At 39.6% G+C, this 72,089-nt stretch overlaps 4 protein-coding genes across 5 annotated transcripts; 1 reads left to right on the forward strand and 3 right to left on the reverse strand.

Moving 5' to 3' along the window:
- Positions 1-1,872: 1,872 nt before the first annotated feature.
- LOC147610758 (pentatricopeptide repeat-containing protein At4g39530-like) lies at positions 1,873-6,653 on the reverse strand. 2 transcript variants are annotated; one of them, XM_086785234.1, is made up of 2 exons: positions 6,531-6,653; positions 1,873-6,313 (listed from the first exon to the last, which is right to left on the reverse strand). In XM_086785234.1, the coding sequence occupies exon 2, from the start codon at positions 6,007-6,009 to the stop codon at positions 2,413-2,415; it is 3,597 nt and encodes a 1,198-aa protein (XP_086641360.1). In that variant the 5' UTR covers positions 6,010-6,313; positions 6,531-6,653; the 3' UTR covers positions 1,873-2,412. The 2 variants fall into 2 exon arrangements, with proteins under 2 accessions (XP_086641360.1, XP_086641361.1); XM_086785235.1 differs by having other exon boundaries at positions 1,873-6,088; positions 6,531-6,629.
- A 20,105-nt stretch (positions 6,654-26,758) lies between these two features.
- Positions 26,759-27,412, reverse strand: LOC147610759 (uncharacterized). The gene is made up of 2 exons (XM_086785845.1): positions 27,115-27,412; positions 26,759-27,030 (listed from the first exon to the last, which is right to left on the reverse strand). The coding sequence occupies exons 1-2, from the start codon at positions 27,300-27,302 to the stop codon at positions 26,853-26,855; spliced, it is 366 nt and encodes a 121-aa protein (XP_086641971.1). The 5' UTR covers positions 27,303-27,412; the 3' UTR covers positions 26,759-26,852.
- Positions 27,413-27,521: 109 nt separating this feature from the next.
- On the reverse strand, positions 27,522-29,508 carry LOC147610760 (uncharacterized). The gene is made up of 6 exons (XM_086785094.1): positions 29,207-29,508; positions 28,905-29,110; positions 27,983-28,324; positions 27,835-27,898; positions 27,576-27,754; positions 27,522-27,526 (listed from the first exon to the last, which is right to left on the reverse strand). Exons 1-6 carry the CDS (start codon positions 29,506-29,508, stop codon positions 27,522-27,524), a joined length of 1,098 nt encoding a protein of 365 aa, XP_086641220.1.
- A 15,691-nt stretch (positions 29,509-45,199) lies between these two features.
- LOC147610761 (uncharacterized) lies at positions 45,200-46,785 on the forward strand. Its single transcript, XM_086785375.1, has 2 exons — positions 45,200-45,773; positions 46,449-46,785. Exon 1 carries the CDS (start codon positions 45,348-45,350, stop codon positions 45,747-45,749), a length of 402 nt encoding a protein of 133 aa, XP_086641501.1. The 5' UTR covers positions 45,200-45,347; the 3' UTR covers positions 45,750-45,773; positions 46,449-46,785.
- The last annotated feature ends 25,304 nt before the right edge of the window (positions 46,786-72,089 follow it).

The raw sequence follows: 72,089 nt of genomic DNA on the forward strand, positions 1-72,089 counted from the left end.
CATGGTCGTGGATCAGCAGAGGGTGAATCTCAGCTCACAAGGCTGTAAAAAACGAAATCAGTTGCAGCAATTCATCAGCTCCTGCCACCTCAGCAGTGGGAATACGAAATGCAGCAGATGCTGCCAACTCAGCGCCCAGAAGATGGAATGCAGAAGATGTTGCCAACTCAGCGCCCAGAATCTGGAATGCAAAAAATGTTGCCATGTGTAACTCCAGTCTGACTACTGAATTTCTGAGCATCTGACCTCCTCCTCCACACGACCATGACGACCGGGGATGGCCTTCATGACTAAGTGACACATCATGAATCAAGAAGGATCTATGGTTGAAAAGAGGCGTCGCGATCGGGATTTGATTAACACCGTTGGATTTCCAAGTGAACTACGAGTGAACTGCGGGTAAACTCGATGGTAAACTAGGGTGAACTAGGGAGACCTTTTCCGACAAGAAAGTGAACTAGGGAAACATTTTCCGGTAAGAAAATAAACTAGGGACCAAAATATCAAGATTTAAATTTAAAAAAACTCTCCACAACCTGCTAGAAAGTATAGCATAGTGGTTAGATGTTCAAAGTTTAAGCGGATGGTTCCAAGTTCGAATCCTCTTTTGTATTGAGCTCAGCCCTTTCAAAATTTTCTAAGTCCCAAAAATCCCCATGGTATACCCTGAGTTCACTTGCCCGACGGGAATCCAACGGTCTAGATTAGGCAAGATCGCGACGCCTCTTTTCAGCCTTAGATCCCTCCTGATTCATAATGTGTCATTTAGTCCCGTGGATGGCCTCCCGATGGCCATTCCCTACACCGTCAAGACCAAAAGATTTTTCCACTTCTTCTTAGAATGTATTCTTGTGCACTCTCTACCTTTTTCTGCTCCTCATCCTACAGGAATTAGTATCAGCAAGGAACACCATAATCATTGGGTCATTTGGAGAATCAGCAAGAGTTACCAACATAGCTCTTCTAGCATTTTCAGCTGCAGAGGTCCACTATTTTTCTGGGCCTCAATTTTTCCGAATTTCTTGCTGAAATTAGCAGAGCAGATTATGCATCCATCTCTGAGCCTCAATTTTTCCGAATTTCTTACTAGATTATGCATCTATCCCAGATCTCCTGAAGGCTGCCAGTTCAACCACCCATAACAAAAATGGCTGTCCTGCCTCCCCTGCTATATATGCGGCATTAATGTAAGCAGAGTTTCCACCCTTCCCTAGGGTTTCCGGAGAATTCTCCCCTGATTTCAATTCCTGCAACATAAGAAGTACATTTCCCATAGTCTTACGCATTCCTTCCTTTTACTTGGGGAACCCATGCCCCTCCCATAGCATCGCATGGGCTCATGTGCATCCGCAGATAGACATCATGCATCCGGTAGATTGAAACCGGGACCTTGATCTCCCAGTATAGCAAACTTATTAGGTATTTCAACACCTTTTGATTGGGCCTCTTTCTTAAGAGATCCCTTATTAGCATTAAGGAAACCTGCATTGACATCTTTGGTCTGTGAAGGGGGGGGGAGAAGGAGGGGTAGTCTCTACCATCTTCACGAGAGGGGGAGACCTGTCCCTCTTTCTAGAAGACTCACCAATCAGGTTGCATGTGGTGTCTTGTACAGGCTTGCTTCCAGGATCCACTTCCCGTCTTTCCTTTCTGCTCCTGAGCTCAAAGGAAGCAAGCTAGTTTGGAAATAAAAATTCTTCAACTGCCCATCCATTTATCATCTCTCAAAAACTCCATAGTTTACAGCTACATGGAAGAGTCTTCATGAAAGAGAGATGAAAGTCCTTGACTCTATGTAAACTGTACAAGGGCCCCCTATATTAGTGCAATGCCTTGTGGCTTCAATATCCTACTTATCCTGTGAGGTGTGACTTTTAAGAAAATCCTCACATCACTGGTGTGTGGAGGGTTTTTAAAAACTTTGCAATCTCGCCTTAAGTATACATACTTGATCCTTTGTACAACAATAAGACGTACGAAACTGAGCGAAACTCTAGCGAGAGGAGGAGCTTCTGTACACTGGTCATTTCCAACTCTGTAGGCCGCCCACAAGGAAATCGAAGTATGGTAGCTGTCAAGAGCCACTTACACTGATTCCAGCATGCAAGCAAGAGTCCTCCTGGAGCTCAATGTGCAATGTGTGGGAGCTATTGTTCCATATGGACAAGGCCCTGAGTCCTGACAAAGATTCTCCAACTGCTGGTTCTGTCACTTACGATGACAGGCTTCTGCTTGGTTCTATTGACAAAAAGACAATGGTTCAACTGCAACAGGCTATCGGGTTTTGGAGCAAAAAACTAGAAGTAGCCAACTGGTCTGTTAAAAATGCATGCTGACTGGAACATTTTCTCCTTGCCATCAAATAGTACCATTCTATCATGTACATGTGCATGAGCATGCATAAATCTCATGTTAATTCATGTTAAGTTGAACTCTCATTGCCTCAATCTTCTTCATCTCCTCCCACATCTCCACATCCGCATAGAGGTTAGACATCATGATAAATGATGCAGCATGCTTTTCGTCCAATCTCACTGCCTGTTCGAATGCCTTTCTTCCAAGCTCTACATTACCCCACTTCTGGCATGAAGCCAAAACCGTACTCCACACCACGAAATCAGGTGTGAAAGGCATCTTTTCTATCATCTTCAGAGTCTCATCTAGACGACCTGCACGGCCAAGGAGGTCAATCATGCATGTGTAGTGTTTGATGCTTGGGGCAATACCACACTCTTTGCTCATAGCCGTGAAGTAACGCTGGCCCCTTTCCAATAAACCGGCATGACAGCAAACAGTGAGAACACTCAGAAAGGTGACATCATTTGGCTGCACACCTTCATCCCTCATGCTCTCAAACATGGCAAAAGCAAGTTCATTTTCCCCTACACGAGCATACCCAGAAATCAATGCATTCCATGCAGAAAGGACCCTTGTGGGCATTGCGTAAAATACCTGCTGAGCATCAACCATGTTTCCACATTTACTGTAGATATCAACAAGAGCAGTTGCCAAATTTACTTCAAAAGCTTCAAATCCACCAACACTGTAGGCTTGAGCATGGATTTTTCTGGCATTCTCTAAGGCTTCCGTGTTGCTACAGGCTTTCAGGAGGCTAGCCAGAATGATGATATTTGGTGGCAAACCTTGCTGCTGCAATTGTGCATAAAGTTCAAAAGCTTTACCACTTTCTTCTTGCTCAGCAAAGCCAAGGATCACTCCATTCCATGAGACCTCATCCGGAGAGACACCCTGCAGTTGCATTTGTTGAAAGCACTGCAGTGCTTCCATACCATGCCCATGCTCAGCATATCCTGCAATCAGTGCATTCCATGACACTCTGTCTTGGATCAACAACTTGTCAAACACTTGCTGTGCTTCTGCAACAGATCCGCATTTGCCATACATGTCCACTAATGTGTTGCCCACATAAGGATCTATGTTTAATCCCTTCTTAACTACCTCGGCATGCAATTCTCTGCCAGTATTTATGGCTGACAATCTAGCACAGGCTTCCAAGCAGCTGATAAGTGTGACAGCATCTGGTAATATACCCTCTGATTGCATCCCTTCCAAGCATTTCAGTGCTTGCTCAGCAAACCCTTGTTCAGCATATCCTGCAATGAGTGCTGTCCACGAGATCACATCTCGATCTGGCAGCTTGTCAAAGACATCCTGTGCCTCTTCAAGTGAGCCACATTTGGCATACATGTCCACTAGAATGTTTCCAACAAAATGATCTTGTTCAAGTCCATGTTTGAGAATCTCAATGTGTAGTTCTTGGCCCTTGTCAAGGGCTGCAATGCTGCCACAAGCTTTCAGGCTGCAAACAAAAAATACCCCATCAGGAGAAACACCTTTTGATACCATGTGTTGGTAACAGTCCAGCACTTCCTCACAGAACCCTTGTTCGACATATCCTGCAACCAGCGCAGTCCAAGCGACTCCATCTTGGACTGGCCTTTCAACAAGCAGTTGTTGGGCATCTGCAAGAAAGCCACATTTTGCATACATATCCACCAATGTATTGTCCACGTAAGTGTCTCTTTCAAATCCCTTCCTCACAATCTCACTGTGCATCTCTCGGCCCCTATCTACAGAGCTTATGCTACTACAAGCTTTTAAAATACAAACAAATGTGACAGAATCTGGGGGCGTACCCTCCATTTGCATCTGCAAAAAACAGCTCAGTGCTTCTTCCCCAAGTCCCTGTTCAGCATATCCTGCAATAAGTGCATTCCATGAAACAACATCTCGAACTGGCAGTGTGCCCAGCATTTCTGAAGCTTCTACGAACATGCCATGCTTGGAATACATATCCACTAGTGTGTTTCCAATGAAAAAATTCTCCTCAAATCCCTCCTCCATAATCTCAGCATGTAATTTTTGCCCCCTGTCTATGGCTCCTATGCTTATACAAGCTTTCAAGCCACACACAAGTGTGATAGCATCTGGAGAAGCACCTTCTAGTTGCATACGTTCCAGACAGGCTAAAGCTTTCTCACCAAGCCCCTGTTCGGCATATCCTGCGATCAAAGCTGTCCATGACACTACATCTCGCCCAAGCAGCTTATCAAACACTGCTCGTGCTTCAGCAAGTAAGCCACATCGAGCATACATATCCACTAAAGTGTTTCCCACAAGGCGTTCTCTTTCGAGTTCCCTCTTAGCAATCTCAGAATGTAACTCTAAACCCTTGCCTACAGCTCCTATGGTACTACAAGCCTTCAAGCCACAAACAAGTGTGACAGCATTAGGAGACATCCCGTCCAACTGCATTTCCTGGAAACAGTTCAGTGCTTCCTCACTGAGCCCATGTTCAACATACCCAGTGATTAGGGTGTTCCATGAGACAACATCTCGAATTGGCAGCTTGCCCAAGACTTCACGCGCTTCCCAAAGGGAATTGCATTTGGCGTACATATCCACCAAGGCATTGCCTACAAAAGAATCCTGTTTAAGTTCTTGTTCAGGAATGTCAGTATGTAATTCCCTGCCTTTTTCAAGGGCTCCAATGGCACCACAAGCCCTCAAGAAGTAGATGTATGTGACGGCATTTGGAGAAACCTGTTCCGATCGCATCTGTTCCAAACACAACAGTGCTTGCTCACCAAAGCCACCTTCGGCATAGCCTGCAATCAGAGCATTCCACAACGCTACATCTCGACCTGGCAGGTTGTCAAACACCTCACATGATTCTGCAAGTGACCCACATCTGGCATACATATCTACGAGAGAGCTGCCAACAGAAGGATCTGTTTCAAGACCATTCTTGGCAATCTCCACGTGTACTTTCCAGCCCCAGTCTATGTATCCCATGCTGCCAATGCTTTTTAATATGCAACTAAATGTGACAGCATCTGGTAAGACATCCTCAGCTTGCATCTGCTCAAAACAGTCTAGTGCCTCCATGATTAGGCCATGCTCAACATATCCCGCTATCAGTGCAGTCCATGAGATCACATCTCGAACTGGGAGCTGAGCAAATACTTCTAGTGCTTCTTTGAAGCAGCCACATTTGGCATACATATCCACCAGAGTGTTACCAAAGAAGAGGTCTAACTGCAGCCCTTTATCAGCAATGTCAGCATGCAATTGTCGGCCTTGCTCCACACATTTTGACCTCGCACAGGCTTTTAGCAGAGCCATGTAAGTAAACCTGCTAGGAGGCACCGAATCTTCTTGCATGATGTGGTAGAGGTCAAGGGCAATCTCAAGGTGTCCGCATTCAATGTACCCTTGCATGAGAGAGGTCCAAGAGAACTCATTCCGGAGGGCGAGCCGGTAGAAAGCCTGCTGGGCATCTAGCAAGCTCCCACATTCCACAAACATGGGAACAAGGTGGTTCCCCAAGGCAGCATGGGCTTCCAGGCCACTATCACACATGCGCAGATGCACACGCTTGGCGTAGGGTAGATTCTTCTTTCTCCTGCAATGCTGCAGGATGTCTATGAAACTCTGCACAGAGGGCACTTGCTCAAACGAGGCAAGTGCCTCTTCTGAGCTCAGCATTCCAGAAAGTACCTCTTAAACCAGCTTGGATTTGCAGTTCAACCCTCGGAAAAGCCCTGAGCAGGGTTCCTGTCCCATCCTGTTAAGCCCTTATTAGGGTTTCCAAACACGCAATACGGTAATTCGCCTAAGATTTGAATTTAAAGCCTCATAAAAGCTGGTCAGAATTCCTTGATCAGCCTCTTTAGAATTTCTTTCAAACAATCAATCCCTGATTGGGACATTTAAACTTGAATTTGCACTTAACCCTCTGAAAACATGATAAGAAGTCCTGTCTCATGCTGCTAAACCCTCAATAGGGCTCCTGTTTGATTATTAAACGATCATTTAGGTATTTCAGCTACTCTTCAATTCTAATCTTACTCTCTGACACTACCCAAATTCTCTTGAGCCCTGATAATTAGAGTTTTTGTCTATTTAAGCTCTCGCTAGGGTTTTGAACTGTTCAGAGTTTTAAAAATGGAATGAAATGTGCTGCTTTATGGTGTAATATCGGATAGATTGAAAGGGAAGTGGATTACCAGGGCTGGCGAGCAGAATCCACTGACTCTCGACTCCAATTGTGAGTGGTACATATCATGGGCGTTACCCAATCATTCAAACACCCACACCAGTCATCCCTAAACAAAACAAAAAATTTAAACGTATCCATCCTCATAACATTTTCTAAACGTATCCTAAAACTTGCAGCTTCAAAAAAAAAAAAGGGTTTTTCCCTAGAATTTGCAGATTTTTTGAGCTAAATTTAAACTTTAGTATCTTAAAGTTTGCAGGATTTCCAAAATTGAAAAAATAAAGTTTGTAGGTTAAAGTGGAAATATTGTCCTTTGTATATAGTTTGCAAGCTTGAAATCATTTACAAAATCATGCCTTTTGATGGTTGCTTGCCCATTTTGTTAAGTGTATTTTTTTTACATTCATCCAAAAATTTTGCCTGTTAAAAGCATTTAAATTTTAAAAAAAACTATTAAACATGAAATTTTTATATGGTTAAAGAAATATATATCACATGACAAGTCATCAAAGGACCATAAAAGAAAGCTAGTCTCTCCTATTAGGGTGGCTTTCCTTTATAGACACCGAACCACTTCACTTGTTAACATGGTTTCACCCACCCATCCTATTGTAAGGTGAAGGCTATTTGCCATCTTACTCGCTTGAACGAGCGCCTGCCTTTTGTAAGACGGTGTTGTAATATATAAAGTTTCACGCGCCCATCCTACCATAAGGCGAAGGCTATTTGCCATCTTACTCGCTCGAACGAGCACCTGCCTTTTGTAAGACGGTGTTGTAATATATAAAATGGCCTTACCATGATATCAAATAGGAAAAGTCTAAGGGATTAGTAATAGTGGCCGAACCATTTCTAAGTTTTAGTCGGCCTAGTGTGCTAGTCACTTATGTATAAGTCAATTTAAACAATAAGCAATATACATTCATTCCCTTGCAATAGAATACTTGTGAGCCTTCTCTTCTTTTCTCTCTCTTGCTTGTGCTCTATTTGATTATTGCATGCTAGATGGTTTACATGGTTTCTTGCTCGAATAAGTTTGCTTGCAGGTTGCTCCCTCTCATGAGCTTCCCCTTCATCTGCCTTTTGTGAGAGACACCCACCACAAAGGTCATTCTCTTCTTGCCCTCCATCTAGGCAAAGAGAGCTCTTCCTTCACTCCCATAGCCGTGGAGCATTCTGATGTGACAACAAAGTGAGGATGAGCTAGTGCACCCACATCAGGGAGTTGCATTGCGGCTCGAAGGCAAGACCAAATGACACTTGCTTTAGCTATGTTGGAGTTTTAGATGTGTGTAGGTTGTTGTTTTAAAGCTTGTTTCTTGTATTATCTATTTACATACATAGGAAGGGGAAAACCCTGATTTCATTGGCCTTTTGCATAATTTTGAAGGCTTTGATTTCGTTGCATTAAGCCAAGGAATAGCTTAGCATTTGTAATTCAAAGTAGAATCCACTCCGGAAAAAATCAACAAGGCTCCATTAGGTGTGAATTAGAGTGAGGAAGTTGTGATTTTTAGTTCATGCATATTTTTTGTTCATTCATTGTGAAATTAATAGCTTAGAGCATGTAAGATCAATCAAAACTAATAATACAACATATAATCATTTGTATAAACACCTTTTTAACAAAATGGTGTAGAATCTTTGTAAAAAAAGACTATGCTCAAGAAGGGGCTACCACTATAGTGGATGCCAGAATCTCAAAGTAGTTTTGAGAAGATAGCGATACTGATATTAGCGCTGTCTTGGTGGGGCAACAAGGCCACCCATTTGCATATGAATCTTGAAAGTTTTGACTGCAAGAGGAGAGTTACTCTACCCATGATTTGAAGATTTTGGTAATGGTTCATGTACTGAAGCTCTGGGGGCATTACTTCCAATTAACTATACTAATCATCACAAAAGCTTAAAGAGGACCTTCTCTCAGTCTGTTCTTAACATGAGGTAGAGGAGACGAATTGAACTACTTCAAGAGTTTGATTTTGAAATAAAATTTTATCCTGATAAGGAAAATGTACTAGCTGGTGCTCTTAGTCGTTAAGATTTTAGTATGGCCACCCTCTAATTTGCTTCCAAAGTACGTTAGGGGACTTCTTGATCAAGATCCTTATTTTCAAGCAATTGTGCAAGCTTCAATCTCTAATAATAGGGATTCAAAGCTTGAAGGCTTTAACTTGGAAGAGGGATGCTTGGTTTATCATAGAAGGTTATGCATTCCCTTCAACGAGGAGATTAGAAAGCACATGATAACCCTTTAGAAAGAGCACCCGATTTTTGTAAAGACCTCTGCTTCAGTTAAAAGCAATTTTTTTTTGCCTAGTTTAAAGAGGGATGTATTGAATTATGTAAACCAATGCCTTTCTTCTCAGATGATCAAAGCTTCCAAGGAAGCTTCATTCCTTAGAGACTCCATAGACAAAGTGGAAATGTATTACTATGGACTTCATCATTGAACTCTCAATTATATTAAATTACGTAAAGCAATGCCTTTCTTATTAGAACATCAAAGCTAAAAGAGTTAAGCTTCCAAGGAAGCTTCATCTCTTATTAGAGATTCCACAATCAAAGTGGGAATGTATCAGTATATAGAGATTCCACAATCAAAGTGGGAATGTATCAGTATATAGAGATTCCACAATCAAAGTGGGAATGTATCAGTATAGAGTTTATCACTGGACTCCCAACAGTATAAGGTAGATATAATTCCCTCGTGGTTGTAATGGGGTTAGATTACTTAAGGTAGCCCATTTGCTACTAGTTAAGATGATATCGCCCATATCTTTGTAAGAGAAATAGTAAGGCTTCATGGATTACCTCACTGCATCGTCAACGATAAGAACAATGCTTGGTTTTGGACCACTTTATTTAAGGCCATGGGCACTCACTTAGATATGAGTAGTACAACCTATCATCCTGAGATAGCTGGACAGCCTGAGAGGGTAAATCACATTATTGAAGATATGCTTAGATCTTACTGCACAATTAAGTGCCCAGTTCATGCTTTAAATGGGCAAGATAGCTGTACAGACTAAGAGGGTAAATCATATTATTGAAGATATGCTTAGATCTTACTGCAGAGTCAAGTGCCCAGTTCATGCTTTAAATGGGCAAGTAGGAAGAGGGTGCATTGACTATATCTATTGGTCCACTTGAGGTTTGTGAACATGGTGAGAACTCTACCAGGGTTATCTAAGTAAGGATGAGAGATGTCTTCCCACTTCACGCCATCCTTGATAGGTCCTGTGATAATATCTTTGACCATGCCATATGCAGCACTAAGCTTCTGGTAGGGTTTGGTTGCTCTGGGCAAGTGCAAGGCTTCTCGAACATCATCTAGAGTTAGGACTAGAGTCAAGTCTGCACCTATGGTATCCCTAAAGTACCTACAAAGAGATGGGTGTCATGCAAAGAAATGAATTAGAAACATGTACTAAGGTTTGGCCTCCATGTGGGAAGAGCTGTCAACCTGTCGAGAGCCAGTCTCTCCATGTGTTCCATGACTTGTGGCCTTTTTTCTACCTAGTAGCATTCTCGTAGCATTCTTGTGTATGGTAAGGTAAGTTTCTGCTCCACCTTCTTCTCTGACTAGATCATCCTACTATCTAAAAAGATGCAGGGGAGAAGAGAGATTGAGCTCTCTTCTCTGCTCTGACTAGATCATCCTACTATCTAAAAAGATGCAGGGGAGAAGAGAGATTGAGCTCTTGCAAGCACACACACACTCACACAAACCCTAGAAGAGAGCACACAAGGTGAGAGGCTGAAACTTCTTCTTCTTCTTCACACAACAAAAGAGGTCTACAAAGAAGATAAAGTGACTAACACACATAATAGAGTATATAAAAGCGGTCCATAATGTGAACACGCTAAGAGGAGTGGGTAGGGGTGGACTAATCGGTGTAATCTAGCTATAGAATCTCTGGCGAAGATATGTCGGTGCCAGCTACCAAACCCGCCAGTGATATAAATGCCGAACGGTCATGCAGGCGCCTCGTGAGTGTCAGCTCATGTTGAGCTTGACATCTCAACACTCCCCCTTAAGCTTAACTCCAGCTCATGAACTCAAAGCATATCTCGAAATCTTCGGAGCTTCTCAGCTCCCAAGGCCTTCGTGATGTCAACGACCTAATCCTATGTGCTGATGTAGGCCAAGTCGATGTCGCCTGCCCCAAGACTCTCTCCCTGATGAAGTGGTAATGTACCTCAATGTGTTTTGTCTGTGCATGGAAAATTGGGTTCTTGGCCAACTCTATACTACTAAGATTGTCACAATATATGACAACCTTTCTCTCCACATGCAACCCCAAATTAGCACACAAGTAGCTTGTGTAACCAAGCTACTTGTGTAACCAAGCTACCTCACACGCTGCCACCGCAGCTCCTCTGTACTCTGCCTCTGTACTCGACAAGGCAACTGTGGGCTGCTCCATGTCACAACAGCACTCCCCAATGAAAACATAAATCCACTAGTAGATCTCCTGTCTCAGATGCTACCTGCCCAATCTACATCTGTGTACCCATATAGCTCCAATGGTACACCTGCTGCATAAAACAATGCATAATCAATAGTGGCCCTCAAATACCAAAGTGTGCATCACACACTATCAAGATGTGGTTTGCGCAGAACCTGCATAAACTAGCTCTCTAAGCCAACAATGTAAATCAAATCTGGCTTGCTGATCATGACAGATCAAACTCCCCACAATCTTCCTATACATAGTGGGATCCTCCAAGCACATAACCTGCATCTGCACTTAGCTTGTCATTTTGATCTAATGGCACCAAGATTGACTTACAATCAACCACCCATCGCATACTTAGACAACATGTCCAATACATACTGTCCTCTCTGTGAGATAGCCAAATACCATCAGGTGTGCATGACCTCAATTCCCAAATAGTAGCGCAGATCTCCCAAATCCTTCATCTCAAACTTCATTTTGAGAAGACTTTTCACATGCTCAATCTCATCCAAAGTGCCACCCCCAACAATAAGATCATCTACATATATGGTGATGATCACAATACCCTTATCACTCTTGTGCAACAAAGAGTGATCTGCATCTACCATATGAAAACCAATAGTGACAAGGTACTCAACAATCTTGTCATGCCATGCTCGTGGAGCTTGCTTCAGCCCATACAAGGCCTTACGAAGCTTACATACATACTCTTAGTGACCTGTATCCTCAAAACCCAGTGGTTGATCCATATACACTTCTTCTTGTAAGTCACCATGCAAGAATGCATTTTTTACATCCATCTGTGGAAAAACCAACCTTTAGTTGGCAGCCACCGCAATCACAACTCTCACAACTTACATCTTTGCAACTGGGGTAAATGTCTCCTCATAATCAATCCCATGTGTCTGCGCATATCCTTTGGCTACCAATCTAGCCTTATACCTGCGTATGCTGCCATCACTGTTATGTTTCACCTTATACGCCCACTTACAGCCAACAGCTTTCTTACCTTCAAGCAATGGCACCAAATCCCAAGTCTTATTTCCATACGATGCATCCATCTCCTCATCCATAGCTTTCTCCCAACACACATTTCCAATAGCCTCATCAAAACATATGGGTTCTACGACCTGCACAACTTTTGCCATATAAGCATAGTGATCTGCCACAAATAACCATCATAAGTCAACCTCTGGATAGGGTTTTTGACTCTTCCAAATCTTTGTAACTTTGCATTCATGGCTTCCATAGCCTTCTTCACACCACGTGTCCTCATTGCTGGAATCCCAAGCTCCTCATCAAGGCTCATCTCCGAGCCACTAAAATCTCCATCAACAAGAGAATGCCCTGCAGAAATATCAGGCATACCAAGGGGCTCAACCACTTTCTCTTTGCCTTTATGTGATGTACCAACTACATTTTCAAGACTGGTATTATGATGCAGCCTACCACTCCATGGTCTATCAACAGAACCGCTAGATGAGGACTCTCCTGGTCCACTCAATGACTGTGATTGCTGACTTGCATTCTGTGCAACCACATTTCCACTTACATCAGCCCCAACAACATCTTTTTCAATAGCATACCAGCTACTCATCTCATCAAATACAACATCCCTGTTTACCCTCAATTCATATGTAGTAGGATTATACCTCTATATCCCTTTTGCTCAAGGGAATACCCAATAAATATACATTTTTTTGCTTTTGGATCTTAGGACGCAACTCATCTGGCACATGCACATATGCAATACATCCAAAAACTTTCAAGTGAGATAAATCAGGTTTCTTGCCAGTAAACTTCTCCTTTGGCGTTACATCATGTATGGTTGCAGTAGGAGGCTTGTTCATGATATAAACTGCTGTAGACACAGCCTCAGTCCAATAGCTATGCAACATATTCTTCTCTGCCGTCAATGCTTGTGCTATCTCTGCAATGTGTCTGTTTTTCCACTTAGCAACTCGGAGAAAGAAAATGTGTAGGCATACATCGACAAATTCTAGAATATCTTATTGTAGGTTCAAGTGATCAAGAAGGTTGAAGAAAGAGCAAAGAAAAAATATGTTGCCAGTCTTAAGCCTACCATTATGGGAGATGCTAATATGTTTCATCCTCATAATCTCAGCTCTATTGTGGATCTTTCTCTCAATTCTCAACATAAAACTTTTTCTTCTAAAGATTCTAGAATGCAGGGTAGTCTTTATGGAAACTTTTCTAAACCCTCTTCTTCTTTTAAAGATTCTAGAATGCAAGATAGTTATGCATGATAGTTCTTATGGAAATTTTTTTAAACACTCTATATTTGAGTAATTTTGATAGATCTAGGATGAACAAATCTAAAGATGTGGCCAAAGGAGATGTTTGGAAAGATATAAACAACAAACCCTCAAGTGTCAAGATAAAGAATCGTATTATCAAGTGTTTTAGATGTCACAAAGAAGGGACACATTCACACCAAGAAGGGACACATTCACACCAAATTGTCCTGTGAGAACAAAAAAAATCCCACACATGTGTCTTGTGTTGTCAACATGATTGAAGAAAATGATGATGAGATTTACTCAAGCAAGAGGGTAACTATGATCCTAACTATTTGGAAGAAGGTAAGGTTCCTATTCATGCTTTGTTGATAATTCAAGGAAAGATAAAAGAAAATGCATTCTCGATTTGGTAGTTCACATGATTTCATTTCTAAAAAGGCATTAAGGACATTGAATCTATTTATCACACTCTAGTTATAAAGTGAAAGCCTGCATTCAAGGAACTAGGTAAAATTGCAATAGAGAGGTTAAGGATCTAGAATTAAAATTGAATCCAATAAGGTAAAAGAGAACACTTATAGTTGCTCCTTTACAAGGTGTTGATATTATTTTAAGAATACCATGGAGACATGAGCATAATCCTCAAATTGATTACGACACTTATACAATGTGGTTAATGAAAGATGAAAAAGAAATGTATCTTAAGCATCAGACAAAGAGTAAATTAGGTCATCTCTTGATTTGAACCCAAGCTAAGAGGGCTATAATAAATAAGGAGAATACTTTATTAGTTCTTGTTAATCATCTTAGTGTTGAAACTCACTCCGAACCAAATGCGTATTATGATCTTTTGTTATTAAGTTCTATGTCTACTTTATGGACGACCTACCTCATGCTTTATTTAACTGATTCCTGTCCACACAATCATAAGTGTAGAGTATCCCATCATTGTGATGAGATTTAGTCTTGTATTATGAAGGAAGAAAATGTTTCTTCAAAAGCTTATGGAATTATTTCCATATGTACTAGATTGATGATTGCCCCATTTAATCACATTCCACCATAAAGCATCACTTTCAATCAAATGATTGCAAGTACATTTAATCTTCTCTTTTTTCTATATTTTTGCACATGAAAAGTAATCATCTAGCTCATTGAGGCAAAAAAGGTAATAAGTACACAAGTGTCTTTCCTTCTACTATAATTTTGGAAAGTGAATGCCTTTTTGCTAATTCATGAGTTCTTTTCGTGAACTCTATGGGCATGCAATGTGGCCTCAACAGGGCATCACGAATTTTGATTACTTTCCTCTTCATTAAAATCGAAAAAATCATGATCACACTTAGAACATTTGATACAATGGTTCTATTTCATGCTTATGATCACACTCAGTTGCTATTTGCCTATAAAGTCCAACAATTTAATCTTGCATTATGGGTAACATAAGTAAATAAGCCATTTTGTGTAAATAAGTAGATAAATAAATAAAGAAAGTGGAGTAAATAATTGGTAAATGAATAAAGGACACAAATTTGACTTAGCTCAATACTCTCGAAATGGCTTGAATTTGTGTTTAATTTGAGCAAACACTTTGTATGAAGGTCAAACTTGAGTCTTGCTTCACAATTTTTTCAATCAAGACCATATGGGTTCAACATCTAGGTTTAAGAGTCTTGAGTGTAGGTTAAAATATGGTCAAAACTGATCTCTTCACTTTGCTTGCCACTTAAAAACTGAAATTCAACTTGAAAACGAAGAAGAATTTTTTTGCTCATTTTTTGGGGGCTTTTATTAGATTTTGGGGGCAATTATAAATTTTTTGGGGCTTAAATTAGGACAAAATTTTTTTTTTGGCTCAAAACATTAATGAAAATTCTATGAAAATTAATAAAATATCAAAACAGAATTTTGAACCCTTGCATGACTCCCCAAAATTTCTACCATGTCATTTGACCATCGAAAAGCTTATGGTTTTTCAATAAGTGTAAAACATTAAGAAGGGAGGGAGATTTTGAGTTGCCTAGAGCCCTTGGTGATGATGAAATTAATCAATTAGAAGCTTGAAACAAGGTTTTAAAAATTCCCTTGCTTGCTTTTAACATCCATGAGGCCTTTGAAAGAGGGTAAGCAAAGAGAAAAGTGGTTTTGTTAAAGAAATTGGGTTTGAGTGCTCTGATGGTTTTCCACCCTTCTTTGCCTTTTTAATACCCAAGGGTTAAAAACACCCTTTGTATTTAACCTTTAATTTTCCCTTCCTTCCTTTAATTTCTTCCACAAATTGACCTAGCCCATGCTCTGATGTTATTAACATAGGAATCTTCTTCTAGGTTTGTGGAATCAATTTCTCGCGTATATGAATTAATCAACCGTTCAAACGTAAAGCAATTGCAGCAAATCCAACGTAAACCAAGCTTGAAAATAGCACATAAAATAACACATTAAAATACTTAGCTCTGCGTGACACTATCAATGGGTGCAATCTTCCCCCCTCATGTGTGTGGCCTATCCTTAAACATGAGTATTTTTGTGCTTTTCCATTTCAATAAAAATACAAAAAGTGTGCTTTACTTTGCAAGTCACTCTCTTTTGTCTAAAATAGAGAGTCTTATCAATATCAGTTACTTGAGGATAGGACCCCCTTGTCATCTTCTCTTCAAGTTGCACTTTTGATTGTATTAGATTGAGCTATCCTCTTAGGTGGAGAAGGTATACCATATAGTGTGTTGTTAACTACATTATCATCATTTTTGCATGTTTCAGAGGAAGCTCAGGAGCGAGAGGATCAAGCATAATTGAAAAACTAACTAGATCTCCATAATACAAGGAAAAAACGAAGTCATGGTGTTAGTGGCAAACCAAGGATAAAGTAAATATGGCTAGCCTCTATGTGCAGAAGGGTTAAACTACCTAGAAGGCATAGAGGATGATGAGGAAGAGCAAATCTTGAGGGAAAACCCAAACTTTCTCTCTCTATATTTGAGGTAGATGTGGAATGAATCATATTGAAATATGATCTCAAAGTCCTGATAGTTCTGCTGGAAGAGCTATGTGCTAAGGGAAAATAAGAGGAAGTAAATGAAGAAGTATCACAAGATAGTGAAAAATGGCAAGAGGAGTTAGTAAAGGACAACACCATTCTTACACTCAAATAGCTGAATGAAGAGGAAAAAAAGCATAATATCTAAGTGCAGGACAATGAGCTCACATTAATTAATATGGGTGGTGATGAGAGAGAACCTTGCATGGTGAGAGTAAGTGCCAAATTGGGCAAAGATATGAAAAAGGAACTACAGGAATTGCTAACCTCATATAAGGACGTGTATTCATGGAGCTAAATATGAAAAGAATTGACCCAAGCCTTTACTAGCACAAGATTAATATGAAGGATGACGTAATACCCATCAGAGAAGGCATATACAAGATGAACTCAAACTATGCACGACAAGTCGAGGAAATAGACAAGTTGATGAAGGTTGGATTCCTATATCCTATGGATAAAGCAGAATGGCTATCACCAATAGTCATCATTCCAAAGAAGTTTTGGAAGCTAAGAGCCTACATAGATTACAAGAAACCCAATGCAATAACAATTATTGATCCTCCTATCCCTTTCACACAGACTTCTTGTTGGGGATGTATTGGTAGGTAGGTCATGAGATATCCTCATTTTTGGATGGGTTCTATGTGGTATAATCAAGTCTGGATGGCCACAGAGGATAAAGAAAAAACAGCCTTCATAACTGAATGAGGAGCATTTTCTTCCAATGTGATCACATTTGGGCTAAAAAATGCACCACCAACTTTCTAACAATCAGCCCTGAGAAAACCATTGGAAGGTAGGGATGGTGTTAAAATACATCAAAGGTACCATTGGGTATGGCATCACTTACAACTTGGGCAATTCCTTGACTGGATTTGTGACTCAAATTGGGTAGGAAATTGTCATAGTAGGAAATCAGTTTCAAGTTATTGTTTTCTTATTGGGTATGGAATTACATCCTGGATCAGCCAACGAGAAGCAGCCTATAGTGGCACTTTCTTCTATAGAGGCTAAGAGTACAAGGCATCATGCTTTGGTTCATGTGAAGCAGACTGGTTGAGGAGGATCTTAGGAAACATGGGTGTTGCTCAAAAGGGAGCTACAATCTTGCTGAGCGACAATCAGAGTTGCATGGCGATAGAAAATCAAGGATACACTTTTCTCAGCTTGCGGGGAGTTTATACTTTATACTTCATAGTTTATAGTTTATAGTACATATATCATGTCGGTGGATACATGTAGTCATGGGAGGGCAGGGTCCGATGAGACCGTTCTACCTTATGAGGTACTATATGTGGGAGGAGTTCATACTTCATAGATACGAGGAGTTCATATTTCATAGTTTATAGTTCATAGAACATATATCGTGTCCGCAAATACATGTGGTTGTAGGTAGGGTTAGACGACCACCATATGAGGTACTATATATGGGAGGAGTTCATACTTCATAGTTTATAGTTCATAGTACATATATCGTGTTAGATGACCAACCTACCATATGAGGTCCTATATATGGGAGGAGTTGTGGAAATCCATAATCATTGAGATTCTATCTAGATCGCCATCAACTCTCCTTACTTGGAGCACACGGGTGGGTGAATGCCATCAGTTTGTAATCAAGTTTTTACAAGAAGTAATATTGTTTACTCTCCACTTCTTTCTACAATTCAGTGCTTTGTATTGTGTTGATCCAACTTCCTGCTACTACTGTGTATTCTTATAAGTGGGGCCCCGGTGATTTAGTCAAGGATATGCATTGAAACATTGGGTGCCCAAGGAACTTTACCATGAGTTTCATGATTGAACAAAAAGAATTAAAGTGGTAGGATATCATGAGTCAAGTGGGTACAGTGTTATCTCTCATGTTTATGCCTCATTTTTTACAATATTGTATGTGTCTAATAAATTTTCTTTGTTAGCCAATATATTATAACATCTGTGATTTTATTGTCATTTGACAATCATAAAATTGGATGCATTTGCAAACGTTGAGGGTGATTTTCTTGAAAGGTGGCCTCTATCACTCCCAAAAGAAACACACTCACAAAGACAAAAAGAAGAGAGCTCTTGATCCTAAACCAACTCAATGGAAGAACAAACTCGAGAGAACAAAAAAGGAAGCATCCATGTCATAAATACACAACCCATAAATGGAAATTGAGGCTTGAAACATATGGAATAGACTAAAGATTACTTATTAGTTCTCAAAGTACATGGAGAGAGAGAGAGAGAGTGGCTTAATCACACACGGATTTCACATGCCTAGGGTGATGTTGGCAAGAGCCACATGACGCGGTGAGCATAGAGAGGAAAACCAAAGACTTTGGTGAAGGTATGGGTGATGGGAAAAGAAGAGGCTAGCATGAGCTTGAGGACTAAGAGAAAAACTTATGCTTTGATGGTGATAGATGTCCCCTTTTATAGGTGGACAAGGACTACCTTAGCAAGGATTTAAGTGGTGTGAAAATGGTTCGATGAAGAGGTTGTAATTGGACTAGGTCTCAATTGCTGCTAGGTCCAAGATGGTGGAGAAAAATTCAAAAGATATGATTACAAATTTCTTTTGAGCCAAGATTTTCAAAGGCTATTTTAAATAGGTTTGGGGTGAAATCATTACAAAGTGGTGAATGTAATTGTGGGTAAGAGAACGAGTGAGGAAGAGGTTTGGGTAAACTGTCTAGAATTTTTGCAGTCCACTGTTTTGGCTGTAACTTTTTTTGTGTAGCTCGGATTGAGGAGCCCCCAAATTTTGAGTGGAAGATGGTCAAAATTTGAATTTAAAAATGTATACCCTGAAAAAAGTCCTTTTGGTGGATCTCCCATGTCTCTAACACTTTTTTTGCCAAGCCATCGTGGTGGGAAGAAAAAGTGTACATATATGTATATAATATCAAATGGAATCTTGAATTATTTAGGCATAATGCTCACCTTCTCTTCGGTGATGTAAGACGTGCACATGTGGAAAATTCCAATAAATGCCAAGTCTTTGGGCCCTCTGTGGATTATAATACTATCCCAATTCAAAATAATTTAAGCCATTATTCCCACCCTCCTTAACTTGGATTGCCAAACTTATTCTACTAGGCTTATTACTCACCTTATATGGTGAAATCTAAAAAAAATCCCACATGCCTTACATATGACCAAGATATATATATAAGAAAATAATAATAGAAAATTTCACATTTGGAATAGGCTATAGTTTTTAAATGTGAACAATGCTCATATAATTAAATAAATGCAAGATGGGGTCCAAGAAATGGTGAAGAAGAGTTACCTTGGATAAATCCTCAAAATGACAAGGTGCTCCCATGAAGATGATGAAAATGCGGTAGTGGTTAGAAATCTATTGTGATAGGTTGTGCATCTACTCTCAAGCCCTTTTTTAAAAATAAGAAAGTGAATGGATAAAGTAAATGAACTAGTGTATGTAATGTGTGAGGTTTTTAAACATTTTTTAAGAAGTATGTGGGTACAAATAGTGGTTTCAAATAAATATGGCTCATATTTAGCCCTTCCCCTTCATTAGAGGTATTCACCTCTAATGAATACCTCTAATAAATATGTGGGTACAAATAGTGGTTTCAAATAAATATGGCTCATATTTAGCCCTTCCCCTTCATTAGAGGTATTCATACCTCTAATGGTGAACTGAAAAGGTAGGCAAATGAGGAGGTATACTCTCCTGGATCAAAGGTGTTGAATTGATCCTCTTTCTGGTCATCTAGATCTTCCTCTTGCTGTTGTTTGCTGAATTAGAGAGGCTTCCAATGATGGCTCTACCCTCTGGAAATATGGCTTCAACCTCCAACCATTCACTCTAGTTTTGTGTACTTTTCCAGATAGATCTTGCAATCTATAACTACCATTGGCAAATTTTTGCTGGATAATGAAAGGACCCTCCCATCTTTGGAGAAATTTGGTGTCATACCTGTTATCCAATCTACTATCATACCTGAGGATGAGCATTCCCTTCTCCAAGCCTTTCTCTTTGAGTGCTTCATTAAACTTATCCCGCTTCTTGGTGGCCTACTGTGAATGTAGAAACTCATTGCTTCATCCCTGTCAAACTCAAGCCTTTGTAGATCCCAATAACCATTCCTCAAACCTCTCATGTGGCCCAACTTGGCTTTTCACCAAGACCCTAAGGCTTGGTATCTCCACTTCCAGAGGAAACAAGGCCTCTTGACCACCATAAACCAGGTGGAAGGGTGAGAAATTGGTGGCTGCTTTGAATGAGGTTCTGTAAGCCCATAGGGCTACAGTCAAGTGCTTGTCCCAATCCTTAGGTCAGCTCTCCACATGTTTAGTGATTATTTTGCATAGAAATCCATTGAATTTTTCTACTAATCCATTGCATTGAGGGTAATAAGGGCTAGAATACTTGTGTTTGATCTTCAAGCTATCCAAAAGCTCATGGAGAACATCTGCCTGAACCCTGGTCCCATGATATGACACCAACTCCAAGGGTGTTCCAAACTTGCAACAAATATTATCAAACGCAAACTTGCCCACTTCTTTGGCTATAATCCTCCAGTGCTGGTCGCTTTTGCCCACCTGGTCATGTAATCCACAGCCACAATAATGTAAACTTTGAGGTTTTTTCTTTAGGGGCCACCTTCTTCTCATGATAGCGGCAAGTCAGCACATCTACTAAACTGGCACGGGTGCTATCCTCCACCATAAAAGTATATTCAAATTCTTGCAGCTCCAAAATCCATTTTGCAATCTTTGGTGAGAGGTTCATATGCTGAACAACATAAGGAAATGTGTTTTCAACTGTTAGGATGATAAAAGGTTCTGGCAAAAGGTATGATCTGAACTTCCTTACTGCAAACATAAGAGCTAGCATCATTTGCTCCACTTCTGGGAAACCCCTCTCAGCTTCTGTCATCACTTTGCTGGCAAAGTAAACAGGGCACATATAGGTTGTATTTGGATCTTTCTGCATTAGAACTGCACCAACTGCATGAGAACCAACACTTGGGCGGCATAAATAGAACACCAAGTCCCACTGTGGTGGCATAATAACGGGTAGAGAACTGAGTATAACCTTGACTTCATTAAACACTTCTTCATATTCATTGTCCCAAGAAAATACATTCTTTTGAGTAAGTTGTTGTAAAGGTGACACTACTTGAGCAAGCAGATGAACGAATCCAGCCAAGTACCTCACCCTTTGGGAGAAAAGTAACTAGTTGTTTGGTGATTGATGTGGAGACGATAGAGCTAGGGGGTCCCTCACCTTTGATGGATCTGCCTCAATTCCTTGTGCAAAAATCATGTGGCCCAAAAGCAATACCTTGCTTTGAGCAATGTGACACTTCTCTGGATTCAATTGTCCGCCTTGAAATAATCTCTTCAAGCCCTCCTCCACCTTTGGCAATGTGAAACCCTGCTCTGCTGTATATGCAAAAATCATCAATAAACACCCTTATAGATGATCCAAAGAATGGCTGCAAAACATAGTTCATGAATCTTTGGAAAGTGGCAAGGGCATTAGTGAGGCCAAAAGGCATCACTCTGGAAGCAAAACCTGTAAGCAAAACATCCCCAAGGGGTGATGATAGTGGTCTTCATGTGGTCCTCTTCAGCTATCCTGATTTGAAAATAACCTGAATAACCATCACAAACTGTATACCTTTCATGACCACCTACCTCGTTTAGGATCTCATCTTGGAATGGTAGGGGAAAGTGATCCCTCTTTGTGGCTTTTATAATCAACACATATCCTCCACTTACCATTCTTTTTGGGAGTGACTACCACAAGGGACACCACTCAGAATTGTCCACGGGATAAATGAACCCTGCTTTTAAAAGTCTATTCACCTCTGTTAACAAAGCCTCTCTTTGTACTACCCCTAATCTTCTCAATTTTTGGACAACAGGCTTTGATTCTGTCTTCAATTCAATATGATGCTCAATTACCTCTACCCCGGTGATTTGAGAGTAATAAAAAATGAAAAGATTAGGATACCTCTTGAGCATGTCAAGGTAACTTTCTTCTTCTTCTGGTGTCAAATCTGCTACCAGCATTTGCCCTCAGCCTCTCCTCTATCCCTGTATTTGTTTGGTGTGATGTCCTTAGCTCCTCGTTGGCTTCCCTGTTCTGAAATACTAGGCCCATAACATCAAACAAACTTGTATCCTCAATGCTTGATGTTTCTTCCTTAGTCTTTGTGGTGGAGTACCCATTACTCTCTTCATCTACTGTGGTTTCATATCTCAAATCAATTTCCTTACCTTTGTTCTAGTCGTATGTGACCTTCTTGCTAGAGGACCCCTTCAACCCTTACCTTTGTTCTAGTCGTATGTGACCTTCTTGCTAGAGGACCCCTTCAACCCTTACCTTTATTCTAGTCGTATGTGACCTTCTTACTAGAGGACCCCTTCAACCCTTACCTTTATTCTAGTCGTATGTGACCTTCTTGCTAGAGGACCCCTTCAACCCTTCTGGATTTAAGACAAGCATTCATGTTCCCCATTTTTGATCTACATTCATGGCAATAAGCCATGGCCTCCCTAAAATGATTGGATATCCCTCCCCCTTGCTAGAGATAATATGCATGTCAACTTCCACTTCAATGGCGCAAACTGTGATTCTTACACCCTTAATGACTCCCAAACATTTTATTCTAGAGTTGTTGGCCAAGGTTACTTTAAAGGGAGATGGGGAATTAATCTCCAGATCTAACTTGTGCATAGTCCTCTCTAACATTACACACATCTGGGCTCCTCCATCAACATACACCCTTGACACCTTATGACCCTTAACCCAAGCATCTAAAACTGGGACAACATCTTTATGGGGGTTGCTTCTAATTAGATTCATGGGTCTCACATGCTTTTTCTTGGGGATTCTAGTGCTTGATAGCTTTTAGCCCACTGCTTTCTTAATAGAGGTGACATCTCTAATAGTTGTGGATAAGTAGTATTGGGTCTTTGTGAACTCAAATCAATGGAAAGGTTATAAGACTTGATTCCCTTACCAAGAGGAAAGTCCTCCATAGTGATCTTTCACTTGGACCTCTTGGCTTTCTTGGCTCACTTACTGCTCTCGCCTTCCTGCTTCTTTTGCTCCTTCATGGCCTCCTTTGAGTCTTCCATCTTGTCATCCATGTGCTGAGCTCTGGTTCTTTTTATTGCTGGCAGGGCCTCCAATTCCTCCATGGGTTCTTCAATTGAGCCTAATTCGAGCATATTGATCACTCGATTCTGGATGCCCCTTTCTTTGTATATACAACACGAATCGGTCGCAGGATCTAGATGTGGGAGATAGATGGCACACTGGCAATCTCAAGGCCTATCACAACGCTTCCTTTCAAATTTCTGAAAGAGGATTTAGGATAGCTTTCAGCCGAGGAAGATCACTCTCTTCATTTGGCTAACAGCACACAGGAGTCTAGTGGTTGGTGCTGGCAGTCGGAGGTCGGTCAATAGCTTGCCCGAGGTGCATTGCCCGAGGTGCAGCTATCCCTAGAAGTCTCAGCGACATTGCCTTTGGGATTCCGGAAGGCTCAGTAGACCGGCTTCCATAGGTTGCTACCAGCATGCGTAGGTAGGTAGCTACCGGCATACGTGTTGCTACGGCATGCATTGGTTGCTACCGACATGTGTAGAAAGCTACCGGCATGCATAGGAAGATACCAACATGCGTAGGTTGCTACCGGCATATGCATAAGAAGGTATCAGCATGCATAGGTAGCTACCGGCATGCATAGAGGATGGAGCATGGGAAAATAAACAAACCCTGAACTTACAAACCTTATAACATGTTTGGTGGTGGTGGTTGTGGTTGTGGCACTAGTGTGGAATAGGTGGAATGGTTGCAGGTAGTTGGGGTGGGGGCATATCACTTGGGAGTGGTTGAGCGGGCCTTTGGACTGGGAACATCCCCCCTCGAGGTCTCCTTGGGTACGGGCAGTTATACATCCCATGACATAACTCATTTCAGTTGTAGCAAATTAACTCTTGTGCTTGTCTCCTAGGTCCCCTTCCATCCTCTCGTGGTGCTTGTCTCCTAGGTCCCCTTCCATCCTCTCGTGGTGCTTGTGCTCTAGGATTTTGCATTAAATTTAGATTTAGACTCTCTAGTTGTTGACTTATCCTTTGGAGAAGCTCTTGTTGTGTAGCCTCAACTTCTCCTGATGGTGCCATCCCTAAGACTGTAGATGCCCCTAGTGCCAAATGAGCAAAAGGATCCACGTGAGTGCCCTCCTCTCTTCTTCCCATGTCCAATTCTACCTTAGGTCTAAGTGATTGGAATCTCAACTTTCTATCTTTCTCTCTAGCCACTCTTAGTGCCTCTTCAAAGTTGATTGGAAATTTACACTCTACCTTTTCTCTCAAGGGTGGGAAAAGACCAGCTACAAACCTATCTCTCTTAAGAAAATTTGGGGCTGCCTCACCTCGAGATAAAGAGTTGATCCACCTGGTCCAAAGATCTTGGAACTTAGCCTCGTACTTTTGAAAGTCTTGCAAAGATCCTTGTTGATGTAGTAGTAGTTGTTGTCATAATCCTTCAGGGGTTTCACCTCTTCCATATTTGTTGATGAAGGCCTCTTGAAGTTCCTCCCATCCATCTTTGGTAGCTTGCGGCCGGCAGGGTACCATACCATGTCTTGGCTTCCTCCTTTAGGACAAGAGGGAAGGCCTTGATTTTTTTGGCCTCAGTGTCTCGCCCAGAAACGAGATGGGCCATCTCTAGATTATCCAAAAACTCCATGGCATCTTCGTTTGCTCTCCCATGGAAGATGGGAAAAGAAGTAGCCATTTGGAAAAAAATTCAAGAAGATGAGGGCTCAAGAAAATAAAGGAAGAAAATTGCTATAGAGCTTAGGAATATTAGGACATCAAAACAAATATAAATACATCAAATGTGAGCTCATAATTAAGAAGGGGTAAAATGAATGGTTCTTGGGAGGCATTGATCTATACTAGCCGCTCAGCCCCGAAGAGCAATGCAAGGCGTTGTTGGAAATGAGCTTTGTGGCTTAGAACCATATGAATTGACAAGGCTGGAATAGGTTGATAAGGATGATTTGGCCTAATTGGCAAATTAGGGCGGTTCATCCTCTTAAGACAAACCTACGTGACAGGAAAATTGTAAACTGAAGGGGTTTGGAGAATAATCCTCATTGGGGGCACAAATTTATGAGGGTGATTTTCTTGAAAGGTGGCCTCTATTACCTCCAAAAACAAACACACTCACAAAGACAAAAAAGAAGAGAGCTCTTGATCCTAAACCAGCTCAATGGAAGAACAAAAAAGGAAGCATCCATGTCATAAATACACAACCCATTAATGGAAACTGAGGCTTGAAACATATGGAATAGACCAAAGATTACTTATTAGTTCTCAAAGTACATGGAGAGAGAGATAGTGGCTTAATCACACATGGATTTCACACACCTAGGGTGATGTTGGCAAGAGCCACATGATGCGGTGAGCATAGAGAGGAAAACCAAAGACTTTGGTGAAGGTATGGGTGATGGGGAAAGAAGAGGCTAGCATGAGCTTGAGGACTAAGAGAAAAACTTATGCTTTGATGGTGATATAGGTGGAGAGGGACTCCCTTAGCAAGGATTTAAGTGGTGTGAAAATGGTTCGATGAAGAGGTTGTAATTGGACCAGGTCTCAACTGCTGCTAGGTCCAAGATGGTGGAGAAAAATTCAAAAGATATGATTACAAATTTCTTTTGAGCCAAGATTTTCAAAGGCTATTTTAAATAGGTTTGGGGTGAAATCATTACAAAGTGGTGAATGTAATTGTGGGTAAGAGAATGAGTGAGGAAGAGGTTTGGGTAAACTGTCGAAAATTTTTGCAGTCCACTGTTTTGGGGGGGATTTTTTTTTGCGAGCTTTTTTTGCCGAGCTTTTTGGAGCAATGAACAAGGAGTCCGAGCTTTGCAAAGGACCATGAACTTACTATGAGCTTTGTAAAGGACCAAGAACTTACTTACATATAAATAACAAGCTTTGAAAGATCAACAATATAAATTTCAATCTTTTGATCCACATCATACTTATTGATATAATTACATATATTCATATATGTAACTAAATTCATGCACCTCATACATATACACATACAAAATATACATATACATACATACATGCAAGAGCTACCTACATACATACTAACATATATACATACATACATACATACATACTTTCTTACTTACTTAAATATAAAAACAATCCTTTAAAGATAAAAAATATATATATCGATCTGTAAAGTTCCAAACCATGAAAATCTCGATTACAAAGTCTTTGATCCACATCATACTTATTGATATAATTATATATATACATATATCTACCTAAATTCATACACCTCATACATATACATATACATACATACATATATACAAGAGCCACCTACGCAGCACTAACATATATACATACATTGCATACATACATACTTTCTTACTTACTTAAATATAAAACACAATCTTTTAAAGATCAAAAATGTATATATCGATCTTTAAACTTCCAAACCATGACAATCTCGAATACAAAGTCTTTTGATCCACAAATTATAGCATTCTAATTATAGCATTCTTCTACATGTCATCCCGACCTAATGAGAAATCTCCCAGACATGCTTTGGCTACCTCCATGTCATTCTCTATCCCCATATAGTGCCTTTTTAACTCTTGGCATGCACGTCCCAAGCCTCCACATCCCGCAAAAACGTCCAAGACACTATCTCCTTCACTTGAGAAGGTCTCCACTAGCCACCTACAATGAAATACAATCATAAACGTGCATCTAAGTATTTTGAAAAAGTAGCTATGAAAATGACCAGAATGAAAATTATCTCACCTAAAGAACATAGGAGATCTTTCTGCACCACCTCGAATGTAGCGCTCCAAGACCATTGTGCGTTGGAATGGATGCTTCTTATTCTTCTCAAAAATGAAATTTCGTTGAGCATTGAATAACTTCTTTGAAACATTTTGCCCAGCCTCACGATCAATAATAGGGACATGGCAATTTACTCGATAGAACATACTAAGCGCCAATGTATCCACCTACCATAACGAGAAAACATTATGTTTGGATATCCATACCACATAACATGTATACACAAAGGGAAATATTTCAGAGATTATGACTTACCCGTTCTCCATTGTCATACAAATAACTTGATTCCACATGAACAGACATTGTTCGATGCATGACCAATCCAACTTTCTTTCCCATGGAATATATTTTAGGAAGTTGATCCATTAGACTCAAACACACAAACCAACCCTCATCAGCCACAAACAAACCAACAAAACTGAGTGTGGCACGTATCAATGATGAAGAAACTTGATTCCATGAGGGACACCCATCTGTATCTACATCAACAACCTGTAAACCTGTAGGAAAGTCAGCCCATACGAGGCGAGCCACTGTATCTGAGGGAGCACCTCTATGAGATAGAGCCTTGGGAATCTTCATCAAGAATTCTTCCACACTACATAAAAGATTTATGATGTTTGGTTTTGGTAAGTACAACTTGGAAAACTAATTATATGGTGAAATTATTCTTTTTACCTATCTGAGCCCTCCGAAAGAGTGTGGATGTCTACCAGCAATATGTGTGAAAAACATCTCTCACCTGCAAGTAAACAAGACAAAAAATGAGATGCATTTCGAAAGCACACACTTCTCAAAATAAATTTGCAATGGAAAGTACTCTTACTAGTCATGTCCATGATGTCACGTTGTCCTGACACCTCCCCCTCTTGAAGATGCTCTGGAGGGTCTCTCTCTTGATCTTCATTTGTGGGGTCTCCCTCTTGAACATCATGCATAATGTCAAGACGTCTCTTTGTTCGCCTCTCACGTTGCACTTGAGATGATGTAGATGTATGCTCTTGGTGTGATTGTGGCACTCGTGACAGTGGTGTGGATGGTTTTGGGGCCACGCGCGAGGATCCAACTACTGGAGACTGGGTCAAGATTGTTGGCTGTGGGGAAGGTATTCTAGAGTCTTCTTGAGTTGGGGGCTCTCTTTCAAGCTCAGATTGGCAATTCTTAAATTCTTCAAGAAATAGATCAAGATAATTAGTAAAAAGGTAAAAATCCCCATACCTTTTTGTATATGTATATGTACGTAGATGTATATGTATCTATGTATATGTATATGTACATGTATGTGTATGTGTATATGCATATGTATATGTATATGTATATGTATGTAGGTATGTATCTATGTATATGTATAGGTATGTATATGTATGTAGGCATGTGTCTATGTATATGTATGTGTATGTATATGTATGTAGGTATATGTATCTATTTATATGTATATGTATGTAGGTATGTATATATCAAAACTTAACAATGTTTCTTTAAAATCTAACATGCCAAATCTTAAATGTAACATGAACTTTGTATGTATGTAGGAATTTAGTGTATGTATGTAGGTATGTATTTATGTATGCATATGTATATATACATATGTATATACATATGTATTTGTATATGTATATATCTGTATGTATATGTATCTGATATGTATATGCATATGGATAGTTTACATATGTATAGGTAGGAAGGTTTACATAAACATATACATTTACATTTACATGCATATAATTCAGTAGAAAGCAAAAAAGTACCTTTTTCTAGGAGCTCCTCACTTGGAGGCACATGATTTAGAGGATAGTCCAACCACCAAGGACATCTCTTAAATTCCCAATCAGAAACCCCTCTCTCAACCCATTCCTTCGGGTACATTATTTCCGAGGAATTTGGATCTACCCATTCTTTGATTGCTTCCGTCTCTTCGTCCATTAGACCTTGGCCAATGAGTAGCTGCACCCACCTACATGTCCAAAATAAAACAAACAGTACTAAAATATTTTTTTAAAAGCGTATATGTATTTTCTACAAAAATGTAATGGCATTAGAAGATATATACCTATAGACAACCCTCTTTGCGGCATTCTCCACCTCAGGTTGCTTTTGGCCTTCCTTTACTTTTCCAATCTTTGCCCACACCTCATGGAAGGCCCATGGTATGTGTTTCGATCGCTCCTCTTGCACCCATTGCATAAATGGTGGGATGTAGACAACATCATCATATACCAATAAACCCTCCAAAATAGAGTCTGCCTCCCCTATTAGCTCTTCCCAATACAACTCTTTCTTCATATGCAGCAACGTCTTTTTGTTATCCCCAAACATCTCTGAAATTACCTTGTCCTTTGCCCTCCTGGTCATAAGCATTTGAAGCAATTCCGTCTTCCTATTTCAGCATCATACCAAAACCATAAGAGATTAGATATTAAGGTTAGTTTATGTTAAGGGAGGTTTATTGACATGTGACATACCTTTGAGTTGAAATCCGAGATATGGCGACTGTGTAGAGCTTTTCTTTGGTCAGAGCAACCAATCCCTTCTTGGACCAATCATAGTTATATACGAGTTGAAAGAATGCATCACCATTGGATGGGTTTGCAATTATGAGCATCTTGTACGCTCTATCTCGAAATGTTTTCTCTACACCACGTCTGGCTTTCTCACATTTTGTCTCATATTCTTGCAACCCCATGGCATGTCTATCAATGCATGATATAGCTTGCTTCACCGCATTTTCAAACGGTGTCTACGTATAACGAAAAGGACTCATTATCACTCACACGATTAAAAAACATTGATAATCCGTTTATTAATAAAAGATGGGAAATGCAAACACTACCTTCCACACAAGCTGTGCCAAGATTGTAGCTGGAGCATTGTACCATTGCTCTCCACTTCGTCGCTCCAAACTAAGCTCCATTAAAGCCCACCTCCTTACGTCTTCACCAAGGTAGTCCAATATGGATGATTTGTCCGCCATTCCAAATCGTTGAAACATGAAGATCTCATGTGACAATGTGGGTGTAACACTAGTGCGCACCAATCTGTGTTGTAAAGAGTCACAATGAGCTAAGAACTTAACTATGACTTCACAATGTCCATAATTAAGTAGAGAGAGATCACTTACTCATTTTGAGATCACAAAGCCAATAGCAATTCTCCTTCTTGCTTCTTGTCCACAACCAAAAATTGACATTTGACCCGGACATGGCGTGATGGGCTATGAGACCAAGCTAGAGAAAGCAAAATAAAGATATTACAATATATTACTTTTAATGTTGCATAAAATCACTCTATGACATTCAAAAGAACATACCTTTGCGCACTCAAGACATCCATGCCTTCACACGATGATTGCCATCCCATACAAGAAACTTCTTACCACTGAGATCCTCCCACTCAGTTCCTCTGATTTCATCCTCAAATCTGTCATGTTGTACCACCCAGTTTAGTCCCCATTCTTGCAAGTCTATTTGTGTGACCGCGAAATACATAGAGCTTCCTGGACATGTAAGTGAAACTAAAAAAGGAGGAGATGCTTCGACATAACCATGGTAGTCAAAGAATCACGAAACACCTCAAGTTGGGTAGAAACTGTACGGATGGATTCATTTGGAATCAGCCTGCATAAAGGGACCAATGGGGTAGAGGAATTGCGTTGCACAAAAAACTTAGTGAATACATCACCAAGCAATCCCAATTCAATAGATTTTCCAAGAAGCCTTCTATGGGTCTCCCCTTGACCAGTACTAGATTCAGGAATCTCCGTGTGAGTTGGAGGAGGTGAGCTCATTTCGTTCTCCAACACAAGCACTTCTTCCTCATGACCAAGAGAATTATGCGCTTCTGTTTCCTCTCTAACAGGAGATACATGTGAGGACAAAGGTGTCCGTGATTGGGCTTCCTCGCTAAGAGTCAAACAAACACGCCCAGATCTTAGTGAGTATCCCCTGTTGTCTGTAAGACACACACACCAAGCCCAAGTAAGCATATCTAAAACAATAAAACACAATCTCAATAGAATCTTGGCTATTCACATCATATACCTTTCTTAGTCTTTGCCTGTTGTTTTCCTGCTTTTCTTGGAGCCATCTTCCTTTCTTTTGCCCTGAATATGAGTAGCAAAAAGTTTGAGCTGAATCACACATAAACCCTACTTCATGTATATAGGAAAACATCAACCTCACACACAAACATCTCCTACTAGTGTGTGTGTGTGTGGGGAGAGAGAGAATAGCATAGACATGAAGTGAAGCCACGGCTCTTCTGGTTAGAGTGCACATTTTTGAGGAGAAACCAATAAACCTGAGCTTCCTAGCTTAATACAAGAGCCATTGAAGGAGCTAATATATATTGGCTGTTCATGGTGGCAGTGATGCAAACCCATTGCAGTGTTTCATCCGAGAGGACCATGATATAAGCGTAGAAGGACGTGCAGGTACAAGAACCATTATGCAAGCCTTACTACTGAGAAATGCACCCGAACTCGTCTGCCCATTTCTTCGTCATCATCATTACGATGATCCATAGCCAAATGTGAGCTCAAATTCATTGTGCCATATGTTCAAGCAATGTGTACAAGAAATGCACCATTCAAATGGGACTTACACGACTCTCTGTTGTGTGAGCTTGTGCTTTAAAGTTTCCTATTCCTATTGGGAGAAGTAAAGGTAAGCCTAATGTATCTAATATTTGAATGGGAGTAAAGGTGCTAAGCCTAAGGACGTAAAGGTAAGCCTAAGGTATCTAACATTTCAATGAACGTAAAGGTAAGCCTAAGGTATCTAACATTTGAATGGGAGTTAAAAAATTCTATGTTGTGTATAAATTCACATGACCTCTATGCTATGTATATATTATATGGCTAAAGGTTGTGGTAGAACTAAAGTACTTAATGTTTATAGGAAAAGGTAAACATAAGGTACCTAACATTTAGGTTCCTTTAGGTGCCCACCCACCCACCTCCCCTCTCCTATGTACATCTTGATGCTTCCACCTCCCCTCTCCTATGTACATCTTGATGCTTCCACCCCAAGCAATGTGTGCCCTCTTTTTCTAGAGCGCCAACGCACAATATTGTGCCCCAATAGTCCCTACACCTGCATTCGAGAGAGCAACATTCCAAATGCAAGAGATAAGGAGAGTTCTCAACCATTGTTACCCGCGTACGCTAGAGATAAGGAGAGATACCCGCCTACGCTAGAGATAAGGAATACGCTAGAGATACGTTAGAGATAAAGGAAAAATATCAATGTTTTCGGAATACGCTAGAGATAAAGAAAATATCACTGGAAAAAATTGTTGCTCGAATTCTGCAGAGAACCTTCCAAACGCATGGGTAAGCGAAACCTTCCAAATGCAATGGTCGCTCGTGCATTTTCACCCCCCCTGCAGAGCCGGGGGGGTGGAAATGCACGAGCATGGCTTATTAAGGTCGTCTTCTCCAGCTATTAACGTCGTCTTCTCCAGCTGTTTCTCAAACTCTGCCTCCTCAACAAAACGTCCAGCGACGCCTGTGTCTTCGCCTCCACCTCCTGCACCACCTCCACCTACTCAAACGCCACCGGCTCAACCTCTACATTTGCTCATACACGCCTCCATCGCCTCTCCTCCAGCATGTCCACTCCCCCGGCAGAGCCTGGGGAGGCGTTGCGGCCAGCGCTGCCCCCGTCTCCTCACAAAAGACCTTCTCAACATCGTCTCCGCCTATGCCACAAACTGGACGTCCTCAACACCGTCACCGCCTACGAAAGCTACAACGTACACCTCCAACGAAGCCGCTGCCGGCGCACAGAAAAGAAGAACATAGAAAAATCGAGAAATGAAAAAAAAACTCACCTCTTCTCTTGCATTCGTCTGCCTGCTTGCTGAGTTGAAAGTATCCTTCATGTACCCTAAATATCTCTTTTCTTCGTGTACCCTTTAAACTAAGCACCACATATGTGTGTGTGGCCTAAAACATACTTAGCCTAAAAATAGATACATATACACACACATATATATATGTCTAAAAATGTATTAAGCTATATGTGTTTTATTGTACACACGTACATTTTATAGTTTAGGCTATTTAAATATGTATATATATATTGATGTTAATAAATGTGTGTGGTGTGTGTGTAGCCTACTAGATATATAATCTAATATATTTGTATATCCTAAAATAAGTAAAAGACTAGTCTCTTTGTAAATACACACACACACTAAAATACATATATCCTCGTCGGGGGATTCTTAGCCTAGAATATATACAATATAATAATATAAATATAAACATGTGTGTATGTGTATTTACATATATCCCCATCCGGGGTTCTTAGCCTAGAATTTATACAATATAATAATATAAATATAAACATGTGTGTGTGTGTATTTACAAAGAGATAAGCTTTTTATTAAAATAACACTTAGAATCAATAAATGTATATATTTGTGTATTTTTTTATATATTTGTAGATACATATATATTTATATATTTTTTATAAAAAAATTTGATCGTGGTCATTCTCAATCGTGATTGCTCCACCTTGTTTTATCATTTCAACCACCTACATTCTCAATCGTGATTGCTCCACCTTGTTTTATCATTTCAACCTCCTTCATTCTCAATCGTGATTGCTCCACCTGTTCCTTCGTTTTTATATTTTCATTTCACATTTTCGTCTCTCCTATCCTTTCTGTTTCACATTTTCGTCTCTCCTGTCCTTTCTGCATCTTCATATTGCCTTCCCTATGGAGCACACTGTTACCTTTGAGTGGGAGCTTGATGGCAGTAGCAAAAAATCTCAAACTTTAATACTTCTCCACCAGACCACGCTTGTCAGTCATCTACAAGGGTTTTTGCCTTCTTCACACGCCCTTTCTGGAGTGAAAGCTACTAGGACCGATGGAAGCCTACAGGAAATCATCGCTCATTATGATATGGAGGGCAATAAAAACTACCTCATAGATATTTCTCGAAGTAAAACATATATGCTACAATGTAGTCCTCTTTGTGCTGCTGATAGTCTTGATTCTAGTGCTGACGACATTGCCCAAGATGTCCGACATTTGGAGAGTTTAGTGGATAAAGAATTAGGGACACAAAACACCCATGTTCATATCTCGAGCTCCTCCTCTGAGAGTGACTTGAATGGCTCAGCAACTATTTTGCAACCAGGTGAAGGCACAAGCAATCCAAAAGGTTCAAAGCACAAGATCTCTGAAGATGAATGTATTGCTTCAGAGAGTATACTTTCGGTTCTTCGTAAGAAGGAGCAACCTTCTCTTCTGCGTTCATTGTTGGAAAAAGTTACTCGAGTCATCCAAGTCCAGGAGGTGCCAAGACATTATGATGGTGATTCCATCCTAGAGTTTCCACCAACATATGGCAAAATAGGAAATATGGATGGAATGGAGCAAAAATATGATGGTCACCTATGGACACGTCCAGTAACATCAAACATGTCTGTAAGTTGTACCGTGCGTATTAGCTATTGTGTTGGTACTTTGGAGTGCCATAGGCTCAGCTGTCCTTTTTACTTGAACAATAAAAGGTATAACAACACCTTCTTTCATGGACATCTGACAAAAAAGATTGCAATTGGACTTTTGACAGAGGATGAGAAATCTAAAATAGTTTGTCACTTTTGTCGCAAAACTGCACATTGTGTGCAAGTGTGTAGATGTATTGTGTATTACGTAATGCCTCGTGACACAACTATTACAAGAATGATGCTCCACACTGGGCTGCATGAACATCCAGTTCAGCCAGGAACTTCAAGGTCAATGTTGGAGCGCGTGAAAATGTTTGTTTCTCAAGTGCTGAAAACCCAGAGAAGTGCTGGTCCTCGAAAAATACAGATGGATATTGTGAAGGATATGCTATTTTCCTCCATGATGAATCAAAATGATGAGCTACCTACAAGTATTGGGGATCATGAGCTCTGCAATTTTTTGGAGGAGTTGAGTCCTCTTGTGGAAAACCAGAGGTGAGTATTCACTCTATAACTTAATTATATTTGGAAGTATTTTTCTACATTCGGTCCTCTCTTTATTGTGAAATTGTGTTTTTTAGGTTTAGACGCATTGTATCCCAGGAGAAAAGAAAATTGATGCCAGCAGGAGAGGGCTTTGATAGCATCCTTCTTATACAGAGAAGATCTCGCTATTCATTTATACAAGGTAGCCGTTTCCCAGGACAAGGTGGCCCTGATGACAAATGTTATGTCTTTAAGATGTCTTTGCGAGGACCAGCATCAGGCGTGGACTTGGTGAATCGCATGCGGTGTGACAGTGGAGGTGACTTGTCAAAGTCCTGGGTTTTGTTTGATCACACTCATCGAGTTTTTGGTTGGTCAACAATGGCTTGTCATGTTTACGACCCAAGGTGAGACTACGAACTCCAATTTTTTCATTTCTTTCATTTACCTTGAATGATAGCTGACTGAAAAAATTATCTCCAAAATCTTATAGTGTTCAAGAGCTGTTGACAATTGCCACATGCGAAATGAAGGAGGAGGATACAAAAAGCCAAGTACTATTTTGGGAAATGCTGAATAGCACAATGGAGCAATGCGGTTATGCACCCGCACACTTCTATGGGTTTATGGCTGATGAAGCAGGGTCTAATTGGTGTGCAGTTAGGACCGTTTTCAATGGGGGTCCGCACAACATTATGGAGGACAGGGAGCGAACATGCTTATTCCATTGGAAACAAAGTTTGATGAAGCATGCTAAACAATGCGTGAAGGCAGAAAGTCGACAACACCATATTGACTTGTGTGAAGAATGGAGATTGGCAACCAATAAGGAGTCAGCTTTCTTAAAAAGTAAAGAGATTCGTGAGTGGTGGAGAAATGGACATGTTCATGAGGGAAAACTATCAGTGATGGATACGTGGATGAGTTGGTGGGAAGTACGAATAGCACATTGGGGCAACCTCATGTCAAGGGTGAGAAATTTTATAGAGAACTGATATGTTGTATGGATGCATTTGCATTGGAGTCAATTTTATGAATTCTTGTATGAAACCTCTTGTGTGCAGGTGGTCTTAAGCTCGGTGGATTTAGCACAAACCCCTCGAACAAACTTATCTGAAAGTGTACATGGGAGTTGGCTTGCTGGTGAAGGATACAAGGAAAAGGTTAGCTTGTATGATGCGTGCATTTCAGATATGGCAAACGCTTTACTACAAAGTGCAAAGCAATATGCATATCAGATGGGGAAGCACAAAGGTGAGGGACCAAGCTTGAGCAAGTTGCTGGACAGGGTAGCAGCAAGGTCAAGACTAACACCACCACAAGTGGCTCGCATGGTCCATGAAACAGTAGCTAATACTCCTATGTATGAGGAATCAAGGCCTCTACATGGAGATAAGGAGACTCTTCAACGGAAGAGGGTGAGGACAACGGAAGTAGACCAATGCTCACATCGTCCAGGTTATGTCATGCAGAGCAAACATCGTCAAAACCGGGGAACAGCAAGAAGAGTAAGTTTTGGAGATAGATCTAGAACAAACAGTGCAGCAAGTCCCGCTTCAAGGGGAGGACCAAAAAGTCCAATGACTGGAGGAAACAAAGAAGTCGGACATGAAGAGCCTAAACAACATTATGGCACAATGAGCGGAGGACAAATGCATGTAAAGGAAGAGGCCATTGGACGCATAATGTGGGCCATTAGACGAACCCCATTGAACTCAAAAGTCAAATGTTTGGGAGGTATTGATGGAAGACTTAAGTGCAACTCATACATACAGGGAAGCTCTATTGGAGTTGTTGCCCCTAGCTTCTACTCAGAGCGACGACATCCTGGTCTGGGAGGGCCAAAGGCTCAAATGATGTGGTTTTGTCCTTCAGATGTTTCACACACATGGCATGTAGATCCAAACATAATATACAAGCCATCATACCCAGATATGTGGAAAGTGGATGTTGGGACCAACATAACCAGCCAAGAGGTAGATAAATTAGTAAAGGCAGGGTTCAAGTTAGATGTTACTCATGAAGAACCTTTTGTGTCGGGGGTGGGAGAAACATCCACACAAGCAGCGGGCAACAAAGAAAATGACAAGAGGCCACATGATGCTACACAAAATACAAAGAGATCAACCAAGTGGAGGCATTGGATTTCCAAAGAAGCAGAAAAGAGGATTGGTAGTGCCGAGGCCATGACAGCGACAGTCCTTAATGAGAGTGCAATGCAGCCATCCCCCTACTCTATTTTTCATTTGGCATGTGAGAGTGGAGAGGACTATTTTATACACATCAAGGTACAACCTTGGTGTACATGTCCTGATTTCGTGCAAAGAGAATCTAGAGGAAAGTCTTACGTTGCATGTAAGCATATCTATTTTGTCTTCTTGCGAGTTTTGGGATTACATAAGAATGAGGATATGGTAATGCATCAACCGACACTATCACCAGAGAAAGTGGACAATATACTATCACGTCCTCGAAGCAAGGATGTTTGTGCTTATACTTAAGCTTTAATCAAGCCTGTTTATGCCTATACTTAAGCTTTAATCAAGCCTCTCATGTTTGTGCCTACTTAAGCTTTAATCAAGCCTTCCATGTTTGTGCTTACTTAAGCTTGTAAGGAAATGTGAAGTCAATCTTTTTGTAAGAAAATTTGAACCAATATTATTTTTGTCTTGCTTTGGGATGGAGTATACTGTCACGTACTCTAAAGTCTTATTGTAGGTAGCTTGCGACACTATGGTAAAGGAGTTATACCAACCAGATATCTTCTTGTAAGGAAATGTGAACTCAATCTTTTTGTAAGAAAACATGAGCCAGGTATACTTGTTTTTACTTGTGTTGAAATAAACATTGGAAGAAAGGTACATAGATAGGTATTTTTGTGCCTATATTTAAGTTTCTTGGACATAAAATGTGTGTTTATATGTAGGAAGGTAGGTATGTAGGTATGTATGTATGTATGCATGCATGTATGTATGTATATATGTAGGAAGGTAGGTAGGTAGGTAGGTAGGCACGCAGGTAGGTAGGTAGGTAGGTAGGTGTGTATGAGAATATACATGTATATATGTATGTATGTATGTGAATGAATATAGGTAGGTAGGTAGGTAGGTAGGCAGGTAGGTAGGCAGGTAGGCAGGCAGGTAGGCAGGTAGGTGTGTTTGAGAATATACATGTATATATGTATGTATGTATGTGAATGTATTTATTTCTCTTTCATAAATACTTACTATATAAAAGCTCACCAAAATGTATCATTTTTCTTACAAGCTCACATAAAACTATCTTATCTCCAAAAAGCTCGCCAAATAAAGCTCGCAAAAAAATCAAACCCCTGTTTTGGCTGTAACTTTTTCTGTGTAGCTCGGATTGAGGAGCTTCCAAAACCAAAATTGAAGTTCACTGCTTGCTCTGTAAATTTCACTTTTGGTCTCATACATACTATGAATCGAAAAGTATCATCCCAAATTTTGAGTGGAAGATGGTCAAAATTTGAATTTAAAAATGTATACCCTGAAAAAAGTCCTTTTGGTGGATCTCCCATGTCTCCAACACTTTTTTTGCCAAGCCATCTTGGGAAGAAAAAGTGTACATATATGTATATAATATCAAATGGAATCTTGAATTATTTAGGCATAATGCTCACCTCCTCTTCTTTGGTGATATAAGACTTGTGCACATGTGAAAAATTCCAATAAATGCCAAGTCTTTGGGTCCTCTGTGGATTATAATACTATCCCAATTCAAAATAATTTAAGACATTATTCCCACCCTCCTTGACTTGGATTGCCAAACTTATTCTATAAGGCTTATTACTCACCTTATATGGTGAAATCTAAAAAAAAATCCCACATGCCTTACATATGACCAAGATATATATATATAAGAAAATAATAATAGGAAATTTTACATTTGGAATAGGCTATAGTTTTTAAATGTGAACAATGCTCATATAATTAAATAAATGCAAGATGGGGTCCAAGAAAAGGTGAAGAAGAATTGCCTTGGATAAAGCCTCAAAATAACAAGGTGCTTCCATGAAGATGATGAAAATGCGGTAGTGGTTTGAAATATATTGTGATAGGTTGTGCATCTATTCTCAAGTCCTAATAAAAAAGTGAATGGATAACGTAAATGAACTAGTGTATGTAGTGTAAGGTTTTTTATTAACATTTTTTAAGAAGTGATTTCTAGGGAAGGTGTTAAGCAGTGATCTAGAGGGTGTGCAAGAATGTGATTGTTTTGGAAAAAGTGCAAACTAGTGTGTGAAAGGGTGAATTTACAAATATGTGGGTACAAATAGTGGTTTCAAATAAATATGGCAAATTGAGGAGGTTAAATCCCTGATTTCATAATTGCTAATCATACCCTCTGCTCAATTTCTATAATGGAGGGCTCAATTTTTTTTTCTCTTCTTCCCTTCTCCATAAATCGTTGTGCATTGGAGGATCTCTCTTTTGAAGAAACAAAGATTTTTTTTTCTTTTAATTCTCTTAATTACAATTTTTCTCTCTCTGTTCTCTTTCCCCCCCTCTCCTTGGCGACGACGACAAGCACTTTAGCGATGGTGTATTTTTTGTTGTTGTCTTCGTTTCTTTTCCCTTTGCCCAATTGTTGTTCATTGACTTATGGTGAAGCTTAATTTAAAGCTTTAAAATAAAGATTTTAAAAGCTTTAGTTAAAGATTTATACTTTATTTTATATAAAGAAAAATCCTTTCTTCTCTCCATAGTTTTTACATAAAGCTTTTGAGATTTATTAAATTATAAAGCTTATTATTATATAAACTTAACAATTTTTCTTTAAAAATAGAAGCACCTGCTACATGCTGCTTGTAAGCTTAATTACAAGCTGCTTTAAGTTATAAAGCTTTTATATTGAAAAGCTTTAGACCATTAAAAGCTTCTAGTAAAAGCTTTCTATTAAGCCTTTACCTCTAAAATTAATATATATAAAAACCTAGAGATTTTATTACCAAAGTTTTAAAGATGAAGCATATAACTAGAACTTTAAAGCCTTAAAGCTTTATATTGCAACCTTGTAAACCTCCAACAAAAGCCCTCTTCAAATAAATTCAAAGGATTCCAAAGATCCAAGACAAGCAACATGAGACTTTTAAAAGCTTTGTCGAGGTTTGCTTTTTGCAGATTTCATCAAGAATTGCTATTTATCTCACGAGTCAACCATGAGGACGACATCTTCTCTTTCGATCAAGAGGGTAATTCTCAACATCAAGGTATTTATGATAATCCAGCTATGCCTAAACCTCTTTAAAATCAAAGTATATTACACTTGGAGTAAAGATGCTTGATGATGATGAAGATCAAAGACTACTACAAACGACTACTCCGAGCCTTGAGCTCGGCATCAAGAAATTATTACCTAAGTTATCTTCTTCTCAACAAATTTTCAACCCTTTTAATGACCTCTTCAATGAGTTATTACTTGGATTTATTTCGGCGTTAAGGAGTTATCTTCTACATTGGATGCATTTCTTCTTAAGCAATATTCTTGACCTTTTGAAGTTTTTTGGATCCATTATTATTAGCTGATTTTTCGATATCAGCAAATATTATTCTTCCTACTCTTCAACACACGAACTTCGACTTCTTATTACGAATTGCGGGTGAAGGCTAAGCAATAACTACACTTTCTAAATTTTATAAATTAACAATTCAAGTTTGATATTATATTGAAACTAACCTGTAGATTAGTATATGCAAAATCTCTGATGATTTACCAATTAAGTATTCACCTTGTGTAATTTGATTACTTGTGTAATTTGATTACTTGCATAAAATAAATTTGTTAGTTGTCGATTCGTTTTCTTCTAACTGGTATTTTGCAGTCCAACCCAAGTAAGTTTCTTTATTTTCCATAATTTTAATCATCACAACGAATTAAAACGTCACATATGCTTGTGATATTTGTGTCCTTCCAACAATGTATTTTGTAGCAAAGTTATCCAACACTTGTTGCAAGTAAGTTGCTACCCTCTATAACTTAGTAAATAATTCCCCCAATATTTTTATGCTTAACTCAACCTTATGATTACTAAGTTTCATATTTATTATTCAAGTTATTTCACCTTCAAATGTAAATTAATCTTTTCATCAATCTCGTTTGACATTAAGGTAAATACATAGATTTAGACTTGTTTATTTACAATCAATTCTATCTATTGTTTAATTACAATCTCACACCCTCTTAAATAGCTTTTCAACTTAAGGTTAGTATTTCTTATCCTTATATCCATAATTAATTTACCTTTTATTCTTGTGATGTTAATTTTCTCATTAATTATGTTTAATAACTTTATATTCCCTATCCATAGAAACAATAACAATTCACATCTCTTTGGAGTGTTAAAATTGTTTTTGATAGATAATTTCAATAACACCACAACGATGGAGGTATGTATATATTCACTTCTCTTTAAAAAAATTTTCCATAAGTATCTCTATTATATTTTTACAACCTAACCATAGATTTAAGATTAAGATTAGTTCAAATTTAGTAACTTAAATAAATTTTTAAGATAAAGAAAATTATGTCCCTACCTATTCCCAAAGGTCCATGGGGAAGAGATTTCAATGGACTTAATTACTGGTTTGCCGACTACGTCCTCTTATAATGACATGATATGGACCATAGTTGATAGATTTAGCAACTAAGCATACTTTGTACCTTGCAAGAAGACCATGTCTGCCCCTCCTCAAGCTGCTAAGCTATTCATTAAGACTGTCTTTCCTCACCATGGCTTTCCCAAAGTCATTTATCTCTGACCGAGATGGCCACTTTTGCAATCATTTTTAGGTTGCTCTATTCAAGAACTTAAGTTCTAAAATGGACTTTACATCCACTTTCCATCTAGAAAGAAATGGCCAGACTGAAGCTACCAACGGATCTTCTTAGATCCTACACTATTGACTGACCCTCTAATTGGGATATCAACATGTTGTCTCTACTTCAATTTGCTTACAACAATACCCCCCATTCGGCTACTAGTCAAGCTCCCTTTGAAATTGTCTATGACAAGAAACTTCCCATTCCTGTCTCTACCATAGCTAGTGATGTTCCAGTTATTGACACTTTAAGTCATGACCATGCTACTATTTTAGCAGCTGAAGTCATTGAACCTATTAAGCGAGCATAATTGAAATACACCGCTCAAGCTAACCAATTAAATTTAAAGAAAATGATCTAGTTTGGCTTCGCATAGAGAAAAGACGCTTAAAGAATATTTCCAAAGGTCAAGTTGGCTCCTAGATTTTATGGACCATTCATAATTATCCAATAAATCAATCAAAATGTATTTCGCTTAGGCATTCCCACTCATTGGAAGATATATAACTCATTCCACATTAGTTTATTGAGACCCTTTGAAGGCCCCACTTCTGTTAACCTTGTTATTAATGACCCTCCTCTCCTCGAGGATGACTCTAAATTTCTAGTACCTAAAAGTATTATTGACCACCAAGACCAAATAACCACCCGTTTTACTGGCACTATGTATCATCGTTACTTGGTGAAGTATAAGAATCATTCTATTGAGGAATCACAGTGGATTCCTGAAACATCACTTACCCCGCACTATCGACACTTGATTCTAGCATACCACTCACATTCACATTAATTCTTTTATGTACACCAATTCACCGACTGAGGGAGTGTCATAGTTCTTCCACATGTTTTAGTATCGATTCGTCGACTGAGGCAACACATTCATTTAGTGCCGATTCGCCGATTGAGGCATCACGTTACGATTCACCAATTGAGGCCGCACGTTGATTTAGTGCCGATTCACCGAGGTAGCACTATAGCATGAGGTTGGCACCCTTGCTTTTGTTTATTTCACACAATTGATGATAGTTACTTTTTAACCCTGCAGTATGTTATGAAAATATGAATATGGAATTATTTGATATTTTATGTTGTATTTATGGTACGCTCATTTGCCACATGGTCGTACTGGCTACGCGCGAGAGCGTGGAACAGTGCTCGCATCATGATGGGCAGATAAGCGAGATTTAATGTGTTGTGTTTTTGGTGAGCAGATCATTGAACGAAGTAGTGTGGGTGTGTGATAGATTTTCGTTGGTGCGTGACCGTCGGGTTTTGGTGTGTGCTGATGGTTGCCCATCCATAGTTTCATTTAATTAAATTGCTACAATTTGAATGTAAATAGCCAAGCTTGGAGACCAAGTTACTTTTTGATATTAGTAGCCCAAAGTGGAATGTATTAGTAGCCCAAAGTGGAATGTATTAAGCTATCTTGAGCACTTGCTTTTTGCTAATATATAAATACATGCATGAGGAAGTGTGCTTACTCATGCATGGGGGAGATTTACCCCATTCTTTTGTTGTACATATCTTGCTTTTTATGCTCTTCTTGTTTATTTGCCAAGTTTATGCTATGGTGATGGAGGTTAATTCACATCACTTCATGTCTAGATTCCTTAGAGAGAGTGTTAGCAGGGCAATTCAAAGTATGTACAAGCATCACCATTTACACGATGCCTCAATAAAGTGTTGCCAATTGGGTTTGAACTCATGACCCCTAGTGAGAAATTCAAACACCCCCCTCTCCTCCTCCTTATTTCTCAAAATATGGAACCTTAGCTCATCTAAGAGCCTATGCCCACACAGGTGGTAAAGTAGCGCTATTGGAAAAGGTGCATAGGTTTTAGAGAGTATGCTAGATTTTAACACCTCACGTCTTGCTTTGGTGGTATTGGAGTCAGAGTGGGGGACGACTCATTTTTACCACAAAACTTTTCTCGCTTATATAAAAATATTTACCTTAGGTAGCCTAACACCCTTGCACAAAAGCAAGCAAGGGTGTGAGGACAGGTGGTAAGCTACCCAACGTGCTAAAAATAGCTCCAAAAAAGCATCGAGAGAAGCTACCCAATGGGTAAAAACAATTGCAAAAAGCGTGCGAGAGAAGCTACCCAACACCTACAAAAAATGTATGCAAAAAGCGTGCGAGAGAAGCTACCCAACACCTACAAAAAATGTATGCAAAAAGCATGCATCGTCTGCAAAAGTGTGCGCAAAAAGGTAAAGAGGATAATCGGCTATGGTGGACGAGCACCTAGATATCCCTCCCTAGCTCAACGTGAATGCCAAGTGGGCTGCGTGCTACGACATCACGCCTCTTCTTCAGTATGTGCAATAGCACGTTTTCTTCTGATTGGGGTGCAGGGTTTCTCTGATGTATTAGTAAGTGCAGCGAAGGCTTCTTTTCTTATGATTAGTTTTTAGGGTTTCTCAGATGTATTAGTAAGTGTAACAACTTTTCCTATGGCTGTATGTTTCTTAATTTTGAACTTTTTCTTCGAGATATGCCAATCAAAACCACCAAAAAAATTACTATAGGTAACATGGCAAACCGAAACTGCTATGAAAATTAGCACTTCGAGAAAAAGTGAAAACTTGCTTATGCCAAACGGGTATAACGTGGAGATGCTATATGAGCAATGGCGTTCTGAGTGTGATATTATTGTCGGCAACATTGCACTATGTCCTGGATACAACGTGTGTCCATTTCTGATTGACAAGGTGGCATCGTACTAAAGTGAAAGCTGCATGACTAATGTGAAGCTAGCAAGTGCATTGTTATTGGATGTTGTAGACAAATACGGTGTTAAAGCACACTGGTGTGCTTGCTACAATTGTAAAAAGAATATGACTAGGCAAGTAAGTATAGTGTCCCTACTTCCAGATTACATTTGTTGGCTGCCAAACAAGAAATTAGCTACATACCCAGCTTCTTAGTATCATAGATGTGTCAATGAGTGTCACTTCCATAGTGAATGCCATCACAAGACACATTATGGAGAGAAGATCTATACTAGACAACCCCCTAATTTGTTGCTCGACTGATTTTGACAGGGCTTGCATATCAAAAGACCTAGCCTCCGGACTAGTTACAAGCATACTTGCATACCATATAGTGAACAATCCAAGAAGGACACTCGCACAATGTCCTCACACAGTATGAATTCAACTTCATGTTTGTTCGAGCACACTTGTGAGGCACACTTGTGAGGCGGATAAGGTTACCCAAGCATTTCATAGGAAATTTTCTTGAATTTTTTTGGGCACGAAAAGTGCTGCCGATTTTTGGAGCCATGGGCCAAGATATTTTAGACCTCCAGAAGGTTCACAGAGCTAAGGCCCCTGATCCTCAACTAGTGGGGGCTGTATCGTGCCTTGTGGGCTGTGGTGTGTAGAGCCATGGACTTCTTCACGATGCAGGAGAAAGCGCGCATGAGGCAGCAGCAGGAGGAAGAGGAGGAGAGGAGGAGGAGGTCAGGTGAGGTGGTGGTGGACCTGCCGCCGGAGAAGATGCTGAAGAAGGGGGACTCTGGAACCTACCAGGCGAAGATAAGGGGGGTGATGCCCGTGGGGTACTGGGTGACCATGCCCAGCGGCAGCGAGGCGTACCTGCCCGCGCAGGACCTCGGCTTCAGCGGCGGCCTGGAGAAGCTGCGCCAGATCTTCCAGGTGGGCCAGGAGATTACCGTGCGGGTGGTCACGCGCGGGGGTTCGGGCCGCGAGATCCTGTCGCTTAAGAAGCCCGACCCCAACAAGCCCGACCCTCCTCCCCGCCCCCTCCGAGATGGATACATCAACTAGCCCTCGCACACCATGAAGCAGCAGGTACACTTCTCTCTTCTCTCTCATGCTTTCTGGAGGCTTTTGTACCGCGTGTTTTCATTCTTTAATGCATCAATATCTACCATCCATGCCTTCCATTTCCTACCATGTATTATGGGTTTTGATGCAAATACCATTCCGGGAGTTTCCTGTTCTTGTTAGGTCTACATGCATGAGGCTTTACTCTCTCTAAACGAGACAGGACTTTCTCAACAAATCCTTGTGACTTGACTTGGTGCAAGCATGAAACATGTCTTTCGGCAAGGACCTGATCATATTTGTGGGTGCCCTAGCTGTCAAATTTCTCGAAGCACTGTTTAATCTATGTTACTGACGGTGCCACAGAAAACTGGTTATGCTTTGGTAACGTTCTTGATGGAAATTTTATCGATCTTGTGCCTTCTGTGTTTAACAAGTATGAAGTAGGAGTATAAAGCATCATAGGACTTGAGATGAAGGATGAAGTAGGAGCCCAAAGCATCATAGGACTTGAGATGAAGGATAATATAAGCATATTGCCCTAACTGTCGTATAGCTAAAGCATTGGTTGGACATCATATGCTGGTCCATTAGCATACTGTCCGAACTTGCCTCTTGTAAACCAGTTCACTTCAGTAATCCTGCAATGCCAGTTGCTCCTTTGTTTCAATGAACTGAAATGTAAATGGATATGTACAGGTGCCTCTGGTACACGGCTGCGTAAGAAGAAGCATGAATAGTGATCGACCGTATGGCGTGGGTACATTCTGTTGCCAAGTGTAGGCAAGCACTATAGCTAGCCTAGAAGAGGGTATTCATGTATCACACCAATGTCGCTATTAAGCATTTCTGAGTGTCCATTTCCCATCTGCACAAAGTGCTTTATTGTAGATGTACTGGCCAAGAGACGGATGTTTCTTGTGCTTGAGAGGACCATTGAAAGTGTATCTTGGATATAAAATGATGCATGAAAAGGAAAGAGGTCTAATGTGCAGTGTGTGCTGATTGAATTATGAAAAGTGAGCTTTTATTGTCAGTGAATGTTCACTCCTAAGTGAGAATGTCCATCTCTTGGCCATTAGGAAATTAATTTCTTAATTAGTCGAGATAGCACACAACCTTGTCTAACTCTTATCCTTTTTTTCGTAATGCATCTGCCTTGAGCCTGTTTATAAAGAGTTCTTGCTGCTATGAACTGGGTAGTGAAATAAAGAATCTTGGGTGGACTAGTGTTAAAACATTTTATGTAAGGTGATATGCACTCTTTAGCACAATTGCTTGCTGTGAAAATGTGGTCTCAAGTGGAGTAATCAAAGCACTGGGTACGAGTAAAGAAATTGCACCTCTTTTTCATGTCTCTTCAACTATTTGCAATACTCTTTTTAAACTCGAGAGAGCTAACATTGTTGATATTTTAGCACTTTAGAACTTAAATGCTACTCTAAATCATAATCATATCTTGGAAGCTGAGTTAAAATACGATACTCGTTTCTTATTTCTCTCTCTCCCAAAATATGTTACTTGTTTCTAATCTCTCTCTCTCTCTCTCTCTCTCTCTCTCTCTCTTTCCCCCATGTGGAAGCGCACTCAGCCTAGCAGCTTGATGTCTGGAACTTGTATTGCTTTGTGAATCTTATGGCCTATTGTGTGTTCAAATGTGCGATGGAGTGTACTTGATTGATATATATTATCATGAATAATATGAGCATATTGACACTCTGAAAAGAAAAGTATCTTACCTATGTGAAGAGATGGTCGTGTACTCCAAGACAACTCTAAAGGCCATGATGCATCGTGTGAAGGAGGTTGGTGGGTAGGCAAAGCTCTACCAAGCTTCTAGGAGGAGAGTGGCCTTTCCAAGTGCCTCCTCCAAAAGTCATCAAGGAAGAGGGAGGAAATAACATGGGAGTACCTGTCTTCTCGTTGTGAGGGCTCTAGGTGATGGCCTCTATAACACTGCCAGACACCACACAACGATGAGAGAGCGAGAAACAAGAACTGGGGGCTTCCAAGTCACCTACTTCAAAGTATTAGCTCCAGTGGTACCCTAAGCCCTCGTGAATCAAAATAGAACCAAACCAGCTCTTGTTATCCCTTTGAAGAGATGTTACGCTTCACTGGTCTCCTAGATCATTAGACTTCCCCTCCTTGACCCTTAAAAAAAAGCATATTATTGGCTCCCTCTAACACCTTTGATCCTATACCATCCTTGTATTCAAGTCCAAATTTGTCTTGCTTTCCACTTATCTTGATATCAAATATGTCCCACGTTGACTTCTCTCTTGGCAGTCCAGAGCAGCTAACCCTTTGTGTGCCTTGGGATACTTAAATCCAAAGCACAAAAAAAATTATTTGTTGTAGAGTCTCCTAATTGATTTTGTTCAATTCTAACTTGAGACCATCTAATCAAGGATTACCTATTCACTTGTGAGCTACCTTCAAATGCTTTGTACCCAATCCAAATTAGCTATCCTTGCTCAATTTTTGAGGCTCTATCAAACCCATCAAATCCACCCAATCACTAAAACTAAACTCGAATAACCTGGAGTTGATTCCTTCAATTCAACACACACAAAAGCTCAAAATCAAGTTTCACAATCAATAGCTAATTGCATGAATATTGAATCATTAGATATAAAATACTTTAGACACCCAAACTACATTATGCTATATATAAATCTAGTAGCAATCCGTTCTCAACTGAGCTCTCAACAACAAGATGAAAAAAATTGATGGTAATTTATGCTTTTAATGTTGAATTGCTTGAACCAAGTGTAGAAGATGAAGCTTCTTGTGATAAACTCCTAGTAAGAATTTATCAACTTTTGTCCAGAAGCACTGCTAGTGCCTCATCATCTTCTACCTTTTTGCCAATAGCTGCCAGTTGTTGCTTAATGCTTTCATATCTGTTCAAGTGTGTGATTAAAGGTTCACGTTTCTTCATATCCAATTTGTAGAATTGCATTAACAGATTTATTTTTGAATTTTTAGCTTGTGTGCCAAATAATTTATTGAGTTCATCCCATGTATCTTTTGTCCATTGTATCCCTGCGATGTGATGAATGATTTCATCATTTAAACTGAGTGCGATAAGTCCCAATGCTTTTTCATTCTTCTTGATCTTTCACTCGTTTTTTCCTCTCACCTCTGGGCATTCATCTCTTCTCTCAACTAGTCTCCACAGATTTTTCGTCATGAGTAGATACATGGTTTTTGTCTGCCATGTGTAAAACTGCTCTCCATTAAATTTGGCTACTTCTTGTACCGTACTCATGATAATGTGAAGGGGGTCTTACCTCTTGATCCAATTTCAAGATTCAAGGATAGTGTCTACTCTTTTACAACTCAATCTGGTGTTTAGGAGATGATTACAACAGATTTATCAGCATAAAATCACCAGAAATTACATTAAATCAAGGGTAACTAATTTATACGAAATGATTGGAGTATCAAACCATCTCCGAATTGCAATCTGAAGTTGTAGAGATCTGTATCAGATACCTAGTGGTTAATTTGAACCCTCAATTGCATCAAAAAACAGTGATTAGCAAATTAATCCTCTGTTTTATGTGTAAAAAATAGAGTATGCGGGGAGTCCAGATTTGAGGTCTTAGAGTTCAAATGAGCTCAAATCTTTTCAAGGCCATTAATAGCAATTAGTCTAGTAGAGGATTAAGCCAAGAAACACAAGATTTGATCAAACATTGAATGCTTAATCTCTGTTTACCAAAGTTACTTGCAGATTTGATGAAGAGCTTGGATCTCACTGTAGACTTGATCAAATCAAATTCTGACTTCACTAGCTTGTAGAGCATCCTTGAAAACCCCTAGGGCCAAGAGGAATTAGAACAATTTGATCTGGAGCAGCAGAAATAGCAAATTTTCTTCAAAAACAATATGCCTACAGAATTGCATAGAACGTGAGTTGTAGAGGGCGGTTTGCTGCGCTGATTTGCTTGGCTGACAGTGGGGAGGCTAGCTATGCATGCCTAGAAGGGCTTGAGCTAATGTTGCTCCTGGAGGGAGATCAAGTCCCTCCACTAGTTGGGGGTACAATGGGCTACTTGAAAATAACTAAAAAAGTGATTATTTCTTAATTATCTATTAATCTTAATTAGTTAGATAATGGGCTTATAAACTTGATGGATTCTAGGCTAGGCTTTGATATCATGTTAAAATTACAGCAATGTGATGAGCTATGGTGGATCAAATGCTAGAATCAATATCATTAACAAAGAGATTAGACGATAATTAAGATGTGATTAGTGAGTAATTAATTGATAGCTTAATGTAGGCATGGATAATAAAAAACCAGCAAATTCTCATTAGGCCAATGTCTCAATTTATAGAGTTTACATCCAAGCATCCAATCCCACTGATTTCTCCTTGATTCACTCCACCTCTTTTGCTTGATTCTCTCCACCTCTCCCAGAATATCTCCACACCTTCTAAATCTCCTCATGCTACCCTTTATTCTCTCCCAGTAGATTCTTCTCACCTTTTCAGAGGTTCTCTCACATTTACAGATTCTCTTTTTACAGCCTCTAGCCAAGGGCTTGTTTCCGCACACACCCTATTCACTTGTATATTTCAACAAGGTGAGCTTACAAATAGAACCAACTTATCTTGAAGGGAAACAAAAGTCTCCTTACGTGTGGCAAAAAATGATGTGATGTAAAGAAAAGGAAAACAATACAATAATAGTCTCTTGCTGGTTCTCTTTTCAATTCTCTCTCTCTCTCTCTCTGTGTGTCTCTCTCTCTCTTATATATATTAATGGGATTTCTCTCTCTCTCTCTCTCTCTCTCTCTCTCTCTCTCTCTCTCACACACACACACACACACACACACACAGGGAGGGAAAGAAGTCTCTCTCTCTCTCTCTCTCTCTCTCTCTCTCTCTCTCTCTCTCTCGCCTTCGTCTAGCCCTAGAGATGTTGAGTTGCTAGCATCTGCACTTAAAATAGACTAGCTAGCAAACTGAATTCTTTGACCTGCATAACAAATTAGAGTTGAGTTTGCAATTAAAGAATACAATGCAACTTTAATCTAAGAACCATAAACCATGCTAGATAAGACAATGTGCAACACTTGTGCTGGTCCATGGAAGAGATGTTTCAAATTTTTTGCACAATTCATTCACCATGGCAGATGTGTCGTTATGCTTTGCTATGGGGTTGGTAGGGTTAGCCACCTCCTGTTCACGTGACTCGAACATCCCATCATGAATGTCACCCATAACCTGGGTCTCTTCAAAATCATGCAGGCCATCATTTGTTTTGCCAAGACTGTTCTCACGTGACTCAAAAACCTTAGCGCCTCCACTATCATGTGTGTACAATATTGTTAACGAATTTACCCATATATACCGACACACTCTTGCACTCACGTAACGGGGGCGCATAGAACACACACACATAGATACACATGCACACTTTGTTTAGCCAAAGATGCATGCCAAAAATAGCCCTCTTGAAACATACACACACACATACATCATATTTCAACCATGTTGCAAGTTTTTAAAATGGAAAAAACATGGAACAAAAAAGTAGGCTTGATATTGGAAAAACCTGGGAACGAGAAAGCAGGAACACTGCGAAAAATCGAAGCTTGAGGACTCACATCTTGCTCTCGTTGACAAATTTTATACAAGGCTTCATGGGCTTCATGAATCTTCGAGCTATCCTACTGAGTCGCTTGCTCCTTAGGCAACACCATGCAAGAAAGCAACACTGAAAACATCTCGCCTCCACGGCATGAGAGAAAAGCAAAGGGGGGTTTCAAATTTCTTGGGCGGGTGTGCATGGGCCCTTCTCCTATTGCAAAACATTAAGATCTAAAAACTTTTGTTTTTTTTAAAGCACCCTCTTTTTTAAGCCGGGTTTGGGAAGTTTTTAACTTCTTTGACTAAAGTCGACGTGGACAAAGACTCCACGTGGAACGAAAGACAAATGGAGGAGCTTGAGATCTATCCCAAGCCGTGCAGGATCATCAGCAAGCCACCTCCCTGCTATTGCACCCCCAGATGATCAAAGCCTACTCTCAGAGTTGTTGTCGATCACACGGGCTCCATCTTCTAAAGAAAGATCTTCCTCGCAATGCCAGCGCCCGCGGTCTCTATCCATAGTAGATCGTCTTCTCCAGCCTCAAGAGTAGTTGAACAAAATCAAGGTACATAACTCAAATCCCGTGAATATTTTTGTGTATTAAGATGACAAAGTGCAAGTAATTAAATGCTTTCTAAAAATTTGGTATGACATTGGGTCACACAAGATTAACATCAAGTTACTCCTATGTGTTAGTTCTCTCTAGTAGTCCGCAAAGTAGGGCTTAGAATATGTCTGTTAACCATGTACCCATATGCAAAGATGTTGGTAAATTCACGCATAGGATTAACATTATTGCACATAAGGCAATGTATGGATCCTGCACTACCATCATATAATTACATTTGTAGGAAGTTTTATTTTGTTCTCTATCCTCACTTTGGGATGAAATCAAAGAAAATTAAGCCAAAGAATCAAGATGCATTTGAAAATCACTCTATAACAATATTCACTAATGCATTCTTGTTTTAATTTGTTCAATGACATTGTCCTTCTCTAGGCCTTTTCTTCACCTTAGAACATTTCTGTCATTCTTAAGCAAAGCTTAATAGAAGATGACCAAATCTGAGCATTGCCAAATAGGTAGTGATTCAGTTTGGAGAAGCACCTTTGCAAAGTCTTGATTGTGCACCTATGGATAAGTCACCAACCATGTAAAGTAGGTTACCTGAACATGCTTTTACTCTCTGTGCACATACGTTTCATGCCATGTTCGGAATTACTAAGAGGTCAACTGAATAGAATGAAAAATGACAAACAAGGTTCCATTTGTGCAAAGGTGAGAAGAAACATGAGATGCTTAAAGTTGTTGAAAATTTCTATGACCAAGCCTTATGTGATCAATGTGCCTTAGTTCACTTGTTTGAGAATTTTATATGGGTAAACCGGTTTGTTTAATGATGCTTGTCGAGCGGCTTCAAATTTAGCCTAAACAAGGCCAATTGTGTGACTTGTTGGTTAAAAATCAATTACATTCACCTGGTAGCTGCCGTTTGGATTTTTCACCTGTACTTTTTGTGTTCCTTTTCTTCAGCACAATCGTTGATTGGGCTAGTATGTTTTTTGTTTTTGTGTTTGCATCATGAATGAAAGTGGTTGCTTTATAAAACAGACTCATGTATGCCTTTTCTTATGGTTGCAGTAATTTTTCAATGCTAAATGTAAATTTATTTTTGCAGTGCACTCATTTTTTGTTGGCTTTTTAGGAAAACACTAAATCAAAGAAATTTGTTTTGGTACATGGAGGTGGCTTTGGAGGAGGAGGTTGGGTTTGTTGTTGCTAATGCATTAAATTTGTCTAGATCAGGAATTGATCCAACAAGTCCAAAAAAAAACAAGCCTTGAACATTATGGTAAACCACTCTTCAATTATTTGGAAAAACTTCCAGATCAAGAGAAGGTTAGTATATAACTTTGAAACCTTTAGTCATTCAAGAAACTTGTTACTGGACTATCTACATTTTACATGCAACATATAAGCTTTGGAGAAGATTATAAATAGATTTGTTCACATTAACTTTGTGCTAACCTGAACTTCAACCTTGAACTTGAAACTTGCTATGCTTGCTTAACAAAAATCATGAGAGAAATTGGCACGAGAGAAGAAGACACCAGCACTACCAGCTCCCAACCAGCCCCAGAATTTGAAGGTTGTAGTACCCTTCTAAGGAGGTCTAACCCTTCACAAGAAGGATCATTTGATACATGACCTTCAAATAAAACATCAAAACTAAAAATACTCTTCAAGAAGGAAGGACAAGGTGTTTTTTTAGTTATCAAAAGAAGGGTAATACATATATTTTTCCTTCTATAGAAAATCATAGTATTATATATATATATATATATATATATATAATTATAATACATATTACATATTACATATTACATGTAACTTTCAACTTTGTAAATTGTAAGTTTGAACTTTGTGACATTAATAGGTTTAAGGTTATTACGTAATAGGTTATTAGAATTTAAGTTGGCAGGCCGGCCGTTCGGCGCTGTGGGCAGCTGGCAGCCTAGAGGCTGGCAGTATTAGGTAGCTGTTAGGTGATAGGTGTTAAAGAATTTAGAAATCAAAATTTATAAAAATCTAATTAGACCTTGAGGCTTGGAAATTGGTGCCTTTTTTCAGCCTATAAAAAGCTTAGTTTAGCGGTGTTCATCATTCATGGCGTCTTCCAACTCTTCCCAGTGCCCACTTCCAAGTTCCAGAGTCTCAACTTCTGAGTCCCCCCAACTGCTCAACGTTGAGTACTAAGTAGTCTCATCTCTTCACACTATGGTGCTGCAAAGCCCAGAGTCGCCTGCATGCTTTCTCAAGGCTGGTTGTTGTGTCCTTTGTCATGGCTTCCTGGCTTCTGAGTCCCCCTCACAGCGCTGAGTGCACTCCTTGAGTCTTGCTCCCCCTAGAGCACCAAATTCTTTCTTCATAATAGCATATGAACACTTGGTTACTGCCACATTCTCTGAAACATACAACTTAAACACCTCCCCCCCATAAATTGTGGAGTAAACTTTATTCAGCCCCGACATAAGGTTTACTCTACATATTTCCTTATGTCAATCTACAAATTTCCCTCTATTTTCCTCAAGACCTCCAATTGCACCTTTGCATAGAAATTACATCTCCAACTATTCCATGGCAAGTTAGCAAAATCCCATAAACCTAGTTTCCTCAACTATGCTTCATTCTCATGAACATTAAATCTTGGTGCACTTTGAAATCAACAAGAGGATCCATTAACGCAGCTAAATAATCTCAGAGATTAGTCTAACTGCTCATACCTGGCTCACTTTCTTCTCCTATAGCCTCTTGCATGAGTAGGCTATCATTTGGCTCTTTGTATAACAATGGTGTCACTTGTCAAGGAGATCATCTCAAGAGCATCATTCAATCTGCTCCTCTAGCATAGTAAATGATTTCCCCTTCCCTTCTCCATGCTTGTAATTTGTTGTCGCAAATCATTAAGCTTTTCCAAATCGCTAGATTGCTTCATGTTTGCCACCACAATCAGCTGTTCCTGGAAGTCGACTGGCTGTCTCTTCACATGCAAATCTCCCAAAAGTTTGATAAGATCTCCCACACTTGAACTGCATTTTTTAGGAATAAAATCTCCCACACTTGACATGCATTTTTCATGAATACATGTACCACCTACTACTTGAATAATCATAACATCCACATTTCCTGAAACTCCGACTCTACGTGGATTACCAATAAATTTTTCAACCTAAACCCTTAACCGGTTTATCCACCTGAGTTCCAAACATGTCCTCTAGTCTAAATGTCCCTTGACCCAAATCTTCCACAATCTTATAAGGGCCAATATACCTAAGCTTCAATTTTCTAGGATGAGGTCCCAACTTAGAGTTATAAAGCATCACCCAATCTCCAACCTGAAAATTTTTTAACTTGATATTTCTATTAACCCAAGCCTGCCTCCTCTTTTGGACTATTTCAAAATGTAGGCACTCACAATTCCATCCTCCTCCAATTGTAACAATTTTTGTTGCCTGCTCCTAATTGACTCTTCAAGTGTAAGTATGTAAATATACCATGTGAGTTCAAATGAAGGGATTTTTTCATTTAAAATTTTAAGGTAAATTTATAGAAATACATTTATAGAAGGGGGTTCTTAATCTATTTTGAAAAAAACTCGTAAGTCCATTAAAAAAAAGGGTAATTTTATTCATAAAAAATTCACAGGTAAGGGGTTTTTTAAATACCCCTTGAATGCAAGTGATACATAGGGTTTCTTAGTAGTGCACCTCCCGAGAGGCATAATCTAACTTTCTATCCCAGTCACTCCTATTTTCTAAAACTGTTTTCTTCAAAATCCTCACCATAATTTTATTAGAACTTTCTGCCTGGCCATTAACCTGAGGATGATAAGATGTAGACTTCTTGTGCAAAATAAGATGTTTCCCCGGTCAACTCAGAAATCACATCATTCAAAAAATGAGTTCCCTGGTCACTTACCAACTCTACAAGACACCTAAACCTAGTCATAATATTACTATACAAGAATTTTGCTACACTCCTAGCTTTGTTATCCCTCAATGCCATCGCTTCAACCCACTTAGTACAATAATCTATTGTTACAAGAATATACATGTTCCCTGTCATCTAAAGACAGAATTAGATGATCAGGCATCCTATCATTAGTAGAATTAGGTTGACCCAACTGTCGACACACTAAACAACTTCTAACATGCTAATGCGAGTCTTTTAGCACTGTAGGCAACCACAAGACTACTTGCTATATCTTCTTACCTAAAATTTCCCTAATGATCTAATCAATCTCTTTCTTATACAATGCTCCAAAAAATCACTAAAAATGACTTACTCTTCAAAGAAAACTGATCTAGTCGCCCTACTGGTCCAGTGGTCCGTGGTGAGTATTAAGTAATGAGCATTGAGATTTTTGAATAAATTGGTAATTTATTTAGTTTTATTATTATTTTTCCATGTTTTAATTTACTTTTGGTGATCTAGATTCTAACCTCCAGTGCTGGTGAGTCATGAGTTACGAGTGTAGTATAAATTTGAATTTTTATAAAATTGGTAATTTATTTAGTTTAATTGTTTTTTTTTCATGCTTAAATGCCCTTTTGGTGATCTAACCTCCGATGTAAATTGTAATGTTCTTGAAAAAATGCAATATGATTTATTGATTACATAAAGTAACCATATACTTTTAAGTCTCTCTCTCTCTCTCTCTCTCACACACACACACACACACACACACACACACACACACACACACACACACACACTAATCAATTTTATTTTATTTTTATAAATTATATAGGTAATGGGACGTCCAAAGAAGGATACAAAGCAATTAAAATTACATTCGATGCTTGGTGTGTCAATGCGACAACAAAATGCACGATCACATGGCAACTCAAGTGTATCAAGCAACAATGTTAACAATGATGGTGATGATGACAAAGTTGAGGGTAAGAAAACTTACAAGCGCACATTTTTTTATCCATGTGGAAATTACAATTTAAGTGGGCTTATCCACAAAAGGATGAAGATGGGAAAGAAAGAGTTGTGTAGAATTTGCACCGAATGTCAAATGAAAACAATTTTTACCCATAAATGTAGTTTAATCATCCAAAAACAACCTTTACAAATTCATGAATCATCAGAGGAACATAAGCAAGCCATTTTAAAGCAAAAGTGTTTGACAAATGCATCAAAAGTCATTGAGAAACATGTTGAGTTGTTGATGGATGGGGAGAAAAATAGAATTATAAGTGTGATGCATATTATGTACCATGTTGCAAAGAAAGATATGTCACTAGAGGCTTTTGAAGATTAATGTTTATTTCACATGTATATGCAAACTCCTCATATGCCCCTACTAATGAATACTCTTCTTTCGTTATGCAACATATTGTTTATATTGGGAGATATTGAAGGAAGAAATCAATGCTAGTCCGGTTTACTCAATTTTATTGGATGAGAGTTCAGATGGGAGATATGAGAAGCATTTGATTCTTTATATTTTCTTTTTAACAAATGGTAGGAAAGGAAAATGTGCAACAAAATTTGTGAAACTCATAGGTGTGGAAGATGGCAAAGCCGATACATTATTTAAAGGTGTGAAAGAAGTATTGCATAGTATGCAACTACCACTTCAAAAAATGGTGGGGTTTGCCTTAGATGGTGCATCCGCCATGGTTGGTGTAAATGCAGGTCTTGTTACAAAGCTTAGAGTGGAGATTGGACATCTTATTGGTGTCCATTGTGTTGCTCATAGGGAAGCACTTGCAATCAAAGACACATGTGATCATTTTGTCGATTTTAAATGTGTGGATCAGTTTGCCAATAAAGTTAGTGAATGGTTAGGGGATTCATGTTTGAGAAGAGAAGAGTTGAGAAAGCTAATGGATGTGTTCTTGACAAGGCAATATGAAGTTTTAAAAATTCATGGTGTTCGATGACTATCAAGAGAGGCAAAGTCATGAGAAGGTAATGTCTTTTTTTGCTTTAACTAGTTATACAAGCTTGCATTTGAATTATTAATATAGATTCTAAGGTTTTTACTAACTTGACTATTGTTATATGTAGGTTGGTGAAAATAATGCCAGTATTGCTTACTATTTGAAAGAAGAAGTACCCCATCATTTATAAGAAAGCTACTATCTTCCAATTGCAATTTGTTATTCACTTATTGGCATATATATTAAAAGAGGTGAACTTACTAAGTATGAAATTTCAAGAAGATAATGTATATGCACTAACAAGTCTATTGAGAGAGAGATATTGTGATGAGAAAAATTTTGGCTCAAACTCAGAGTTTTTATCTTCTTGGCGTGCAACTATTAAACATGGAATTCTTGCATACAAAGATAAAGAAGGAAGAACACACTATCATGCTCTTCAATATGCATCTCTTCTTACAAGTGGGACAGGAGGTGGTGAAAATGATACAATATCATTGGCTAAGGCCTTTGTTGAAAGGCTTATACACAACTTAGAGATGTGCTTTTATGACTTTGCCTTGTTCAATGCTGCAAAAATATTCTCACCAAAAAACTATAATAGAGATGAAGATGTTCGTCAACAATAAGCAAGGGAGTTCCTCAAGAGATTTATTGACTAATTTGGAGTGGGGTCACTCCCTATCATTGATCAAAATCAATGTGAGTTAGAATTATTTAGATTTGTTTCCACATTATGTCTTATCCTTCTTTGGGACTCATTGATGCATGGCAACAATGTGGACCTGAAGTAGAATGGTAACAAATGTTTCTTGCACTATACAAGTTTTGGAAAATTGTTGTGACATTACCAGCGAGTTTAGCAATATGTGAGAGAGGTTTTTCTAAGCAAAACAGGATCAAAAGCATAGGAAGATGTTGTTTGCCCTTGAAGACTCTTGACATGCTAATGTTCATCTTGCTTTCAACTCCGCACAACATGGGAGATGTGGATTGGGATGGAATATTTGAGGTGTGGAAAAGTATGAAAGAAAGAAAACCTCAAAAGTTACATGAGTTGTAATGCTAACTTTCTTCAAATGATTAAAAACCTTCTCTCTCTATACCTTTATGTGTATTTGTCACTTCAATAGTGTTGAATCATATTTTTCAATTTTAATTATTTTGTCAATTATAAAAAAATGAAATTGTTATTTAAGACATGCTGCATACATATTGATAGAATAAGAATTATGAAATGTTGGAAGGGTATGTTAAAAAATGACCTAAAAAAAGGGAAGGTTTATTTCAGCCCTTCTTTCAAGAAGGGTAAAGTATATTTTACCCCTTCAAAATACAAGGCTACCCTTCAAAATCGAGGACCTTTGTGTTCAAAATGCTGGTATGTATTCCCTTTTGGCATTGATAGGACGTCAAGGAACCCTCCTATATTGGGACCTTTGCTGCCTGCAAAAAACATCATTGATGCCTATGGTGATTCCCTCTCCCTTTGTTGGGCGAAAACACTAATCATGAGTTTATTTACACTTGAGAAGTTCCATTGGCCCACTCACTTATAATGATTAATTTCCCAACCCCTGTACAACTAGAAAAGAGGATTATGCAATAAATGCATCCTAACTATTGAAATTTTTTGGGCATGCTAGTTCCTCCAGGGGCTCACAAAAGTGCCCTATACACTACCCCTAGGCTTAGAATAATATTGTACACGGCTTAACAACATGACCATGTGGTAATCAATGACACGCACGTGACATTGCTTCTTGCTCAAATTGTTGATGGGGTTGGCCCTACACCATCAAAATATTGGGAACTTGCAAACTATTGTGCGACAACTCATTTTAATCACCAAGTGCATTACAAGACTTAATGTTAGCATCTCAAGACACCTGTGGTTTGTATAGTCTGAACCACTTCACTGCTTCTATCCCTACTAACATTGCAACTCATAAATCCTAACAAACTTGGATTTCCTTATGTTGAGCAAAACTCTTGAAATCATGGGCTTAACTAACTCACACTAGAGAAAAGTCCACATGCGATCCTATTTATAGTCCTCTAAAAAATACACCCAGAAACCACAACATGTATACTGCCATAGTCAAATAGTGTTGTCATTGAATAGTGGCTCAAATGGCCTCTAGACTTTAACAATTACGAGGAAACAATATCCTCAGACTCTTATCACATTCCTAGGAGCATTAGCAGCTACCTTAAAGAAACCTATAGAAACACCAACAAGTGGACTAGGGAAAATGCCATCCTGCTTAGCTTCAAGCACAGGAGTGGATGAAATCTTCTTCGACTTAGGTTTAAGGGCACTACTAAGGAGAGCCTTGACTATGGAAGTATCGTTAGAGACTTCCAAACTCTTGTTTTCGACTAGGGGAGGCATACTATAACTCTTCTTGCCTCTTAGGACATTGCTGCTTAGGGTGACCTAAGGTGTGACGATGGAACTCTCTTGCCTCTTAGAACATCATTGCTCTAACTCAGCAATAGTCATTAGAAGAAATGTGGACTCAATTTTGGGCCTTTTAGTTCTAGAGAGAGAGTGGCGCTCAACCAATGAGGAAGAGGCTTCCGTAAACGGAGAAATTCGGCATTTTAAAGTAAGAATTCAAGTAAATAGAGTAAAATTATGTTCAAATGCATCTTAAAATAACATTTACTCAGCTTAAAATAATAATAATAAAATACTACCGAATCTTTGCATGTATGCTAAAAGATAGTGGTAGTTAATGATAGAGAATCTCTAAGTTTTTTCCCAAAACTAGCTCTGATCTTCTTCGTCTCCAACATAGTCGTTCTTTCTTTTTCTAAGTCTCCTCCAAATTAAGCTCTCATCTTCTTCTTCTGTGTGTCTTTTGCTACACAAAATGGCAACCTGTAGAAAGCCTCGTACTAGCATTTCAGCTATTATTGTATTTAATAGTTATAATACAGACGATGGGACATGGATACCATCTACAATTACAATCGGGAGTTGGGTACTTTTACAGAGAAGGAAGAGGAAGAGGAAAAATGCTAATGAATTTATGGAGCCATTCAAGGGATAAGTTAAAGAGTTCAAGGTATGTGAATCGAGCAAGCGTGTGACAGAGGTACTAATACAACATGTTTTCCAGCATGTAGACTTGAGGGTGAAAACATTTCCTCCTAGACTTCCACCATATCGTCCCAACTGTGAGTAGTATCTTAGTCAAAGCTTATTTTGTTTTAAAAGTGTTTAATTGTTGTTATTATGCAGTTTTTTATCCATTCAATCATGTCTCCTTATTGTTTTAAAAGTGCCTAATTGTTGTTTTAAAAATGTCTAATCTTTTAGTTTTATGCAGATATTTATCCATCCAATAGGATAGACTGGCAACCAGTGGAGAGTATAAGTGGAATTTTTTACGCTTTCCATGCATATGTAGGAGAATAAAGGACATAAGGTTCAAAAATGATGAGCTGTCAGTTTATGATGCCGCGAAAATGAGAGGATCCACAGTATATGTACAATTTTGGACCTCTTCTGGTAGTAGTAATATACAATACCTAAAGGCAACAATGAAAAGAACAAAGAATTAGTCCACTGGTACTTACAGCTTAGTCATGCATCATACTATATACATCATGCATTGTATATATTATACATACCATAGTAAAATATTGACAATGTTATCTGTGATTTCCATTCCGTCGATCCTCAAAACATTTAAATCGTATCCATCCAGATGCTTGACAACTCTTTGGCCTTGAAGTGAAAATGCCACTCTAACCGCGTAGTAGCCTCCAAAACTCTCAATTCTCTGATATTGTTTGCTTCAATCAGACTTACCTCCCTCTCTATCCTGTCTGCATCTTCTTCTTTTGCAAACAATTTCAACTTCAGTGGAGGGCTGGAGGCTGTGCTGCAAAGCAGTAGCCTCCACTTGTGGTTGTGCCTCCGGTTCTAGTTATTTGTGAGGTTCTTCTTGAGGGGCATCATCACTAGGGTGTTCAAGTCTTAACCTACTCTGAGAATGGGTGTCCCTGTCGTGAGGAGCACGGGAGCTCTCAGATGGCTTTGTACGAGAATGGAGGGGGGCAGTGTAAGGATACGCCACATTCGAGGATCGCTTCCAGAAATAGGAACAAGCATCTAGTCCTATCTATACCGCAATCGATGGGTATCAAAATCCCTCGGCATTATTGTCAGCCTGTGGGCATGAGCGGCGGCGGCGAGAAAGTAAGCATCTTCAAAAAACTCGATGATCCAGTCCCCTCAATGATTTTTTGAAGACACAATAATGCAGATTATTGCCACCGCATGCCAATACTCCACTGCTCACAAATTTCACGCACAATCCTCTGGAAATGGAGCCTGGATATTGCAGGTTGCATGTGTCACTGAATGCGTGACGAAGCTCTTATAAAACTGCCCTATGAGCTTAATACCTCCTTGTTTTGCCTTGTGCATGTAGTGACTCGGTACGTCTTTCAAGCCTCCGAGCAGTTGTCTTGGTAGTACGAGCCAGCTAAACAAATAAATAAAGCGTTATGAGAAACGCATTTAAAAAAGTCAGTACCAAGCGATCCAGAGTACATTGTATCGCTTGATACTAACTTCATGACCCCATGACTCATAGTGGGGTCAGTACCAAAAGTGATATAAAATAGACAAGATTCCGGAGGCCTTTGTATCGCTTTCGTACTGACCCCATGACCAACGTTATCACATTCGGTACCAACAAGCGATATAAAGCAGACAGGATTCCAGAGGCCTTTGTATCGCTTGGTATTGACCCCATAAATAACGTTATCACATTGGGTACAGTACCAAGCAATATAAAGAAGACAGGATTCCGGAGGCCTTTAAATCGCTTGGTATTGACTCCATGACTCATAGTGGGGTCGTACAAAGCGATATAAAGCAGACAGGATTCTGGAGGTCTTTGAATCACTTGGTACTCTAGCCCCATGACTAACGTTATCACAGTGGGGTCAGTACCAAGCGATATAAAGCAGACAGGATCCCGGAGGCCTTTGTTTTGCTTGGTACTCACCCCCCATGACTCACAGTGGGTTTAGCACCAAGAGATATAAAGCAGAAAGGATCCCGGAGGCCTTTGTTTCACTTGGTACTACTGACCCCATGACTCACAGTGGGGTTGGCACCAAGTGATATAAAGCAGACACGATCCCGGAGGCCTTTGTTTCGCTTGGTACTGACCCCATGACTCACAGTGGGGTCGGCACCAAGTGATATAAAGCAGACACGATCCCGGAGGCCTTTGTTTCTCTTGGTACTGACCCCATGACTCATAGTGGGGTCGGCACCAAGAGATATAAAGCAGACAGGATCTCGGAGGCCTTTGTTTCACTTGGTACTGACCCCATGACTCACAGTGGAGTCGGTACCAAGCGATATAAAGTAGACATGATCTCGGAGGCCTTTGTTTCGCTTTTGGTACTGACTCCATGACTCACAGTGGGGTCAATACCAAGTGATATAAAGCTGACAGGATTTTGGAGGCCTTTGTATTGCTTGGTACTGACCCCATGACCAACGTTATCACATTGGGGTCGGTACCAAGTGATATAAAGCAGTCAGGATTCCGGAGACCTTTGAATCGCTTGGTACTACTGACCCCATGACTCATAGTGGGGTCAATATCAAGCGATATAAAGCAGACAGGATTCGGAAGGCCTTTAAATCGCTTGGTACTCTGACCCCATGACCAATGTTGTCACAGTGGGGTCGGTACCAAGCGATATAAATTAGACACGATCCCAGAGGCCTTTGTTTCACCTAGTACTGATCTCATGACTCACAGTGGGGTCGGCACCAAGCGATATAAAGTAGACAGGATCTCGGAGGCCTTTGTTTCGCTTAGTAATGACCCCATGACTCACAGTGGGGTTGGTACCAAGCGATATAAAGCAAATGGGATCTCGGAGGCCTTTGTTTCGCTTAGTATTGACCCCATGACTCACAGTGGGGTCGGTACCAAGCGATATAAAGCAAATAGGATCCCGCAGGCCTTTGTTTCCCTTGGTACTGACCCAATGACTCACAGTGGGGTCGGCACCAAGCAATATAAAGTAGACAGGATCCCGGAGGCCTTTTTTTCACTTGGTACTGACCCCATGACTCACTATGGGGTTGGTAACAAGCGATATAAATCAGATAGGATCTGGGAGGCCTTTGTTTCGCTTGGTACTGACCCCATGACTCACAGTTGGGTTGGCACCAAGTGATATAAAGCAGACAGGATCCTGAAGGTCTTTGTTTTGCTTGGTATTGACCCCTCGGCACCAAGCGATATAAAGTAGACAGGATCTCGGAGGCCTTTGTTTCGCTTGGTACTGACCCCATGACTCACACTGGGGTCGGTACCAAGCGATATAAAGCAAACAGGATCCCGGAGGCCTTTGTTTCGCTTGGTACTGACCCCATGACTCACAGTGGGGTCGATACCAAGCGATATAAAGCAGACAGGATCTCGGAGGCCGTTGTTTCGCTTGGTACTGACCCCATGACTCACAGTGGGGTTGGTACCAAGCGATACAAAGCAAAGAAGATTTCGGAGGCCTTTGTTTCGCTTGGTACTGACCCCATGACTCACAGTGGGGTCGGCACCAAGCGATATAAAGCAGACAGGATCCCGGAGGCCTTTGTTTTGCTTGGTACTGACCCCATGACTCAGAGTGGAGTCGGTACCAAGCGATATAAAGCAGACAGGATCCCGAAGGCCTTTGTTTCGCTTGGTATTGACCCCATGACTCACAGTGGGGTCGGTACCAAGCGATATAAAGCAGACAAGATTCCGGAGGCCTTTGTATCGCTTGTTGGTACTGACCCCATGACAAACGTTATCACAGTGGGGTTGGTACCAAGCGATATGAAACAAATAGGAGTCTAGGAGTCCAAAGGTACCAATATCGCTTGGTACTAGACCCGTGGGCAACGTGAGCCAAGGGGGTCAGTATTAAGCGATATGGGACCAGAAGGACTCCAATGAAACCCTGAGCGCTTTGTACAGACACTATTATAAACATTCACAAAACAGATAGCGAAACGTTAATAGAGGGTCTGAAAGAACTCTGAAATACCTGTAATGGATGTAGAGGCCGATGGCGTTTGGCTTAGTTTGGTGGGTGTCGTTGAGGAGGTCGATGCAGTCGGAGACTCGGAGGACGATGAATGTAGCAGCGATGGCATTTGGCTCTTGCTATTTTGTCAGAGACTCAGAGGTGAAAAAAATGAACACATGCAAGAAAGTCGATGAGTGAGCACATAGTACATACCATATTCATGCGTCGTTAATGGGTCCGACCTTTTAAATGTTCGCACGAGTGGTATGAGTCGATAACGTCCCAAAACTCCTCGTGTAGTACTAGTTTTTTAAGTCCCAAATCTCCCTTGGTGGGAGCAGTGTTCGGGGAGGATATTTTTGAGAAACGTACCCAAATTCCCATTGGACTCCTCTCAAACCAGCAAATCAAGCAATTTGGGACATACATTTTTAGAAATTTACACTATTTCATAAATTTTCTTTGCATGCTAAAATCCTAGTACCAAGCGAGAGGGGGCTTACATGTGTATATCCAAATCTCCTTATCGCTAGGTATTGACCCCATGTATAATAAGCGTGCATGTTCTAATTGATTGAAATGTTTTTTTAGGCATCTTTGAAAGAGTTGGACATTGTCTACGAATCGAATGACGAGGCAGAAGAGTCTTGTGCAGAAAAGGTGTTTATGTTCTTGTACAATGCAGAAGCCCAGAAGCCTTTGCATGAGTTGTCTTCAATGTTCAACAAGGAACTTTCTCTTGAGAACGTATTCTTGTAGGATTGTTCTCGGTGACCGTGAGCAGGAGTATGAAGACACTGTTTCTGCCAATATCGTTATGTCCGATGGTGAACGATATGTTCATCCATCTGATTTTGCAACAGACAAAGTCATGAGAAGAGGAGGCTTAGCCGTTGTCTTGAAAAGATTCCCATATGCAACAATAGAGTAGAGGAGAAATGCCCAATACACTCAAAGAAGTGTCGCCTGCTCCAATTTAGTTTTTCTTTGTTTTTTGCATCTTCTTACTGAGGACTCAGAGCCCGAGACAGTGACTTTGGCAAGCACTCAAGTGCCAATCGAGGATGATGGGGTTAAGGAAGAGGTGGCTATAGACCTAGCAGAGGAGAGGGCAGAGGCCGAAAAGGAAACCTTTGAGGCTAATGCATCCCTTATCCCCTTCGATGTAGCACCTTCTGCTGATGTGAGAATGAACAGGGGAGTTGTCACTACCTTCCTTGCCCAGCTTTACTATGGTAGCCCAAGCTGATTATGTATTATTAACAAACATTATGTAACATTTTTATATTCGTGAAGACTATTGCTTATCTCCCTTAGCAAATTTTAGTGAAGCAGACATGGGCTGGATAGAGGAAGGAGTTGACAATTATCTACTAGCTGATTCTGTAGTTCAGGACTTCGAGTACCTACCAAGGAGATATTAAAGAAGATGTTTGATGAAGCTAGGACATATGAAACCCAATTGCCTTCCGAGGAGGAGGCTACTAGAAATTGCCGACCGTCTTGGTTTGGCAGATATGGGTTAATTTTTGGCACCTACTGTGCATGAAGACAGTAAGTCCACGATCCCTTTGTGGACAAGATCCATGCTTGAGGGTGATGAAAGTCAACAGGTAATAGAGCCGAAGATTTTTCAAACTATAAGAATTTGATTTACGTGGACTTTGTCGATTGTGTCAACATTGGTACCAGGTTTTTATATATGATGATGATTTCCTGAAGAGAGCAGGATATTCAAGATCATCCAGAGCTTCCACTTCAAAGTCAACAGGTCATCGAAAGGATGTTGCTCTCACTCAATATATAAGACATTTGAATCATCAAAAGGTACATGCAATTTACAACACTTGCTTAAAATTGACACAACAGCAAGCAGTGGCATGAGTCATGATGATTACAACTTTAATACGTAGATCATTATATTTCACAAGGAGTTCTCAAAAGACAATGCAAAATTCCCTTTATTCGCATTCAAAGTACTATCCAAGTTTTGTGGTGGTGGACACGAAGTGCCTTTAAATGCTGAGAAGGTGATGCTTGTCGAGAAACAGTTTGCACTGTGAGTGTTTGGTTAGGGGTATGGTTGCCAATCACCAAGATGCCCCTACTACCTGTCGTATACAGCGCATTCTATTATAGCGGGAATTACACACCTAGACACATTGCATCCATATTGGAAAAAGATATCTAATAAGGACAAGAAAAAGTCGGTCGAAACTGTTGCCTCCAACGGTACAGATGCCTCCTGGAAGATGAAGAGGAAGAAGAGGAAAAGGAAGATGAAGAAAGAAGACCACTGAAGAAGATCAAGCCCACCTCATCTAGACCACCTTCTCCCAACCCTGACTCTTGAGTGACGCCACAACTGATGGCGCTCTCTCGAAGTTGACTGATTCCAAGCGCATTGTCACTTTTCTTTATTAATCAATTGTATTGCACGTGTCAATGATGAAGACTTGAATGTGTCTTTTTGTTTTGCTTTGTGAATCAATTTTCTGTAAGTCCGTTGATGTAACTCTAAAAGATTGTTGGCTCAATTCTTGCCTCCACCATGTCTAGTGTGCTTAAAGTAACCTGTTCTTGCCATGTAATGTGACTTCTCCATGCCCCTTGAGTTGACCATATTGACAATGAACTGTATATCTTTGCGAAATCTGGTGTATGATTATATAGTATATGCTGCAATCAATGACAATAGAAAAAAATCAGATGTATGTATTAGTTGGTCTCACAGTATTGAGATTATAACAGTTTTTAAAGTTCGTACCATGAGTTACATGTTGATCACTCCATCCTGCAATGATGAATGCCTTCCTCTCTAATATGTTTTCAAATAATTTTATCTCACTATTTCTCTCCAGCTCTTTTTCTCCATGAATGCAAAGATCTTGTCAAGTGAAATCCACACATCTGCCTTCTTCTGATTTTGGATTGAACTTTCATTTCCAATGACCTTAACTGCATTATGTAGATCTTTCCACCATCAATTAAACATCTTTTGCTTGTTTTTATCTCGACAGTCTTTGAGGCAGTATGACAAACATCTTTTTCTTGTTTTTATCTCGACAGTCTTTGAGGCAGTATGACAAAAATCTTTTAGCTTTCACACCACCTATTGATCGTTTTCTTGGTACTTTGCTGCCCTCTTGTGACCGCTTGTCGTCCTCCTCAATTTTAACATGCCCGCCATGCAAGCCAATGTCTGATAACACTTTTTCTATTGCTTGATTGCTTTTAGAGATTCTTTTTTAGGCTTTAACGTCCATGAAAAGCATATGTACAAATACACTAGCTTCTCTACAATTCTACATAGTGCATGCAATGTACATATGTGCACTCTAGATAGAGGAATATCAAGCACTGCTTTGAAATCTTTATCTTTTAAATGCCTATCAGGAGCTTTGTTCCATAGTACATGATCTAAAGTCTTGGCACTTGACATGCAATATAGACATGAACTCTTTGCATTTGCACCTTTTCTTATGTTATACATGCATTTTAGAGTCTTCAAATCACCTGCCATGTGCTATTCCACTTTATAGTCACCAAACCCAGGCACATGAAGGGTCCTTCCATTTCTTTACTCACTAATCAGTGATGGAATTGTAGTTTGATATGAAACACCCAATGTAAAATTTCAAAGTCTTCTTTATCCACCTATGTCATTAGGAAGAATCTCATGTTTAATACAAGTTTCGTGTTTAAATTATTTCAACGTAATACACAGTCATATTCAATGATAAAGAAGATATCTCAAAATATCCAAGCGAAAATATGTTATTCTCCGATTGAACACTGAAATATCTTGCATCATCTTTTGTAATAGATGTGTCTAAGGCCCTGTTCATTAGAGTGATAGAGTAACCCTCTCCATTTTTCTGTTCTTTAAAATCTCACACTCATCCAGTTTCAAAACAAATTTTAGAACTCCTTCACATTCTTCTTGACTAATCTCAAAGAACTGAACTCCGTACCTAAGCAAAGCTTCAAGATCAAAGAAAATATTATTGTGCTGGTTAAAGAGTACCTCTCTATCTTTAGCAATGAATGTTGCTTCAATATGTACTGGGGAACCAAGCTTATCAAACACCTCTGATTTCACATGTTGGCGTGCATACTTTACTTGCATTAGTTTTGGAAGTAACGAACCTTTATGCTTCTTACTTTGGCATTTCTCTACTAGTGCCTTAAACAATATACTATATGCTTTCTAAGAGATGTCAGTCTCATCCAACATTGCTAGCACCTGAGTTGCATCGAGCTGGTTCTTGTTCATAAAAGAAGACACATGCTTCTCATCGATTTTTTGAAACTTCTTTTGATACATCATTTCTTCCACTATTCCTTTTGGTACCAAATGACTCTAATGCACTCCAGCTTCGGAATGTACCTTAGACTCTAGACGAAGTAAAGATCTAAAAATAGAATAACATCAAATCTGATTACTTATGTCTAGTTTCAAACAAAGAACCTAATCTAAAAAGAGAAATATATATGAAACAAGAGTTAACATTACCTTACAGCCTATATTCACTTCTTCATCCCTCCACTTCCAACTTTCATTTTCTCTATGTTGCAAAGTTGCCTTCTTCTTTTACGTGGCCCTAGTGCTGTGTCCTTTCTCCTTAAAGCATCAATCTTTTTCTCCAAGTCTTGAATTGTTTCTTTGTTTGCCATAAGCTTCTATGCATACAACCCATTTAGTTTTTTTATTTAGTGTTCTCTATCTGTAGAAAATCCCTTTGCTGTTCTGCAACCATCGCTTTTGTTTCCAAGTGTTGGGCATAACCTAACAAACCTTATCTACCATCATGAGTGAAATGTAGTAGATTTGTAATGTTGTAAGATGGAGGTGGTGCATTTGTAAATGGATCCTTGGGATACATTGACCCATCGGTCCACAAGTCCAAATGACGTTCTCCATTATTCGTCCTTTGCTCTTTTTGCTCATAACATAAAAAAACTCTTATTTCGTTTCTTCAAAGGCTGGTACTCAGATTGTATGTCCACATGAAGATGGTAAGTATCATATGTCCTTTTACATGCACCATTTCTACTACTGTTACTGAGAATTTGAGTGTCTCCATGTGTTATTGAAGGTGGATTAATTGGAATCCCCAAATTTGGATTAATGTTCTCATTTGCAAAGCTAGTATTTTCTGTCATCATCATAAAACATATTAAAGAATTAAAACAAGAACTAACTCGATTAGTAAGGACGTTTTTTTTAAGTTTCAGTAAGAAAACCTCCACAGTAGAGATGATGATTGAAGCTTTTCTCGAATCTATTAAATGCATAACTACCTCAAATCTCTGAAATTTTGATTCTGACAAGTTTTACATGCAGCCAACAAAGAATGCCGCCTCATGATGAAACCTCATTGAAAGAATATGTATATTTTAATATATTTAAACCTACTATTATAATAGTAAAAAATGAGTCGAACTGCAAATTTGAATATGTTTTAAACCTTTTTTATTTTCTCTCTCTAAGCTGAGTTGACACTTCTTTACAAGGCCCAAAATTGAGTCTACATTTCTCCTAATCCAACCAATTACCTCTAATACCCTTACTAGACTTCTCGTTTAGCATTAAACTAGACTCTTTTGTGATAGCACTCATGATGCTTTAGAGGACTGGGAATCCTGTTTGCCCTCAAACTTTTGCTTAGAATTTGAGAAAGATGACTGAGATGACTGAAGTTGGGTCTTAAGAGCTTGATTAAGCTTTCCACTATTATGCTTCAACTATTGGAGTTTGAGCAATCCTAACGACTTCAACCATAGTCTTAGGACAAGCAATTAGCATTTCATACTTAATGTTAGCATCCAAGTACCTCTAGTCTATCCTCATTGACCTTTTAAATTGGATGTCTGACTATGTAACCTTATTGGCAGAAGAAAGTATTGACTAAGAAATTTTTCTAATTTGCCATGTCAATAATGAAATTTTTTCACTTGTAAGGGAAGACAAATCAAACTTAAGAAGATAGGTAGTGTAGTCCAGTTGTAGAATCACTGTGGTGAAGATCCGTTGCGTCAGCCTCCAAAAGCGTAACTGATATATGTGAAACGATCACCCAGGCACGTGCTTCTGTTGAGCCTGACATCTCAACACTCTCCCTCAAGCTCAACTCCATCTCCAAGACTCCAAGCAGAGTGTGGAATCGTTGAAGCTTCTCTGCTCCCAAGGCCTTGGTGAAAATATCAGCTACCTGCTCCTCTGTGTTGACATACACCAAATCAACTCCTCCTACCAAGACCTTCTCCATGATGAAGTGATAATCGACCTCTATGTGTTTGGTCTGTGCATGAAACACTGGGTTCCTAGTCAATTGTATGTTGCCAAGGTTATTGTGATAGATGACAACCTTCATGTCCATGTGCATCCCCAAATCAACAAGTAGCTTTCGAAGCTAAGCTATCTCACATACTGTCATCGCAACACCCATGTACTCTGCCCCTCTACTCAATAAGGGAACTAAAGGTAACTATGGAATGTTTCTTGCTGCTCCAAGTAACATCACCATTCCCAAATGAGAACATAAAACCACTAGTAAATCTTCTATCTAAGATGCTACCGGCCCAATCTGCATTAGTGTAACCATACACCTTCAACTCTAAACCAGTATCATAAAAGAGACCATAATGCATTGTGGATTCAACATAACGTAATGTATTGTAATCTACAGCGAAAAACTTTGAAGATTATATTGATCCTTATCTGAGAACTTCTTTAGAGCACTTCTTTGACTTAGCTTTACTTGTAGTTATCTTCAGAGAGAGGATAAGATGTAGAAGATTCCTTGGTTATCTTACTTGGTTATAGGTAGAAACAGAAGGAGAGAGAGAGAGAGGGTTCCTTGATTTTTTGTTAGACTTGAACTTTAAAACACTGAGAGTAAGGAATAGAAAGATGACACCAGATGTGGTCCCAACTAACCCTCTCAAGGGTCCCTTTCACCATTGCCGGAGAAGTGTTTGCTTCCCTATTGCAAAACAATGCGTACAAGGCGATACCTATATGCGGCTAGATGTACCTGTGAAGCTTCTCCTTGAATGGTCTTGACCACGGCTCAAAAGCCCTCGAACTAACTCCTCTCGGTCACGCACAAGGCTCCCTAGCGTCACCTGGTTTTGCCGAAGCAATCTCTGAATCAAACACTAGAAAAACACAAGCTTGCTCCCAAGACTCGGCCCACAAACAACCTGCT

Source organism: Cibotium barometz, chromosome 48 (genome assembly GCF_041138505.1).
Source record: "Cibotium barometz isolate CiBa-2024 chromosome 48, ASM4113850v1, whole genome shotgun sequence".
Taxonomy (NCBI): Eukaryota; Viridiplantae; Streptophyta; class Polypodiopsida; order Cyatheales; family Cibotiaceae; genus Cibotium; species Cibotium barometz.

What these genes read in the sequence shown, in the direction of transcription:
- LOC147610758 (XM_086785234.1), bottom strand. Translation starts at nt 6,009, where the DNA reads ATGCTGAGCTCAGAAGAGGCACTTGCCTCGTTTGAGCAAGTGCCCTCT.
- LOC147610759 (XM_086785845.1), bottom strand. Translation starts at nt 27,302, where the DNA reads ATGTTCTATCGAGTAAATTGCCATGTCCCTATTATTGATCGTGAGGCT. An exon ending in AGATCTCCTATGTTCTTTAG is followed by an intron (nt 27,031 to 27,114) that starts GTGAGATAATTT and finishes ATTTCATTGTAG; the next exon opens with GTGGCTAGTGGAGACCTTCT.
- LOC147610760 (XM_086785094.1), bottom strand. Translation starts at nt 29,508, where the DNA reads ATGACCAGGAGGGCAAAGGACAAGGTAATTTCAGAGATGTTTGGGGAT. An exon ending in TGAGGAGCTCCTAGAAAAAG is followed by an intron (nt 28,325 to 28,904) that starts GTACTTTTTTGC and finishes TATTTCTTGAAG; the next exon opens with AATTTAAGAATTGCCAATCT. An exon ending in CTTTCGGAGGGCTCAGATAG is followed by an intron (nt 27,755 to 27,834) that starts GTAAAAAGAATA and finishes TCTTTTATGTAG; the next exon opens with TGTGGAAGAATTCTTGATGA.
- LOC147610761 (XM_086785375.1), top strand. Translation starts at nt 45,348, where the DNA reads ATGGACTTCTTCACGATGCAGGAGAAAGCGCGCATGAGGCAGCAGCAG.